Source organism: Oryza brachyantha, chromosome 3 (assembly GCF_000231095.2).
Source record: "Oryza brachyantha chromosome 3, ObraRS2, whole genome shotgun sequence".
Lineage (NCBI taxonomy): Eukaryota > Viridiplantae > Streptophyta > Magnoliopsida > Poales > Poaceae > Oryza > Oryza brachyantha.
Genome location: NC_023165.2, coordinates 25,078,282 through 25,139,229, shown reverse-complemented (window position 1 = coordinate 25,139,229; position 60,948 = coordinate 25,078,282). Strand labels below are relative to the sequence as shown.

At 41.3% G+C, this 60,948-nt stretch overlaps 6 protein-coding genes across 11 annotated transcripts; 2 read left to right on the top strand and 4 right to left on the bottom strand.

The window, feature by feature from the left end:
- Positions 1–293: 293 nt before the first annotated feature.
- On the top strand, positions 294–7,420 carry LOC102710863. The gene is made up of 10 exons (XM_006651743.3): positions 294–868; positions 1,769–2,033; positions 2,574–3,517; positions 3,592–4,015; positions 4,091–4,272; positions 4,703–4,859; positions 4,938–5,165; positions 5,261–5,611; positions 6,307–6,408; positions 6,482–7,420. Exons 1-10 carry the CDS (start codon positions 414–416, stop codon positions 6,710–6,712), a joined length of 3,339 nt encoding a protein of 1,112 aa, XP_006651806.3. The 5' UTR covers positions 294–413; the 3' UTR covers positions 6,713–7,420.
- Positions 7,421–17,269: 9,849 nt separating this feature from the next.
- LOC102713996 (ATP-sulfurylase 3, chloroplastic) lies at positions 17,270–20,561 on the top strand. Its single transcript, XM_006650507.3, has 5 exons — positions 17,270–18,009; positions 18,972–19,377; positions 19,521–19,781; positions 19,949–20,035; positions 20,130–20,561. The coding sequence occupies exons 1-5, from the start codon at positions 17,468–17,470 to the stop codon at positions 20,268–20,270; spliced, it is 1,437 nt and encodes a 478-aa protein (XP_006650570.1). The 5' UTR covers positions 17,270–17,467; the 3' UTR covers positions 20,271–20,561.
- Positions 20,562–20,863: 302 nt separating this feature from the next.
- LOC102710578 (DExH-box ATP-dependent RNA helicase DExH12-like) lies at positions 20,864–29,104 on the bottom strand. The gene is made up of 4 exons (XM_015835251.2): positions 28,424–29,104; positions 26,042–28,297; positions 24,559–24,948; positions 20,864–24,459 (listed from the first exon to the last, which is right to left on the bottom strand). Exons 1-4 carry the CDS (start codon positions 29,102–29,104, stop codon positions 21,283–21,285), a joined length of 6,504 nt encoding a protein of 2,167 aa, XP_015690737.2. The 3' UTR covers positions 20,864–21,282.
- Positions 29,105–31,267: 2,163 nt separating this feature from the next.
- Positions 31,268–33,471, bottom strand: LOC102713724 (calmodulin-like protein 4). Its single transcript, XM_006650506.1, has 4 exons — positions 33,282–33,471; positions 32,121–32,278; positions 31,924–32,004; positions 31,268–31,592 (listed from the first exon to the last, which is right to left on the bottom strand). The coding sequence occupies exons 1-4, from the start codon at positions 33,352–33,354 to the stop codon at positions 31,440–31,442; spliced, it is 465 nt and encodes a 154-aa protein (XP_006650569.1). The 5' UTR covers positions 33,355–33,471; the 3' UTR covers positions 31,268–31,439.
- A 1,372-nt stretch (positions 33,472–34,843) lies between these two features.
- LOC102713452 (probable histone H2A variant 3) lies at positions 34,844–37,541 on the bottom strand. The gene is made up of 3 exons (XM_006650505.2): positions 37,474–37,541; positions 37,159–37,323; positions 34,844–35,372 (listed from the first exon to the last, which is right to left on the bottom strand). The coding sequence occupies exons 2-3, from the start codon at positions 37,273–37,275 to the stop codon at positions 35,076–35,078; spliced, it is 414 nt and encodes a 137-aa protein (XP_006650568.1). The 5' UTR covers positions 37,276–37,323; positions 37,474–37,541; the 3' UTR covers positions 34,844–35,075.
- Positions 37,542–40,524: 2,983 nt separating this feature from the next.
- LOC102710291 (pentatricopeptide repeat-containing protein At3g04750, mitochondrial) lies at positions 40,525–44,857 on the bottom strand. Of its 6 annotated transcripts, none has more exons than XR_001549781.2 (4): positions 42,982–44,857; positions 42,624–42,664; positions 41,682–41,838; positions 40,525–41,070 (listed from the first exon to the last, which is right to left on the bottom strand). XR_001549781.2 is itself a non-coding variant. In XM_015834816.2 (2 exons), exon 1 carries the CDS (start codon positions 44,806–44,808, stop codon positions 43,003–43,005), a length of 1,806 nt encoding a protein of 601 aa, XP_015690302.1. In that variant the 5' UTR covers positions 44,809–44,857; the 3' UTR covers positions 42,665–42,714; positions 42,982–43,002. The 6 variants fall into 6 exon arrangements, 1 of the variants encoding a protein (XP_015690302.1); XR_001549783.2 differs by having other exon boundaries at positions 41,682–41,835; XR_001549784.2 differs by having other exon boundaries at positions 42,628–42,664.
- Between the last annotated feature and the right edge of the window lie 16,091 nt (positions 44,858–60,948).

Genomic DNA, 60,948 nt, shown 5'->3' with positions numbered 1-60,948 from the left:
TTCGTTTTTATTAATCTATAGTTAATACTTTAAATTAATGTCTAAATACTAAAATTTTAGCCCCATGTAAACAACCCATAGACCATGAGACAATTTAAGCGAGACCTAAAAGAGCAAGGACTAGATACTACTCTAGATGGGCCCAAACTTGGGCTACGGCCCACCAACCACGTCTTCTGTTGATCTGTCTGTCGGAGTCCGCGTCCCCACCCCCACCCGGCCACGCGCCGTTCTTCACTTCTTCCTTCCGTTTTCCTTCCACAAACGAAAAAAAATTGAAGTTTCAGCTAAAACTTTACTATTTCCCCCTCCCCCCCTCCAATCTCTCTCTCTCTCCGCCTTCCCGTGTACGAAACCCTAGGAGGCGACACGCCGCCCAAAACCCCGCCGCGTCCGCCCACGGCGGCGCCCGAATGGCCCCCGCCGCGGCGGACCCCGACGCCGAGGACCTCCCCGCGCGCAGATCCGACGCCACCGACGTCGCCGGCAACTCGTGGGACCTCGCGGCGCTCTCCGCGCCCGCCGCCGCCGCGGCGCGGGGCGGCGGCGAGGTCTACATCTACCGGAACACGTACAGCCTCGTGCCGCGCTCCATCGGCGGGTTCCGCGGGAGGCTCAGGTCGCTCAAGTTCTTCGGCAACGTCGTGGAGGTGCTCCCGCCGGAGGCCGGGGAGCTGGACCAGCTCGAGAGCCTGCAGGTGAAGGTCTCCGCGCCTAGGGTCTCCGGGGCGCCGCTCCGCCGGATGCAGGCTCTCAAGGAGCTCGAACTCTCTATGGTGCCGCCCAGGCCGTCGGCGTGCTCCATACTAGTCGAGGTCGCTGCTCTCAAGTGCCTCACCAAGTTAACAATCTGCCATTTCTCCATTAGGTATGTACAGAAAACTGGCTTGATTGCTTCTGTCTGCGCGGTGTGTCCGTTCAAGCAAAGTTTTTCATTTTGTTCGTAACAGTCTGTCCTTGCAATGAAACTTAGCAACTTCGCAACTGCTACTTAGTGTAAATGTGTTTCCTTTCCTCTATATTTAATAATAACATTTTGTTGTCGTCAGTAACGAACACACATTCATGAAATGTATAGGAATTGTAGTGATACAGTGGACTACCTTTTATTTTATTGAAAATTTTTCCATGCTCACTATCGTCTGCTGTTCATGATTGACTTTACCAAATCTAAATCGAAACAGAAGTACAGTTACCTCTAATAGTCTGTTACAACATTAATTGATTCCCCTGTTGGAAAATACACATTCTGGAATATATTCCCTGCATCTTTTGTTGCTTAACTTAGAGACAAAGAGTTCACCTAAAATGACCAGACAGTTCCGCGCTTCCACTAACTGAATGCTCCTTTGCTGGTCTAATGGTCGGCGTGGCTGCTCAATGCCTTATTACTTCATCCATTCACACTTGCACTAACTGAATGGCCAACGCATGAATGCATGTTCAGTACCATGTATATATGGAGTAGTGAAGGGCACGCCTAACCAAAAACCAAGAAGAGATTCTTCAGGTGTAGTGTGCACCCTTCAATTGTGGTCAAGCGCTGAAAAAAAAATAAAAGCACCCTTCATAGCTTGATGGAGGGAGTACTTGGTATCATGCTTGCTTTATAGCATCTGGTTGCCTAGAGTGCTAGTTAGACCAACCGTTGGAAATTGTACCTTGTTTCTGATAGTATTTCTATTTAGGCTATGCTGAGTTAATCATTTTCTCATACTCCAAATAGAAGAAATGATGATTTCACAAACCCTTCTTTTACAATCTATAGGTACCTCCCTCCTGAAATTGGCTCCCTAAGGAAACTGCAAGAACTTGATCTTTCATTCAACAAGCTGAAGAACTTGCCTAACTGTATAACTGAGTTGGGTGCCCTAAAGTTCCTCAAAGTGACTAATAATAAATTGGTGGATCTACCCTCAGCAATCTCTTCTTTGAGATGTCTTGAAAGCCTTGATTTATCAAACAACAGATTGACTTCCCTTGGATCTATTAAACTTGTTTCTATGCTTACGCTACAGTATTTAAATCTTCAGGTATATCTTATTAACAGAATTATTTTTACCTACCTAATTATATTGAATAAATGATATCTTCTACCAAACTGTTTTGATTCATGTTTTATTTTGAATTGATTAAACATGATACTGCCTCAATTTATTTGATACCATTCATAGTTTTTCCCATTTTTTTCTCCTGATTTTTCAGATCTCAATTGATATCTATTTTCTGATTCACTTTTATGGATCAAAACCTCAACACTTTAGCATCATTAACCATTGTATTTGAGGAGAGTTATTTGTCACTTATCCTTTTTTCCCAAGTTTTTTTTTGTTTCCATTGAAATTCAATGCAAGTGCAAGGATAAGAGTTCTTGTGTCTAGCCAAAAAATATTTTTCTGAAGCTAGTGGATTTTTATAATTAAGATAATTAGTGTGCCTTCTCTCTCTTTTTTTGTTACAAGTTTTTTGATCTTTTCTGTTTGTAGTATTCTGCTGTGGAACTTTTGCATTGTGTTCTGGCATTTAGATTTTCTATACCGGATGATGACATTTTTTTCCCTTTTTCTCTCAAGTTCAATAGGATCTCCAATTCATGTGTTATTCCAGCATGGGTATGTTGTGACATGCGGGGAAATGGTGAAAACAATGTGAAGCCTGCAAAACTAAAAGCTATAGCTGTTGCAAACAACACTTCAACAGAATCTAGAAGTACAAAGCACACTTGCAATGGTCCACGCTTGTGCTCACATCCAGAAGCTTCCTCAAATTTAAAAGTTCCTCCCACACAGAAAATAAAGAAGGGTTGGAAACGGCGGGATTGCCTGCAACAGCAAGCTCGCCAAGAGCGTTTGGAATCAAGCAGGAGCAAGCTCAATGAAGATTATGTCGATGAGATGGCTGTGAACATGACAGAAGATGAGAGCCCTTTACATGACATGGAAAACAAGTCAGAGATCAAAAGAATTGACCGAGAAGCTTTATTACAGGATTTGTCAAAACAAGCAAGTTCTATATCTGAAGACTTGTCTTGTGTAGTTGATGATGACTCCTATGGGCACATTAAAGATAGTGGCATGATGTTACAGGACCATAATGAAGAAGAAAAAACTGTATTAAGTAAAACAAATCATGGTAACTGTTCTTGTATCAGCACTAATACTGATAGTTTGATCAGGAGCAAAATTTGCAGTGTTGAAAATGAATTAGAGGATACTGCATCATCCATCCATGGTGTTGTGGAGGTTGTTGAAGAGAACCCTTCAGAAACATCTAAGCATACATGGAAATCTAAAAGGCACCCTGATATGGACTGCAATCCTAAACCTAGCAAATGCCCTAGACCATTCGATGAATGCGCAAAAGTATCCTATAAGTACAGTGTGGAATCATTTTGCAGCATTGATGACCATCTACCAGATGGCTTCTATGATGCAGGAAGAGATATGCCCTTCATGCCATTAGAGGAGTATGAACGGAGTATTGGACTATATGCACGCGAAGTTATTCTCTTGGACAGGTTAGTGCACATTCATACTTAGGTTCTCTATAGTTTGCATACTGTACATGGTCTAACTTCCTTTTTTTGTTTAGGGAACAAGATGAAGAGTTAGATGCAATTGCGTCGTCAGCACAGATGTTATTGTCTAATTTGAAAATGCCAAGCTGCTTCATTACTGATGAAGATGCAGGCCAGGACTTACTAAGGGCATCTGTGCTTGCTTTGTTTGTTTCTGACTGCTTTGGAGGTTGTGATAGAAGTGCTTCTCTCAGTAGAACACGGAGAGCTATTGTTAGCTTGAGAAAGGAGCAACCTTTTGTTTGCACTTGTTCTGCTGGAAGCATATGCGACAGCACTGAAGCATCTAAGCAGATCAATAGTCTTTATGGCCACTTTGATTTTACTGGCCTGTGTGATAAATCAATACATGTCATTAAAGAAAGGAGAAATTCAGGAATTGTACCAATAGGAGCTCTGCAATTCGGTGTTTGTAGGCACCGAGCTGTCCTAATGAAGGTAACTCCCTTGTTTCCTTGGCCTGAACTCATATTCTGTATTTGTTCTTTAACATTGTAATCATGTGCACTGCAGTACTTGTGCGATCGGGCAGACCCTCCAATTCCTTGTGAACTTGTGAGGGGGCATCTTGACTACACACCTCATGCTTGGAATGTTGTTCCTGTAAGAAAAGGGAATGCTTGGGTAAGGATGATCGTCGATGCATGCTACCCAACCAACATAAAGGAAGAGATAGACCCAGAATACTTTTGCAGGTAAATATGCTGTGATCATAAAATTTCTGTCTGTACTAAGTGTTTTTCCTTGTGTAATCTTATCTTCAGCTCTTTGCTAAATTTTTGCCTGTCCATGTGCCATGCTATTGTCCTTTTTTAGTTAGTTGCCAATTCCAGAAGCTATATTCAACTTTATCAAAGAGAACCTATTTGCCGGTCTTCCTTTTTTGGCTTGCTAGTATATATCCATTTGGTATACTGTTATTCTGTTCACCTGATGATAGGGAGCCTAATCTGCTGATCGAGTCACATGCATTTTACCCATGTTATTTTACATTGATATTCTTTCTGAATCCAAACATTCTGACTGACTTATAGTCTAGGTTTGTGAAATAGTAATAGAAAAGAATGTGATTCCAGACATTACTATTTGACTTGAACCTGTCATTTTTTTTGCATGTTGTTTCAGGTATGTTCCACTCAGTCGGTTTCAGATCGTAATTGATGATCAGGGTTACACTCCACGGTCTCCCTTCCCTTCTGTTTCACTGTGCAAAGAAATAGAAGCTACAGCTTCTAGTTCTGTCTACTACTGCAAAATTGGTTCTGTAGATGCAGCAGCAAAGGTTATTACTTGTTCTTCTTTCATTTCTGTCACCTTTGTGTCTTTGTTTGGAGTTGGTTCATGTTGCTATTAAATGCAGGTACGATATCTGGACACTCGTTGTGCTTCGAGTGATGAAGTTAAAAATTTCGAATATAAGCTTCTTGCAGAAGTAAGAATGCTGGGCGCCCTAAGGAAGCACCAATCCATTGTTGAAATATATGGTCATCAGCTTTCTTCTAAATGGGTTCAAGCCGATGATGATAAGGAATACAAGATATTGCAGTCCATAATCATGATGGAGTACGTGAAAGGAGGGTCTCTGAAGGTATACATATGATTCCTTATGTAATCTACACCTTCAGTGTTCAGATATTTTAGGGTTTAGGGTTAGTTAACTTAAATATTTTTTTCTCTTGTTAGGGTTATTTGGCAAAATTGCTGAAAGAGGGCAAGAAGCATGTACCTATTGACCTGGCATTTTACATTGCACGAGAAGTTGCTTCTGCATTATTGGAACTGCACAAAAAACTAGTTATTCACCGGGACATAAAAAGCGAAAATGTTTTGGTTGATCTGGATTCAGAGAGAAGTGATGACACACCTGTAGTCAAACTCTCTGATTTTGACAGGGCAATTCCTTTGCATTCTCTCTCCCATACATGCTGTATAGCTCACCTTGGGACATATCCTCCCAATGTTTGTGTTGGTACACCATGCTGGATGGCTCCAGAGGTTCTTCGCGCCATGAGAGACAAAAACCAGTATGGACTGGTATGCTTCTATTTCAAAGTTTGGCTTCCTTGTTGCTACCAATACTAGCTTAATTGTTCTGCATGCTGGCTGAGGAAATCATATGCTGCAGAATGAATCGGTCTTGTTATGTTCTGTAGCTAATCAATTGGTCATTTTGTGTCCTGACTTTTGAGCAAAACATTTTAATTAGCACATGTTAGCCAAATTTAAACCTGTTTGGTTATTTAAGAAAAATGGTATTAAATTCTTAAAGCATAGTCCGTCCATTTCAAAATATAGGGTGTATTTTATTTCGTTTGGATGAGAGTTGACAAAAAATGACTCTGTTAGGACATAATTTTTATGACACAAAATTGATATTATTAGATCTGTATTTGAAAGTACTTTCTTTTGATTATACTTCCTTGTCACATAAATGTTATATTAATATAGTAATCTTTGGTCAAATTCTTGTCCTAACGAAACAAAACACGTCCTATATTTTAAGATGGAGGGAGTGATTTTTTGGGTAGCAAACCTCTTTTTATACTAGGCCATTAGAGCTATCATTTGTGTAAACGTTCGTGTTGATTCCCAGTGTAAATCCACTTCTTTAAATTTTTATGTGAATATTAACAAATAGGCTCCTAGGCACATGTAGTCAAGCATCTACCTTACCCCCAATTAAAACTCCAACATAACTGCTTGATGTTATAAACATATATTTTATGCAGGAAGTTGATATCTGGTCATTTGGTTGTTTTATATTGGAGATGCTTACACTTCGGATACCCTACCAGGGTCTACCTGATTCAGAAATATATGATCTCATAATGGTAGGTTCATTGCATCAATAGGTTCTATGGATTACAATAAGGATTACCACTGATCTGAATTTTCTATCATCAGCGGAAGAAGCAAAGACCAAGACTAACTCAAGAACTAGAAGCGTTCATGACATTAGACAAGCCAATTACAAGGCTGGAGTTGGGTATCACATCTGATGCTCATGCAGAAAAACTAAGACTGCTGATAGATCTCTTCTACCGGTGCACTAAAGGAATTGCATCTGAGCGCCCGAAAGCTGAGGCGATTTGCAAATTGCTGTGCTCTCTACCAACATGCTATGACATAAGGTGAAAGCGTGCTTGAAATCAGGAACCTGTTGATGAGAGAGTCAGCCGGATCGGCCTGGGACAGGTCAAGTTATTATGCTGGGCGGTTTTAGCAGGTCAACAGATCTGGCCAACCTTTGCTTGGTATGAAGTTCTGACCAGCATGACACCTCTTCTTCTTCGAGCGCTGGCAACGCAGAACACAAGAAATCGAACCAAAGCCAGTGGCAGCATTGTTCTCTGGAGTTCATCCCGTGTCAATTTTGTAGCAGCCAACCCCGTTACCCGCCTCCTGTTACAGCAGTGTTAACCTGACCATGTGTTGATTGTTGTGTCATTTTATTTTTTATTTTCATTGTTGCCATTACTGCGTCATGGCGTTAAGTTATTAATTTAGGCCATCCAGAACCCCGTTGCGTCCTGATGCATATGCCCATTCTGTACTTGTATCTGTATCTGCATCTGTATGTACAAGTGTCGGCCCATCCCTAATCCATGTAACCCTGTAATGTTGAGTCATGTAACAAAACTGATAATCTGAGGTTATTTATCAGGAGGGGCTGTTTTTTTTTTGTTTCCATATCTACATGGCAATTTATCTTTTGTTCAACACTCGGCATGCACTGTGTATGAGTATCCCTCCCTGTATTATCAGTTTGTTCTATTTTCTCTACCTGTATCAATGGAATTCATTGTGTGAACTTTTGTGTAATATAGAGGTGTTCTTATATTTTTGCACGAGATTCATAATGCTGGTTTGTCCTGTAATCCTGTTGTACAGACAACTGATTGGCCTGCTGTCTGCGTGAGCACGTTGGAAATGTTCTATATTCGCCTAAAAATAAATATTTGTAGGTTGCTTAGCATAGACTAAAAAGATATTGAAAGATTCTTTTTTAGTTATTTTAATGATCAATTTTTAAATTCTAAATTAATTAAAACTTCTTTCTAAGCATCTGATTGGCTTTGAAATCATTGAAACGATTGAAATTATAAAAATTTGTACATAAGTGCTATTGTATGGTATAAAATTTAAATCGCACAAATACTTATATTTTAAAATTAAGTAAGTATCATCCGTCCCCGTCACAAGTCGACAGCTGTTTTCTTCCAGCACGTATATAATACTGTTCGTTGTATTCAACCTTGCCACAAACTCCCATTTTCAACACCGGTTTGTTGAAAGCCAAACATCAACAACGCAAACACCATAAAATTTTTACCTCCAGTTCTTTGACCAGCGTTCTGCACCACGACTAATCATCACACATAACTCCAGCACACGCTGTTGCTGCAACAAACAAATCAAATCAAAACAAATGCCTACCATTTGGCCACCTCCAGCAATAGAGATAATATAATATCTCTAAGCATTTTAAAAGACAACTTCAATGGTCTAGCTTTTAGCAAATAGCTCATGTATAAATACAAATGACGCTACAATTCATTCTCACTTGACATTAAAATATGTGCAAGAGAGTATCTCTTGATTAGAGCAAGTATAATAGTAGGCTACAAGCTAGCTAAATACTTATGTGAAGAGAGGGGAGGGGAGAGAGTAGTGAACTATAATCTTATAGCTAGCTTGGATACAAGAATCAAAAAATTATGTGAGAGAGACATGTGAGTCCTACAGTAATGATAAAGAGCTAACTACTATACAAGTAGGCTAAGAGAAGACTACAAAAAGTCTTATAGCCAGCTTGTTGGCTATATTATTAATCTTCTCTCTTATATAAAAAATTATATCGTATATGTTATAGATAGATAGGTTATAGATACGTTTTGGCTTCTCGAGACGGACAAGACGGGGGCAGTTAATCCCTGCCGGGAGGAAGCCCGAGACACACAGAGAGCGAGACCGACGACAGCCGCTGCACGTTCTCCTCCTCCACGACGCGCCACGATCTCTCTCTCGCGCGCGCAGCGCATGTGACCGTGCGAAGGCATCGCCGGTTTTGACTTGGCGCTGATTGGCCAAAGCCGGGTGGGCATCGCGTCTCGGATCCCTCAGCTTTCACGGCCTCACGGTCAGCGACAGGCCCGCGATAAACTACGGCGCCGATCCCCCCACCATGTGACCGATCACTCCTCGTCGCCATCGCCATCGTCGTCGTTGTCTCCGTCTCTCTTCTCGCCGATGCCCACTCCTGCACAGTATAAATGAGGGAGCTGAGAGCGTCGATCGAGAGCCAGCAGCTAGCCCAGCACTACCTTGAGCTCGTTACCGAGTCTGCAGTGCAGTGCCCAAGAGAAAGCATGAAGCTGCCAGCATGATCTAACTTGCAGAGAAGGGCCTTGGCCGTCCATGGCGCCGGCCATTGGTGATGAACTGATGATGCACAAGTGAGCAGCTGGATAGGCTGAGCTGATGGGCTTTCTTCTTCTGTCTTTGATGGTTAGATCATGCTGTGACAGTTTCACTCTTTCCCTGTTGGGCACACGATCGAGGACAGCACTGTACACTAGTCGCAGATCAAGCTAGAGGGTGATGAGATCACACAGAGGGAGGCGTTGACGGAACTATGTTGAATCGTTGATTGATTAGGTCGATCAGGTGCATACGTAGATATATATATACCCATTTCTCCGCTAGCTTGCTCGACGGAGCCATCGGTGGCTTGCTCCCGTCGTTGTGGGTGCATGCTATCTCTGCCTCCATGAGTGGCTTAATTTCAGATGCAAACGGTAACGAAAAGGAAAGGGCAAGGATGAGTGCGAGTGTGCGACGCCTTTCCATTGCGGTGCGCGCTGACATTGTTAGGTTTCGTGTACCATGCATCCCACGGATTGAGATCTTCTAACATGGACGTGGTCATTGACAATTGACAAGTGGATTTTATCGTCTATTAATACATATGTCAGTGACCATGTCAAATGCGTAGTTATGGAGATGATTTTGCTGATAGTTCTTTATAGGTCACGTGTAGCGGTAGTCGGTGCGGTGCTACTGTACTAATTCCAATTCTATGGTATATTAGTATCGCTGTGTATGGTGATTCGTTTTCCTTTTCTGATTATAGTCTTCTATGTATTTGCTTCTATTATATTCAGTGAATTGGCACGATCGTACGATTGTTTGTTGGAAAAAGAGAAAGATTTGTTGTTGGTGTAGACAAGCGAGTCATCGAGGGAGCAACGGTGGTAATTTGTTCTATACAAAAGACTTTGTATGAATAAATTATTTGCAGAGAGATTTTATACCTACAAATTTTGTACATACATTTGTTCTATAGAGTATATGTGGACCATAAACTACCTACGTATGGACATTTTATACGTGTAAACTTTATACGTATAAATTTTCAATTATGAAAAAAAAGATTTCAGGCCCATGTGGCTGGGCGCAGCCCGGCAGATCATCTGAACTACATTGGCCCAACATTTCGGCCCAGCAGCTTACTGTGCTGCCGGCCTGACGATCTCCGTGTGGATAAATGGGCCATGGTCCACAAGCTAGGTCCGATATGCCTCCCCCTACTGTTTCTCGACAGGGAGGATGGGTCGGCTCATCTCGGCGGCGCCGGCCCGAGCTCCGGCGAGCCTTCGGAGAGGACACCGCCGGTGACTTCCGTCCCCGAGCCGTTCCTCAAAGTTCCCCCCACCCCCCCCCCCCCCCCCGCGGGGGGGGGGGGGGTTCGGTTCTTGGTCATGAGGCATGCATGAGCATGGAGGCCTCGCCGGCGTCAGTGTTCCTCCTCGACGATGGCTTGGCGTCGCCGGCGTTTTCGCATCAGAGGTCGTCGTTGGTAGCTTTCGCCGTTCCGCAGGTCTCACACTCTCGCCCAACTCATGTGTGATCGATGGCCAGTGGGACACGGTTGATCGGATCCGCACATCCGGCCGGCACCCCATGCGCTTCCGGCGGTGGCCCGCGTGGGAGAGCAGCCATGGCGAGGTCGCCGTGGATGGCTCGAGGGCGATCCCCGCGAGGGATCGAGACGGGAGAGCGAGAGCCGAAAGAAAGGGCTAGAACCATTGTTCTAAACGCATGAAGCAAATGATCTCACAAAACAGTTAATAGCTTGTTAAATGAGACTATAATGGCTAAATTATATGCGAGAGCAAAAACTGCTTTCTCTGTTCTGTCCTAAAATACAAGTAATTCTAAATCATTTGGTATAAGAGATGTCAAAGATCTTATTTTAGTCACTTTAGTAATTAATATTTAAATTTTGAATTGATTGTATTATCCTTCTAAGAATCGAATTGATGACTATAGAACCATTGGAATGATTAAAATAATGTAAATTGATACATAAATGTCTATAATATGGTATAAAATTTAAATACTATAACTACTATATGTTAAAACAAAAGGAGTATATCCTCCTCAGAGAACTATAGACCGAGATAGACAGACAGTGGTAGCTATCAGATTTAAAACATTGACTAAAACGTAAGTATCAAAGAGAAGGACGATGTTCAAAAAGAGCAATTAGGAGAACCGGAGCACTCGACATTAATTGTTAACCATGAGTAAGACTGTAGCTCGATTATATATGAAGTGCTCAGGAACTGCTCTGAATGATGTAGATACCGAATACCCTCGTATAGAAGGCATAACCAACTATAAATAGGAATAGTTAATATCCACGATGTATGAGATATATTAGAAATCAGATAATATGTTGTATTCTACAACAGAAAATAGAGTCTCAATCAAACAATATCATGTACAGATAAATAAACCAAAGCCATATTTGTTTTCTATCTTGTAGCTCTGTCTCTCGGTATATAAGAGGAGACATGTAGCTCTTAGGGACACAAATTCGTAAGCTATATACTATTTGACACCAATAGACATAGGTATATACTTAACCAACAGAAATAGGGATTAGGGTATTGATTTGTATTCGACGGCCCGGACCTAGATAATATCCTTTCATTTAGGCACCTCATACTTTCCTAGTATTCAAACTTTAGTTTAATTTTGAACTAACGAACATCCTATATTTATACATGGAGATATTTGCACATGGAGGGATTACATATTTCATGTTTCAATACATGCGGTTGTAAGTTGTCTATAATGTTATTCTAAAAGTTAACCTAAATTTAACAATATAGATACAATTGTATTTTATATATAACTACATCGAGCAATCTACACCACCCACTTTAATCCAATGGTTGAAATATTTTTTAATTAATATGACAAATTTTAGCCCCTATAGTGAACATGGTGTTATCTTTTAAAGTTATATTTATAATACAATAGGTAGATTATAATCAGTCCGTACGGCTAGCTATAGCTATGATCTGAAATTAATTTTAAGGTTAATCTACTGCTCGCTCTCCCAAAACATAATTACCTTCTTAGTATTCAAAAGAAAATTCGTAAATAAAAATGCTTTATGAACAAAACTTTTACATGTGTTTTTAGTGATCTAAGAGCAAAATTTAAAACATAAACTACGATGAGAAAATCCTAACATTAATTTCAAAATTAAGTTTAAAATTTTAAATTTTGGCTTATAAGCATAAGCAAAAGTAAAAAGATGGGGTGTATATACTTCTCCATCCACATACTTATCTTAAAACAACCAGAACCATCTTTTATTTAATGCTTTACGTATTTTTCTCACTCCAAACAATCGTAATAAACGTCGCTTATTTACTTTTATCTCTCCTTATAATATCCATAAAACTCTAAAATGTAGGGTGGCAAACGACATATTTATAAAAAAAAATAATGTGTGAATAAAAATTTTATATACGTACTTTTAGCGATCTAAAAGCCAAAGATAAAAAATAAATTTCAGTGAAAAACCTATAAAATTAATTTTAAATTTAAGGTTGAAATTTAAATTTTGCCTATAAACATGAGTATAAGTGAAAAGATAAGGCTGTATATATTTTAGGACGGGAAGGACATGTCCGGGCATGAATTATTTTACTGGAATGATCGAAAGAGGTCATTCAAAGTGATTAAGATATGTTTAAAAAGTTACCAGAAAAGTTTTACATCGACAGCTGGTTGTCGAGAAAGAATGTGCACAGGAGCACACGCCCCGAACCATGTCTCAACACAGTAGAGGACTAGAGGTATATGCAGTTGGCAGCTGCTAAATCTCCATGTGACAAAACTGCGGCGTACATCTGAAAGCGAAAATAATGGTGCACGAATGAACAATTCCTGCGCATGCCCTGCGGTCGAGCCAACTTATTGACGACTGGCATCTAGCCAAGCGACACGTTTGTTAGTAGCTAAGACCAACATAAGTACAGTTGGTCCTTTTCAGCACTAAACAAAGTTAATTACAGCTAAAAAAGCTATATCTACTCAAATGAAAACGCCCATAGAGACTATGACGAGGAAAGGAGCAAAAGCAGAGACCTGTATATATTGGTCTCGCCACTCTAAAAGCCGCCAATAATTCAAAGAACTACGTGGGATTCTCTGTGGTCAACACTACATCTTACTAATGGGAATATTTGGGTGGCAGGGGATACTATTTGTAAATAAAAATAATTTATGAATAAAAAATTATATACGTATTTTTAGCGATCTACAAGCCAAGCGTCAAAATTAAACTCGGTGAAAAAAAACCCAAAATTAAGTCTAAATTTAAAGTTCAAAACTCAAATTTTAACTTGTCGACGATTTGGATCGGTAATAATATATGGGGTGGCTAACGAGACGCAGAGATCAATGGTTAGATGAATACATGGGGTTTCTAAGGCTCTCGGTATGCGAGATAATACATTACTTCTACTTGACGATTGTATTCGATTGTGTATAGATAAACTAGGTAATAGTCGATCTGAGTATGACGTGCCCCATGAAAGGTGTCTCTGTTCCCCTTATATATTGGAGGATAGTTGGTAGGGTTTAAAGATAAAGTCCTAATCTAATAAGACTAAAATCTACCATACATAGATACGGTAGGGAATGTTTTCGAACTCCTAACTGATTCAGTACAGATAATGTTGTCTACTATTCGGTACTACATAACCATATGTACATGTACAGATTACGAATACCCCTACTACAGGTATCCCACATAACTTATAAGCATAACCGTAAGCAAAAAGATGGAGCCATGGGGTGTAAATTTCATAGGGTACTCACTCTGTCTCTATAGTTATTTCTATGATTTAAATGTCCCAAAATACACCTACTTCTTCACCGTTCTCCTTATTTTAACCAACCAAAATGTTTTCTTATTTAATTTCTTAATATACTTTCTCGTCTCAACTTTAATTGCCATAGAAACAATATAATTAGTTATATTTTGAAACGAAGGAGAAGAGTACATGAACATTTGAGAGTTTTTTGTTGTCTTAAAGCTAGCTTCTAATGGGGCTCTGTTTGGCACCGCTATAAGTTATCTATATTCCCTCGTTTTCCACGCGCACGCTTCCCGAACTGCTAAAAGGTATAATTTTTTGAAAATTTTCTATAGAAAAGTTGCTTTAAAATATCATATTAATCTATTTTAATTTTTATATAATTAATAATTAAATAATCATATACTAATATATTACTATATTTTCTACGCCAGATAACTTACCCCAACCTCCAACGCCACAGAATGCGGCCTGGGAGGTTGAGTTATCCTGGACCAGTTGAGCTACATAATTGCAAGATGAAATCAAAATTAGGTGCCTTTGATGAATACCGTGGCCGTTTGATGGTCATTAATAATGAATAGTCCCCAGAGGTTGATGCCAATAAGACATCAATATCATATTATCACCGTGTTCCACGCTCTCATATAAAAATGGACATGTGTCCTTTTTTATTACTAAATTAAATGAATAGCATAAATTTTGTCTCAATACAATAACAACACATCACACTCACACACACTAAGTAAAGTTGTTGATACTAGGAGAAATGTATGATTGTGCATGCCTATGGGCATGCAGGGACCAACAAGGATGGTTACTGACCGGAAGATTGAATTAGTGAGCAAAATTCACAATTTTATATATCCAAAACTCTAATGTGGATATTTTTTTTCTCATCTGGTAACCAGTTAGTTATAGGACAAAAAATAATCATTATCTGAATTTTCGCTTAGTGAAACTGTGAATAAACCCTATAACCAATTACTACCATTTCAGGATTTCACCAGAGACATTAACTTTGAAGATAACTGCATCAGCAATAAGCTAAACTTGCGACTATGCTAATCTATGGGCCTTGATCACGGAGGCAGGGACCAACAAGATTGGTTAATATAATCTCATAGGATTTCACTAAAGGCCTAACATTATTGTTACTGTCTCATTGCCATCACAAACAACATCACACTCATCCGCTGACCGCTGCTGTGAAGCTCTGTTGGTTAGAAGAAATTTGTGCTATGCATATCTATGGAAGGTAACCAGCCAACCAGGCAAGGACAAACCTGGGCAAAATTCAAAATTAATAGGATTTCACTAAAGGCCTGGCATTATTGCGACTGGTCACATGGACACCTGAACACTATGGATTCATATGCAAAATTCAAAATGTATACTGAAACTCAAATATGGGAAATTTTCCATCCGATAACCAGCAGGTAACCAGTAAAAATATCATTCTAAGTGGTTAAACCCGATAAATAATTACTATCATTTAAAACGATTCGGCTTGAGTGCATAATTTTTGAAAATAGCAGAATTATTACATGATGCTATGAAGGTGTTCAACTCAGAATAAAACTTCACCACTTATTTTTTTTATTTACTTAAGCATCCTTGCTCCGCCTTCCACTCGCACGACACACGAGACAAACACCACCGTCCTCTAAGGTCATGACACATTCCTATTTATCCTCTACCTTCAAGGCTTTGATTACTATAGTATGTTGAGCAATGTTAGGTGGTGAGGTGGTCTCCTCTTGCTCTATTGGCACGTGACATTATTGTTTGCCAAACTCTATTATTTGCCCGCATTATGTTGAGTTTGTCATCGTAGCCTCAAATCCATCGGATCCAAACACACTGAACCCATGGGAGCTAAATGTATAAAAAAATGATTATGAGGGGGGAAACTAGAGTAAGGGATTGTCTAGGTGAAGCACGGCGAAGGTCGCGATCTTGGGCAAAAACCAACCCTCTTTTGAATAAGTGGTGTGTGCGAATGGGCAACGGTAGAAAAAGAGGAAGAAGCTGAATCTAGAAAAGATATTGTTTTCTTGATGTTGTAGATAGTTTTCCTTGGGTGTTGCAACACATTGCTGAATGTTGCGAGAAACATATTTGTCAGGGAAATTGGTCAATATCCGAGACATAAATTTAACGTGAAAAACCCTTGCGGGAAAAACCACGGACACCAACCGGCAACCACTATGAGGTGATGATTACAATATAGGGGAATACACTGGGTCGTCACACCCTTCCTGTACATCTTACAAGATATATATATATATATATATATATATATATATATATATATATATATATATATATATGGGGGAAAAATCTAAGAGTCCTAATAAGAAACGACAAAGAATCCTATTAGAAAACTAATTCTACTGCTAATAGGAAACGGCTAGGAGAAATCTACTAGGAAACAGTAATATAATCTAAATACATTATAGATAATAATTCGGATCATATCTCTAACAATATTTTTGGTATAGGACCCCATTTTCCTATTCGCCCAGCCTCGAGAGCATGTTGGGACATTTTGCCTCAGCAATATGTTGAGACATTTGGCCTCGACAACGTGTTGAAACAATGTGCCATAGGGCCAGGGGTTTTAGTTGTGTGTGCGCGCCTCACAAATGTCTTTAGGCCAAGGCAGTGAGATCCCTTAAGGGAAGGTTTGAACAAGATTGAAGGAATCTTGTTGAGCAAGACATGAAGAAACTTGTCGACGATGATTTATGGGCATATTCTTACTAATGCCTGGGGACCAGCACTCAAGTGTTTAGGATAGTTGACAAAGTGGTTCAAGAGAGCTGAAGACATTACACTTATATCCTTAGGCTCTATGAGTAATCACCTATGGGTATTTCGGTAATTGAACAAGTGTAGTCCATGAGTATAAAAACCCGTACCCCTATCCTATAAAATTCAAGATTAATGAAATGAGCAATGCTAGAATATTTAAGTATCTTCCACACTACTTAGTTCTTTCCATATGTGCGACTAGTATTTGACTTTGTCACATATACCCTTGTGTTCATAAGGTAAAATCACAACACATATTTTATCAAGTGATGAAATATCTTTAAAACACTTTTTTAGAATATTCTTTTATCCATGAATAAACATCTGAAACATTTATTGACATGAGTTAGAACAACATCCGGCATTTTGCATCCCCAGCATTTATTTAAAATCATGGGAAGCTTCAACCTAAGACAGACTGAAAGAATTAAAAAAAAAGATGGAGAAGGAGAGTCCAGCTCCAGCTGACCAAACAATCCAAAACAGGCCAAGTTCAGAGCACAGAAGATCCAACCTTAAAAAATGACACCCAAGTTCATACGTCTGAATGGCGGTAGACCAGTCCAAATCCAATCCCCTCTTCCAAATTAACAAACCCCCTAAAACCAAAATAATCCCAAATGACACCAAAGCGTTTGATCCATCCTCATCAACCCCCATTAGCCCTAACCCCACCTCCAGTCCAGCCCCCCTTGTCTACGTTCACCCCGCCCATGGCCTCCTCCCCGCGATCCCATCCAGGTTCATCCTCCCCCTCCGTTTCTACCAGTGCTATTATATATTCATCCGCAACCACTGCGAAGGCCGCGCGAGAAGAAGAGGAGGAGAAAGGGGGGCGCATTATAAGTAGGTGGAGGCGGAGGAGGAGAGCAAATCGGGGAGGGGAGCCATGGCGACGCAGGGCGCCTTCGCGGTGAGGTTGCCGCGGGTGTCGAGGCGGGGGAGCGATTCGACGGTGGCGGTGCCGGCGGCGCCGGCGAGGGTGGGCGTGGCGGTGGGGAGGGGGAGTGGGAGGGGGAGGAAGGGCGTGGCGGTGAGCCGGGGGGTGAGGTGCAGGGCGAGCTTGATCGAGCCTGACGGGGGCAGGCTGGTGGAGCTGGTGGCGGCCGAGGAGGGCGGGAGGAGGGAGGCGCTGCGGCGGGAGGCGGCGGCGATGCGGCAGCGGGTGAGGCTGGGGCGGGTGGAGACGGAGTGGCTGCACGTGCTCAGCGAAGGGTGGGCGAGCCCGCTGCGAGGGTTCATGCGCGAGAGCGAGTTCCTCCAAGCACTTCATTTCAACGCCATCCGCGGCGACGACGGGGGCATGGTCAACATGTCCGTCCCCATCGTGCTCGCCGTCGATGACGCGCAGCGCCGTGCCATCGAGGCCTCCGGCGCACGCCGCGTCGCGCTCGTCGACGCGGCCGACCGGCCCCTCGCCGTCCTCAGCGAGTGAGACACTCCCACCACTCGTTTCCTCTTTTTCTTTTTACTTCTCTTTGACGATATATACTGTAAACACGCATTCGCACACTTAACTGCAAAATTGCTTGATCACTACAAGAGTAAAATTACTAATTACAAGAGTGGAATGATGCATTTGGACCTCCAAAACCGGAATTTTTGTGCTTGAGTTGCAAATTGGAATTGTGGAGTTGTAAACATGTATTGTTCAGATAGGTCCATGGATGGTTTCCTTCAACTTGAAACATGCAAGCTTAAGAGTGTTTGTGCGGTTCCTGCATTCTGTGAGCTAGTCGCGCGTGCTACTGGTTCTATTTTAAACTTACATGCTACTAGTAACCATTTGTTTCACCAACAACCTAGTCAATGTTGGTACTTCAATTGTTTTATCTTCGAGTTGAAACAATTAAAGTAATTTTAAGGTTATGCCATATCCTCTTCTGTTGATTAGACAATGATAGTGTCATACAGATAAAAATATTCGTCATGCTATATCAGGACATCTTATACATCGGTCGTTTTCAAAAGATATTCTTTTTTCATATGGTATATAATACAATGTTAGATATACCTTTGATTGCATTAAACTAAATTTGGTTACTCAGAATTACCTGGTTCGTAGTTTTTTTGTCGTGTTCTATGGATATTTTAGTTTTATCTGTAAGCACCTGACACATGATATAGTTTACATCAGAAAGTTTTCTTTATCCACCATTTGTTTATGAGGTTTCGTACACATCTAGTTATGTTCTTATAGAGGTAAATTTACCAAATGCATAGGGCCAGGTAGCAATATCAACTGTTTACGTCTTGACATCTACGTAATCAAGTGATGCATGAAATGATTGGGCGTTGAAAACAATCCGACTTGGTTTGTCATGGGTTTAGTTCTTTTTAGTTATTTATTGCATCATGGCATTCCCTGACATTTTTTTCTTCTTCGTTGTCAGCATTGAGATCTACAAGCATAACAAAGAAGAAAGAATTGCACGGACATGGGGAACAACTGCACCTGGGTTGCCTTATGTTGATGAGGCGATTACAAATGCTGGTGATTGGTTGATTGGTGGTGACTTGGAGGTTATAGAACCAATCAAGTACAACGATGGCCTCGATCAGTATCGCTTGTCTCCAGCCCAGCTGCGTGAGGAGTTTGCCAGGCGCAATGCTGATGCAGTATTTGCGTTTCAGCTTCGCAACCCTGTGCATAATGGGCATGCTTTGCTCATGACTGATACGCGCAAACGGCTTCTCGAGATGGGTTACAAAAACCCTGTTCTTCTCCTCCATCCATTGGGAGGATTCACAAAAGCAGATGATGTGCCTCTTAGTTGGAGAATGAAGCAGCATGAAAAGGTATCGCTTTAAGACTAGCGATCATACATCAGTTTTCTTAACAAACGCCTGTGGGTGCCTTGTTGATGAAACCATTTGATTTAGTTTCACTACTGTAAGGCCCGATTTGTGCACTATTTGACGTTTGTGTTTTATTTCGGTAGGTCCTTGAGGAAGGTGTCCTCAACCCAGAATCAACTGTTGTTGCAATCTTCCCCTCGCCAATGCATTATGCTGGGCCAACTGAAGTGCAATGGCATGCTAAGGCTCGTATAAATGCTGGTGCAAACTTCTACATAGTTGGAAGAGATCCTGCTGGAATGGGCCACCCAACTGAAAAAAGGGACCTGTATGATGCTGATCATGGGAAGAAGGTGCTGAGTATGGCTCCTGGTCTTGAGAGGCTCAATATCCTTCCTTTCAAGGTATGTCATCCTTCCAAACAAGATATCTCATTTGTTGGATGCACTAGATTCTGTACTTCATTAGGTCATCTTGCACGTTTGAATTTGGATGTCAAGCAACATATTTAGTTTTCAGATAAACCTTGCTGCATTGTTTTCTTGACATGACTCTTTATTTGCTTTATCAGGTGGCTGCATATGACACAAAGCAAAAGAAAATGGACTTTTTCGATCCATCAAGGAAAGATGATTTCCTGTTCATCTCTGGCACAAAGGTAATTCATTTCAGTGCTGCTGGTTACACTGGTAATTCATTTCAGTGCTGCTGGTTACACCAATGTTCCTAAACAACATTGCCTGTGTATACAGATGCGTACACTTGCCAAGAATCGCCAGAGCCCCCCTGATGGATTCATGTGCCCGGGTGGCTGGAAGGTCCTTGTTGAATACTACGACAGCCTGACGCCTTCTATGGGCAGCAGCAAACTTCGCGAGCCGGTTGCTGCCTAGGAGCTGAAAACTACCTCAAATAAGCAATAACATTGTACTACTATCTTGCAACTGTAAAACGGTTCTTTGAGACAGAACCAATGGTATATGATTGTATACTGGTCGCAAGGCCTAACATTTGGGCTTGATTCGGACATCCCGGTGTGGTTTGTATTTGCCATATCATCTGGTAGTGCTGCACTGGGAGCCCATCATGTGCTTGGCGTTAATAAGGATGGGCTTTTTATGCTCTGCCAGATCTGTACATACACAATGTGGTGGTATTTATATAGTGCTTGGTGTGTTTACTAAGATCTCTTATCGTAGGGGAGCAGGTTTCATCTTCTATTGTCAGGTGAATTCAAAAAAAGAAAAAAAAATCTTCTATGGTCAGGAGGGGTAGTGACATGGGAAACTCATCAAGGTTTCTGTATGGTATGGTCAATTGCTGCATGGTGAACTTCATCATATTCTGGGGCCACGATATTGCTGATGGCGGCTGCCGGCTGCTGCGGAGGTACTACTAGATGAGGAAGAGAATCTGAACTCTCTTGCCTTTGTATAATATGATCAGCAAACTCTAAATAAATCTAGTAATTACGTCTTCCTCAAGGCCCTTGAGTTCGGATACATGCGAACGTCAGCCTCTATGATTTGCTTTGGTGTTGAAAAATCTCTGTTGAGACAAGCTAGTCATCATGCCGGTGAACCTAAAGATTTTGTGTGATCGCATCATCACAACGCTACACATATTCAAACGAACTCGTTGTTTATCTCCGCCGTTTTATGCCAACTTAAACAAGATTAGCATTAAGCGGTCAGGCAAAGAGCAACTTGTTTGGAATATTTCGCTTGAATTGTTCATTTACACTGAAAAAAAGAAGCTAAAGATTGACGAGAATATACTATATACACAAGGAAAACGGAAAGCCAATGGAGATATTTAGGTCGCGCTATGTAACCAAGAATCCAGTTTCCACAAAAAGAGGCAAGTGCCGTGGAAAACCTGGGCAAGCTATCTCCGCGTTGGTGATCAATTCCCTCCAGCATCCTTGACATCGATGTTGAGCTCGTACTCCTGATCGCAGCCCAGATAGGAATCAGACATCAAGTAGACCCTGTAATCCTTTCTCCCTGCTTCGGCAGGGGCAGTGAACTGGAGCTTCACCCGAGCCCTCTTCTTCTGGAGCGCAACCCTCTTGATGGCCAGCAACTGGTCGGTGGAGCTGTCACCGATCACCAGCCACCATCCTTCTGCCTTGGGCTTTGGGAACCGGGGGGCATGGACTGGACCAACGCCAGCCCCAGGTTGCAGGTTTGTCCTCTCACGCTCTAGCGTCACCTGCACGGTCACATTGTCACCGGCCCTTATGTCATCAGCCTCATGCACTTCGAAAGCCATGTCGATGTTGGGGAAATTCTTGACGAATTCGATGATGTCCTGCAGCTGGGAGTTTGGTAGCTGCAGCAGATCCTGCATCTCAGGCATGCTCATCTCAGCGAGATCGAAGATGCTCTCGATGGCCTTGCCTTCGTTCTCCTGGCATCTCCGGACCAACTCCTTGGTGAAGTGTGGAAGCTGAAGCAGCACGGAGTCACGGTCCCACATGCCCTGTATCACCATTTGGCTCAGCTCCATTGCATCAAGAGCGGTGGTAAGCCATCCGTTGCTGGAGACGACATCAACCATTGCCCGGAGCAGTCTAGGAGCGGTGAGGAGAATCTCCCGCTGGTCAGCTGCAAGGCCACCTTCCACTGTCCGCCTTGAAAAATGGCATTCCAGCAGCTTGTTGGCCCTGACATGTGGATCGTCATACTGTGCCTTCTCGATCGAAAATCTCTGGTGACTAACAAGCCACTCAATGGATTCTTTCTCACCATAGCAGCTGGGAAACCCTGCATATTCCGAGGCAGAAGCTAGAATCTCCAGGAGGCCTTTCATCTTTGTCTTCTGGGTAAGCATAGAACTGAATCGCTCAATAGTCGTGTAACTGACGTAGTAATACGAGGCAATGAGACCAAGGTTGAGGGTCTTCAGGTACATATTATCCTCTATAGCCAAACAATTGGTTGATTCCAGATCATTCAGCATCGTCTCGGCCAGCTCGGAGAGATTTTCCGATATGTGCCTCTGGCTCACGCCCTGCAGATTGTAGTAGTTGGGGTTCTTTGTAAGCCGTCGGTACATGAAAGTCCAGGTAAGATAATCCACAGCATCTTGCTTGTTTTCTATAAGACCAGCAACCACCTCAGCATTCATATGATCATGCAAGAAATGGTGAAGATTGCTCTCAACAGGGAAGGCCTCAAAAAGGAACTTCCTGTAGTATTCCTTGCGAGGTGCATAACACAATATAACACATATCCCATAGTTATCTTCAAGAGGCCTGTTGGCATAGCCCATCATTTGCAACAGATCAGTGATTGGATAATCAGTGTTACCCTTCCCCCTGCCATCATAATACTGGGTTCCCATCACAACAACCAAATGAGAGGGTAGCGATCTTCCCCAGCACATTGTGCTGCTCGTGACACACACTTGGATTCTCCCACCAAGAAAGAGCTGAGTTACAAGTTCTTGATCAAGATCGCTCAGACCCTCATGCAAGTAGCCTACACCACATTTCAGTGTGCATTTAAGTGTTTCGTCATTGACGCTACTAGTGAAAGTATCCATCTCTTCTTCTGACCCAAGAAGAAAAGGGGTTCCACATCTCTCAGCACTTGAGTATGCACACAAATCCAATGCGGTCAACCTTGCATGCTTATGTGTCGGTACAAACACCAAGGCAGGCTTACCATGCTTTGCGTGTTGAGTAATAGTAGTGTATGTTGGCTTTGACATTGCCTGCATCCTTGCCTCAAAATTTGCTACATCACAACCCTGAATGTGAATTTCTAATGGCACTGGTCGGACTGCTGGAGAGAAGTTGAAAAGACTATGAGAGGTAGTGCCAATCCATTCTCCAAGATCTTTAGCATTTGCAAGGGATGCTGAAAGAGCTACAACCCGAATGTTACTGCCAATATGATTTGCAATACGCCTCATCCTAGAGATGATGATTTCCAGAATGTGTCCATTTTTAGATCCAATCAGATGAACCTCATCAACGATAAATAAACTGACCTGTTGCACTTGCTTTCGCTGTTTCCATCGGCGTGAGAGTGCATCCCACTTCTCAGTAGTGCTGATTATGATCTCCCCTTTATCAAGAAGCTTCAAATCAGCTTCTGTTTCGCCTGTTAGCTCAACTACCCGGGCCAATTCTCCAAATTTGCTCTCCCAATCCTTGTATCTTTGTTTTGCAATAGCTTCAATAGGAGCTACATACACAACACGCATATTGCTCTCACCAGATGCCTCCTGATGGTTCCTGAGTATAGCAAACTCCGCACATATGGTCTTTCCACTGCCTGATGGCGCAGCAACCAACACACTGTCATCACCGTTGTACAAGGCAGTGAACACTTGAGTCTGGATGGGGTTGAAATGCTTAAAAGTACTGTAAAGGCTTTCATATCGTGCATTTCTCAGCGCAGTAACAGGTAGTGGCTGCAGATCAAGCAATTCAGTTGGTGGAGCATATTTTTCTGGAAGAGTTAAGTGTTTAAAACTGACAGGAAGAATTGTCTCAGAACCAAGCCACTTATCAGATACAACACGTATAAAGTACTGAGGGGGCAGTGGCACACATATTGGTACTGTGAAATTAAGTGTATGATCTTCATCCACATACTGTTTCTTAAGCATGAAGTACTCATGGTGAAGAATGTTTTCACCACCGTTGTCCTCAACAATAAGCCAGAAGGGCTCCACATATCCATGCACTTTATCGTCCCATTGGAAATCAGCTATTATAGTCAGTTCAAAACACAAAACCGTATGAGTAATAGGTTGAACATGAGCTGAAAGGGTCAACTTCGGTAACTGGTGGATGCAATTGTGTAGCTGCCTCCCCAACTTCGGGTAGCGAATTAGTTCACCAATTTCCTGTGATGATAGGTCATAGTACCTCTCCCAAGACAACGCTTTTTTCTCCAGATTCATTAGGATTTCCTTCGGAATACCTGGAAACTGGTGAAGCGGAATTTGGATGTTCCACATCTGTTTGTCAATCATCTTACAAAGATTCAAAGCCTTCTCTGCTGGTTGGGCCCATCCTCTCTTCAAAACTATCTCAAACAGTGCTCGTGCGAGGCGACCGGCATTCTGCATCATAAAGCAGAAAGTACTATAAGATTAACAGACCAAGTAATCAAGCAATTGAAAATTCAGGAAGTGCATTCAGAAGAGAGAACGCGCTTTTACCTGTCTGATGTAGACCATATCTGAACTAAGGGAGAGACCCTCAAGTTTCAGCCTAGAAATATATACTTGCAGTAGAACATTGATCTTTGCACTGGGCTCCTCAAGGTTGTCTTTCACAGGAATGGGCACACAATTAATAAGCTTTGCCAGCTCTATTTTCTCATCTTGTCTGACACTGACATACTTAAATTCTTCACTCAGGGAAAGAAGTTGACACAGCTCAATATGGCCTATTGTGGGCTTCAGGCACTCATTATACGTTGAAATAGTCCTGTGAGTAACATAGTAATAACTAGCAATCCTTCCCAGGTCAGTTACCTGAAAATATCTTGTTTTCCTGTCGTACTTTATTAAATCGTTCCTATCCAGTAGATTTGCAGCAGAGTGTACCTGCAGTAGCACATATAGGAATCAAAGCAGGGAAGAGAAGGAATCAAATAATGAAACAAACTAGAATGAATCATGAGAGCAATTAGAGAACCACAGAGTATTAACAATACAAGCATGAACCAATTGCCAGCTAGAATGCTATGATAGTACTGAAAAATGAAAATCAAAGCAGCATCCATATAAACACTTATATAAGTATTAACAATACAGTCACAGAGGATGATACTTCTTCAAAATGTGATGGTAGCATCAAGACAAACAATGATGCAAGAGAATGGTACTCATTGGACAAATAGCACGGATTTTTTTTCTTAGAAAAATAATTGGTTATCTGATAGGAATAATAGGATAACACCACTTCCTCATTTTCGGTTAACCGTATAATGCCAATCCAAAAAAAACATCCACTTGTCCATACAGAAATTTTTTAGACGAAATCTGAATTGCGGGAAAATAATATGGTCTGAAATTGTGTACATTAATACCATAATTTTTAATATTTCTAAGAAGTGGTTTACCATATTATACATGTGCTGCATTTAAGTATGATGCTATATATTGATAGTCAAAGATATGAACAGGAACGGTTTGTGTCCTGTTACTATTATTCTAAGCAAACATACAGCTACTACTATATATCTGGAAATGAAATAAATATATGCAACAAATAAGCAGGAGAATAAATAACTACAGGATCATCATCCATTATTGATTATAGACACAGTACATGCAAGTATAATGCAAGTGGATGATTGATTGAGTGAATAAACCCTACCCCAGTGTGAAGGAACTGGAATCAAGTATGTGTTTCTTCACTGTCTCATAAACATCGAAGGATTTCTCTAGTGCAGTTTGACATGTCATTGGTCGCCTAGTATTATACTATTACTGACAATGAATAATGAGCAACCCAGTAAATGCTCAGAAAAATATACTAGAAACTATGTTCTTGCCACTTCTGAACACTTATTCAGAGAGCTTAAGAAAACTTGATTGTTAGTTAAAATACTACAAATAAATGGACCTAAAAGAACATAGTGGAAAAACAAACATAATGCCTGAACCAGTAGTGCAATGCATGTCCTTTACTTACCAAGTCAACTCTCCTTTCATATAGAGCTTTGTCTGTCTCCATAACATCTGCTGGTAAACCATACAATGTTGGATTCCGGAGCATACGGATGTAGAGGTAGGTGTAGCCAAGCCATGAGCATGCCTCCTGAACATTCTGAATAGTCCCCAGAACGATCTCCGCATTTAATTGATCGGCCAATCTGGATATGAACTGGCTCTCAATAGGCAATTGTTGATTCATTAGAGACAGGTAGTACTTCAATTCACTGTGGCCGGTTAGGATTATTCCTTGTCCATGTGTATCATACTGAGGCCTGCCTGCCCGACCAAGCATTTGCATGACATCCAGAGGACTCAATTCTGTCCAAGCACCTTTTTCCGGATTGTAGATCTGGGTACCTTTTATAATTACAGTGTGTGCAGGCAGATTGACACCCCATGCAAGGGTGGCTGTCGAAACAAGGACCTGTAAATGCTTATTAGCAAAGAGCCCCTCAATGAGCTCTCGGTCTGCCCTTGCCAACCCAGCATGATGAATACCAAACCCATATGGCAAAAGATCTTTAAGATCACTGCTTTTTACAAGATCTGCCTGAACACCAAGAATATCTTGGCTTGCACTCTCATCCTTCAGAAAGCGGGTCAATGTTCCATTAGCAAATGCGGTATCTCTGATGGCACGAGCAGTTTTTGCTGTCTCCTTCCTCGAGTGCACAAATATAATCACTTGATGCTTTCCAGCCGCAGCCATAACCTTCTCATAGCAAATCCGATTCATCAACTGAAACCTCTGAAGTGGCTTCCTCACAGTGATCCCAATGTATTGCTGAGCAAGAGGGCAAGGTCGATAGCTGTTATCAAAATGGAAGAGGCCACCAGAGCGAACATGCAAGAAAACCGCAACATCTTCATAGTTCGGAAGAGTTGCTGAAAGGCCAACTAGACGGACATGTTCCTTGGTCGTCTCAATTTGCCTCATGGTTCGAGAAACAATGCTCTCCAGAACGGGCCCTCTGTTGTCATGAAGTAGATGGATCTCGTCAATAATTAGAAGCTTTACCGTTTGAGTATAGATTCTTTCACCTGATTTTCTTGTTACAATATCCCATTTCTCAGGTGTGGTGACAATAATCTGTGTTTCATCAATCTGTTGTTTGGTTAAGTTCCGGTCTCCACTGAGCTCCCTTACAGTGACATTGTACTCCTTCAGCCGTGTTGACAAATTTCCAACAACTTCAGCAACCAAAGCTTTCATTGGGGCTACATAAACAATTTTGTACTTGGTATTGTCAAACTCTCCATCCTTCATGTGCAAGCCAATCTGCTGAAGGATCGTAAGCACAGCCACATTGGTTTTCCCAGAACCTGTTGGAGCACAGAGAAGAATATTATTCGGTTTGAAAAGGGCAGTATCATAAACCTTGCTCTGAACCCTATTCAGCTGTGTCATCCCAGCAAAAGCTGGTTGAGCCCACTCTGGCATATCAGATATCTTGACAATCTTCTCTCCAGCTTTGTATGGCTTAGCTTTCGGCGCTGGCACATGGACTTCCTCATACCCCTCATGAGGGGTTCTAAATGATCCAGGTGGAAGTTCACATTTTTCGTTAGCCATCAAGAGACCACCTTGGTGGAACGATAGGCTCTCAAGATCAAGCAGCTGTCTCTGGCCTTTCAACCATTCACTTTCCATATCCCACTCAACAGCCTGGTGATCTTTCGGACCGTCAATGCTACTAGCATTTCCGTTTCCTGTCAGCCTCTGGGCCTCATCCCTGAAACTTCTCTCCATGTTCTTCAGCCTATCTTTTGCAGACACCCTCGTTGCATGTAACTGCTCCAATATTGGAGTTAATGTTGGGTTACTCAGCATATCTTCTTCTATCTTCTCCCGCTGTTCCTGATCTTCAGCTCTTGCCAAACGGGTACACCAGACTATCTTGAGTCGGTTGAGTAGCAGCAATTTAATGAAATCAAACTTTTCACAGTCCAACAGCATGAGCAGCCGACTCTCAACATCTTGATCATCACCCTCAGAAATTATACTCAATATCTGCTCAGCAAGCTCCCGGCTACGCTGTGAATCAATATATGTGTATGTCTGCGATACCTTCCTCTGAAGCCAGTAGGCGTCAATGTCGTGTACGTCTATGGTCAGCCCCTCATTGGAGTTCTGCTTATCATCATCATCATCTAGCTCACCATCCATTTGCATAGCACTGGCACTATACAATTTAGACATGTCATCATAGTCATCTTCATCAAAATCTTGTACCTGGACACAAAACGTTGAAGGGCATTACACATAAGGATAAGATGTACCATAGTTCAGTATGCAGAGAGAGAAAAGAAGGGGATCGGGAGATTGTAGTAAGCACAAGCATCATTTGAATGTATATACCTGATCATAATCGCTTTCCTCGTCGTCTTCATTATCTTCAAAATCAACAGAGACGCCGATATCTTCATCCAGTGGATGAGCTGAATCACCAGCAGCAGCGGTATCATGAAAATCTGTGATGAGTTTCCCGATGGAAATGAGCTGATGAAACATCTGGTTGGAGATAGGATCGAGGAGCTTATCGATCTCCTCCTTCTTGTCACGGCTCTTGATCTTGTCGTTACTGAGGACCGCAAGCACCTCGTCCGCAGCGCTGGCGAGCACGTCAAGCGGTTGCCCGCCGAGCCGCTGCTGGATGACGCTGAGGAGGGCCTCGTAGGCGGCTCGCGTCTCCTTGGTCCGGGGCTTGTAGACGACGTCGCCGGTGAGCGAGAGCACGCTGGCCTCGCGCTGCGCGGCGCGGCGCCTGCGCTTGGCGTCGGCGGGGCGGACGTCGTCGATGTCCGCGGAGTCGCGCGGCTTCCTCCTGCGCGAGTTGCCGCCGGGGGGCTTGGCCTGGACGGCCCGGTCGCCGAAGCTCCCGGGGTCGATCCTGCCCCGGAGCGTCTCGAGCTCGCCGGTGGGCTCGCCCTCGCCGCCGCGGGGGCGCGAGCCGAGGCCGAGCACGAGGTCGGAGTTGTCGCCGTAGTCGTACTTCCTCCACCGCGCGTGCGCCTCGGCGCCTCCGCTAGGTCCGGCCATGGCTGCGGATCAAAGTCAAGTCAAAACCAAACCAAACCAACCCGAATGGAACCACCACGAACGCGGGCGGGCGAGCGAGACGGTGTGGAGGTCGGCGGCTAGGTTTTCGACGAATCTACGAGCGATGGATCGGCTGGTTACCCCTCGCGGTCTCGCCGAGGCGCCCGCCGCGTCGGGTCGCGGCGCTCCTCCTCCTCCTCTCGCCGTACGTCGCGCCGGGGAAGCGAGGGGAGGGGAGTTTGGTTTGGAGGGAAGGTCTTTTTTTTGTTGTTGTTAATTTATTTTTTAGGGTATTTATTTATTATTTTGAAGAAAGATAGGTCGGTTCGATTATACTACACCGTGGAAACTGGGAACGGAGGAACCGACTTTAAAAAATGTGTACTACTGGAAAGGAGGCCCGGATAGCGTTTACCTTAGGCCCACGAGGTCCAATAAATGCAGGTCAGTAGCAGATAAAAATTCCACCAAAGAAAATACTTTTTTTCCATACATTGATTAATAATATATTCTCTTTGTATTTTTATTGACATGGTTAACTTAACTTTTAGATGACCTTCCATCTTATTAAAAACTTTATACAAATAACAAAATAATTTATATTTTTTTAATAAGACAAATAGTTAAACATATATTCAAAAGTTAAATGCGTCAATTAAAAAATAGGGAGTTTATAGGAGGAGTTTGTATCTATGTTTAGATAGTATCATATAAATCTAAATAGATTTAGAAAGTTTTATATTATAAAACAAAGAGTATTAGGGCATGTACAAAGGTGTCTATTAGCTTGCTCTCTTAATCGTCACGTAAGCAAATTTGGTGATGTGGAGGAAAGAGATGGAAGGAGAGAGAAAAGCTGTTGTCATGCATGGCAACGGTTTAGAGTCGACTCTTAGCATTTATTAAAGGAAACTTTCTTGCATGGGAAGGTATAAAAAGAAAACTAGCTTAATAAAAAATATTTTATTGCATTAATGAAAAGACTACACCTAACTCCACCTCTATACGTATTATTTTAAAATAAACTCTTATTGCTGACGTGGCTTGAGATAGAGCTCACGATGAACTCTACTGTTGAACATGCTAGACTTAAAAGTTTGCTCGTACAGTTTGCACTGTAGCCCAAGATCAAACAGTAGAACTTGATTTCAGAGGGTTCATTTAGCTTTGCCTTTTTTTTCAAAACACAATATAAACGAAATCGTTCATATACAAGCAAACACGTGAGCCCTGCCCTAAGCTTCTCCGAAGACTAAAGAATAATTAGTCGTGAATGCAAACAACTGCATAAATTGGAAAAGTTCCAGTGTTCCACTACACGGAACCTAACTAGTTGAGCTACACTCATTTTTTAACCCCTACAAATATATGTATATATTTTAGCTTTATGCTTTATTTATTTTTCTATAAAAAATTTGAAATAAAACACAACCTTAGAATGGTTTGCAAAGAGTAAAATCATCACAAGCTGCAACTGTATCATGAGTAGGTTTTATGCTTATACAGGAAACATTGCATTCAATCTAGGATCCAGTAGTTTTGTCATTGTTTTGCTCAAATTAAGTATAAGCGAACCAGCTTATCAACGATTAAAAAATAACTCTTACGTACAAATTTTATAGACATGTTCTTAGCAATCTAAAAACAAAAAAGTTAAAAAATAAACTATGATGAAAAAATCCAAATTTATCTCCAAATTTAAATTAAAAAATTTAAAATTTGGCTTATAACTATAGGTATAAGAAAAAGATCGGGCCAGTCACTAGCATCTTTACATCCAAATATTTTATGTTCGACATAACATTTTTCATCAGGAATACAAACAGTTTAGGAATGATCGTCTGCTCAGCATCCATTTATCGTCTTCTCCCCAAGATTGATCATCAACAGTATCCTTGCCAGCAGTGGTGTAAAATAGTTTGATCTACTGTATATTCTGGCAAAAACTATATTTTTTTCATAGAAAAAAGTGTTCTGACTTCTGAATTACATGCTATGTTTCACCTAAGTAAGGGAAATGAAATATTCAAGGTTCATAAGAAATGAATTTTCAGGACATGATTAGAAGACGGCATAAAAGATTGTTAGGCTAAAGAACATGGATGGATGCCCTTCTGAGTGTGTGTCAATCTCTAATACATAGTGCGCATACACGAAACAGCATTTGAAACAAAACCACACAACCTTAATATAGTTTTCAATCACAATCTTACAAGCTGAAATTACCAGATTTTGTGGTTCAGATACAGTACTTGAGGGAATGGTATTTACAGTGGAAACGATGCTCCCTAATTTGGGAATCAGTGTTTCACTTCCATGAAACAGCAGCATCTTTTCACCCAGATATCTTCCGTTCAGCGTTCTTCATCATGATCACGAATTCATCGTAGTTCACCTGCCCGTCGCCATCAGTATCCGCCTCCCTTATCATCTGCGCAACCTCCTCGTCTGTCATCTTCTCCCCAAGATTGGTCATGACTGTCCTCAGCTGCACACATGATGATTCATGAACAATAAGATTGTCAGCAATGATAGAGAAACAGCTTGGAAGTGGTTCAGAGCATCTCCAAGAGATGTCTAAAGTTGATCACTAAAACCAAATTATTCATTTTTAGATTTCTGTTGGAGGGAGGAAGTGGTTTGAGTCAAAAATATGAGTTCCTAATACAATTTATTCATTTTTAGATTTCTGTTGGAGCAGTGTGTAATTTTTATGCCCAATATTTTTTTTAGATGAACCCAATACAAGTTTTTGGATAGCAAAATATTAGCATTCTCTTTGGAGATACTCTAAATTAACTGTTGGGGCACTAAACCACCTCATTTGGCGAGATGAAACCGTTTTGATCCTTATCCAGGACCTCGAAAGCTTCCTTGAGCTCTTCGTCGCCATCTCCATCCTGCAATACACATGGAATGCAGTTACACAGATGGATGGGTGCTGGAAATTCAGTTTGCAGGCTAGCAGATAAATGTGGATCATCAATTAAGAATCCAGCAAACCGCAAGGCTTCACCTTCATCTTCCTGGCAATGAGGCTCAGGAATTCCTCAAAATCTATGATCCCATTGCCATCCGTATCAACTTCTCTCATCATGTCGTTGAGCTCCTGATCGGTTGGCTCGAGGCCAAGAGAACGAGTCACTGCAGCCAGCTCCTCCAAGGTGATGCATCCTGCATATATATTACAGGTTCCAAGTTCATCTTTTTTTTTTCAGTTAGGTCAGCAACATGAAGGCTGTAAAAGAAGTGGTTTTTATTGTTGAGTGCTATTGCTATTTGCCAGCACATTGGTTTTTTGGGCATATCCGAAAGGGACCAAGACGACACCATGTGCAAAACACGGTCAGAATCATTGACGAAGATAGAGACGTCAAGACCTAATTCTGATTTAATTACTACCCTAATAATAACTATGTGTAGATCATAGAGTTAATGGCAAGCAGTATCAGCACAGGCATCAGAAAAGCAGTTCTGGAGGACATATTATGTATTACTTAAGGAACTTGACCACTAGATAAGCATGTTTCAACGACTTTTTCCTAAACAAATTAGGTAGGTTACACATTGCAAAGATTAAAGGGCCCTCAAGAGTCAAGAAAACGAGTGAGCCAATAACAAGCACCTTTTTTTATGTCACAAACTGATCGATTCTTTGACCAAACAAAGCTCTCAAACTAGTCGCACAGAAAGCAAATCCCTGTCATTGGGCAGCGTAGAAACTTCAGAGAAACGTTTCCTAAGAACACAGAAATCTCAATCCCATGTACCACTCCAGTAATTAAAACAAGAACCAATACATTAAATAGAACCTGAGCCATCTGATGATTCAGATCATTATCGAAAAAAAATCTATCGATTCGGATAAGGTCAGACGGCTTTATACAGAGGAGTTTTCGAGGAAAAAAATGTCTCAGCAAGTAGGATCTGATAGAAAGTTCTAAGCAACAACTTGTACTGTTCAGACAAGAATCCTTTACTTTTCTCCCTTCATGCTATATCCTCCCGACCCTATCATCAACAGTTGACAGAAGCAATAAAACAAGATTCCATAGACCCATTTACTCTAAAAATCTAACATTGCTTCCAAAATTATATGGTATAACCAAGAAATGCAAGCAAACAACAATCTCAGCAAACACAAACACCAAAAGGAAGGCAAGAGGAGAGTGGAAACCATCGCCGTTCTTGTCGAAGAGCAAGAAGGCCTCCTGGAACGCCACCATCTGCTCGCTCGTCAGCCCTTCCATGCAGGCTCCGGCTCCGCCACCTTCACACTCACAGGCTTCAGAGAGAGGTGGTGGCAAGCAGAGAGGTGTGGTGGTGTTAGGTGAAGAAGAAGCAAGCAAGGTCACAGCACCAAGACCTTTATATAAGGGTGAGAGGAGAGGAAGGAAGCTTGGTGGAAGCATCCAACCATGGGGAAAAAGAAGGCCGAGATAAAAAAAAAAGAAATACCAGTCCCATTTTTCGTTTCTGTATATGCTTATAAACCAATATTTAAATTTTTGACTTTAAATTTAAGAATATATTATCGTAATTTTTCGGTCTTGGCTTTTAAATCACTGCGAACACGTACATAAAAGTTTTATTCATAAATTATTTTTTATTCATAAATACGTTATTTAGTTTTTTTTTGAAAAAGCTAAATAATCACCCCCCCTAACTCGTTCTGAAAAAGCTAAATAATCACCCCCCTACCCCTAACTCGTTCTGCAAGGGAGAAAGAGACACACTGGACGGTGCGCTTTCTGGAAGAAAATGGTAATCAGGAGCTCGCGTGGTTTTCGTAAACATTTCCACTACTTTTCATGCCTTTTTGCTCGTCACAGCGACCACAATTCAGCATGAAACTTACTAACTCACAGCTTTTCTTTTCTCAATAACAAGAGCATAAAACTTGAGCATAAAGAGCAAGTTTAATAATAATTGAATTAGACAAAAAGCATATGCATGTATATGACATATGCCTAGGGGTGGTAATGGACCAAACTCTTCATGCCACAAAATTTAAGGAACGGTTAAAAAAGTAGACTGAAAAAATTTTAGATTTTTAAAACTGAGTTGTGTTGTGAAACTACCCATGGGTCTGGATCAATTACCACCCACGCTGTGCCACGCAATGCCTTGTGGGTCTGACGGTGGCGAAAACGACGTGAAAACACAACAGGAGAAAAATGAGATGAGATCATTCATACCGGTGCGGGTGAAGATCCTCCAGGATTGTTCCAGCGATGTACCTGAATAAACAGTCAAGGGTGCAAGTGAAGAGTAAGTTTCTTGGGACAAACAAACAAACTGGGGGGGACAACTTGTATTGGTTATTGATGCAAGAATTGACTTGGAACAGAATGGTAACCTTTCATTAGGGCAAATCTCGGGACTTTTTTCAGGAGTAGACCACCCCTGCAGTAATCAAACGAATCAGAATAAACTGACTTCCACTTGCCGCATATCTAAGCTGGATCCAGTCAGCTCGGAGTGTAAATAATGATAAGAAAACAAAGTTGTTGACCACTGAGAGAGTCACCAGAAAAAAAATGCTCAAGCACAGTCAGATGCAGCATAGCTTCTACGAGTCATTCATGATTACTGCATAATCAGCCGTACACAAGGGAACAGCCGTAGAATTGCAACAGCATCAACAGCAATCACGGCACAGAACGCATTACCTACCGACAGAAGTACAAGTTTAACTGCAGAGACCGGGCCATGTACTACTATGACATGATTACGACATTAAAACCAAGGGAACAAGTTTGCATTAAGGTCTAGTGTCCGATCAAAGTTTAACAAGCAAACCACAAATACAATCTCCGAATGACTGAAGCAGCACGATGAAAGCATTACACGGATGGATGATTATGAAATGCTTAACTAAAACCTACACGGTGAACTAGGGCTCATCGCACACGGATGTGGAGAAAGTCCAGTTTTAAACTAAAAGATGTTCCTGTCCTGTCCTAAATCTTCACTCTTTGGAGGACTTGTTGATCAGGGACTTGTGGATGTGAGGAATGACACCTCCACCAGCAATGGTGCCCTTGATGAGAGTGTCGAGCTCCTCGTCTCCACGGATGGCCAGCTGCAGGTGGCGAGGAGTGATACGCTTGACCTTCAGATCCTTGCTAGCGTTGCCAGCGAGTTCCAGAACCTCAGCCGTCAAGTACTCCAGAATAGCAGCAGAGTAGACCGCTGCGGTAGCACCAACACGTCCATTTGCTTGTGTCCTTTGCTTCAACTGGCGATGGATACGGCCAACAGGGAACTGAAAATATGGATAGGAAAATTATTAGAGTGCAAATTTCGCTTGTCCAATATAGAATTTACCAACACTAACTTGTATGTGAACCACTAATTAAACCAACTCAACAACCCAAGTTAAGTTTTCTTTATACCACACGAACAGAAAATATAAATTTGACTCGCCAACAAATAAGTCAGTCCACAGACATATCATGGACGTGTTGGTGCTACCAGTAGCACATAAAGTTGATTTCACAATCAGAAGAATGCTAATATATCATGGACCAATTGACTCGCCAACATGCTTGAGGTGGACTGAAGGATGTGACACCAGAAGGAATGCACAAATAAGTCAGTCCACAGACATAAGTAACACATGATGATAAACAAGTTCAGCATGTTTACACAGAACGTGACCATGATGATGTAACAGAGTAACAGAACATTCTAGATGCTGGAAATAGGTTGCAGAAAAAATATGTGCATAAATCAGATGCATGTGCCCACCTCTCCACCCCCACCCAAAAAAAGAACAACAAAGGCATACATAGGATATAACCAGCAGTGGCAGACACAAGGAAATGAACTGAACATTGAAACCGAAACCAGTGTCCTCTACCAGTAGTGTAGCCTGACATAGATTTGCCCATACCATCATGATTGGCTCCCATGTTAGCTAAAAGCATCACCAACCTTGGTGCTACTAGCATACTACCAACTCTCCATATACATTATTCAGAATTTACAGATCTACCATGTAAATTGTGATTTTTTTATTATTTAAACCTTTTAAAAAATAATTTATTATTAAACCTCCTAGCTAAATATTTTCACTTGAACCTTGTTTGCCACGTCACCCCTCCTAGCATGACAAAAAGAACTGTCACACCAAGCTAACTGGCGTGGCAGGGCTGTCACACTACAACCACTAGCGTGGGCTTGCCACGCCTAGCAGAGTGACGTGGCCAAAAAGTTCAGATGGTGAAAATATTTACCAAGGAGATTTAGTAATATTATTTATTAAAAATGTTTAAAAAAAACATAAATTGCACTAATCATGTTTCTTGCCACGGCAACCACCTCAAATTGTCCAAAACTATTGCCACATCACCCCTAGTTTTGAAACATCCACCATCATCATAACTAGTAACACCACCATGGCCTTACTGCCTCAGCAAAGACCATCACCAGAATAGCACATGATGAAATGTATTGTCACGGAAACTAAAATATATATCATCCTCTCCTCTTTTTTGGAAGAAAACAGAGGGCAAGACCCAACCATCAATTCTTATTCATGAAAAGAAAACGGAACATGAGCCTACTGTAGCTCGCTTAGACAACACAAGCAAACATAGCCCTGCGACCATCCTCCTCTTCGGTAATGTTAGCATGATAGCATTGACTTTTAAAACATAGTAAGTCAAATAGTAAGTCAACAACAAAATCAACAATTCCTCAATGTGGTAATGCTGCCTGACTGAACAAACAAATCATGTAAACCAATCATCATAACACAATAGCATCCGACCCAAATGCTTCCCTAGATCTACCGCAACCTCCTCCGAACACAGCGAGTTCCCAAACTTCAAAAGAAAAACCCACCTAACTACGGTGCAAAACCTGCTAGTACAAAATACTAACAACACGCAATCCGTAGACGAATCTAATACATGTCAAAGCTAATAACTAAATACATAGGTCAGAAGCAAACATCTCCCTAAACCTTCGAGCCTAGACCTGACCTAACCCGCGGCTCACGAAGCAGACAAGCTGCGCCCAGAAGCAGAGCAAGCGAGGGAGCTCACCTGGAGACCGGCGCGGGACGAGCGGGAGACGGGGGCCTTCTTCCCCTTGTCCTTCTCCGCCGACTTGGCGGCCGTCGTCTTCGCGGCGAGCAAACCCTTCCCTCCCTTCCCCGCCATCTCTCTCCCCACACCTTCCGCTCCGCTCGACCAGAGAAAAAAAAATTCCTGCACACGGGGCCGAATCCGGCGAGGCGGGCACCGGGTGAGAGCAGATCGGGGCGCGAATCGGGCGGATCTCGCGGCCGGGGGCCGAAATCCGCGCGGGAACCGGAGGAATTGGGGGATTCGGGGTTCGGATAAGGCGGAAACCCTTACCTTTCGCGAGCCTCGGCTTCGTCCCCCGACGACGCTACGCGGAAGAAAGGCGAGATTTTTATTTCCCCCTCGCCTTTCCTTACTCCCACGGAAGGGATGATATAGCAAAATGTGCAGTTTTTCGGTTCTACCCTCACCTAATTCGTTATTATCACAGTTCTGTAGCTGGTGTAAAGACATATGTGTATGGTCGCGTTTTTCTGCGAGCACTTTTCTAAATTGTTAAATTATGTTTTTATGAAAATATTATATAGAAAAGTTGATTTTAAAAATTATATCAAACTATTTTTAAGATTTTTATAGCTAATAATTAATTAATCATATATTGACTTGTTGCTATGTTTGTAGCACCTATTACTTGTCCAACCAAACAACACAGCCGTAGTCATCCATTCCATGTAAAGCTAAAATATAATCATGTTTATTGTTCAAATTCCTATTATAATATAGCTATTTTTGTATTTATTTATTTTAATAATTATAGAGCCGATCACATCGTTGAGGAAAGAATTTGATCAACTTAAAATTTTAAAAATGATTACTGGAGTGATTGGAAGAGAATCTTTTAACTTCACCTTATTTTTGCTAAATAATCTAAAATTACTTATATATTTGAAGTGGATGTGGTAAAATCATTTTTTGTTTGACAGTACCATATGATCAGGATTTTATTGAAAGGATTGGGGTCCTATCAGATTTTAGAGAAAAAAAAAACTACAATGGCATGTGGATTGAAGTATGTAATAAAGATTTTGAAAAGTTTAATTAACTTCGTTTAAACCTGGGTTGAGTTATTCACATTATTTTCTATCCATATTGTTGTAATAATACTCCCTCTAGTCAAATAATTTTTCATTCACGACAAATTTTGGTTAAACTTTTAAAATCCTAATAATTAATTTGTGTTATAATAAATTAATAAAATCTAATAAGTTATAGTACTTTTAAAGCAAAATCTACATGTATCATTTATATCAAATTTAAACTAAAATTTGAGAAATTATCAATAATCGAAATCTTACAAGTTTAATTAAATATTGTAGAATTTGAAGATTAATAAAGATCTAAGTAGAATCGTATGGGAAAAATTGTAAAATCGTATATTATGATAATTACTATGCCCATATGGGATTAATATCGTCCTGGTTTTGTAGGTACGGGTCCGGAATAACGACAATTATCAAGACTGATATACACAGGAGGGTGTGCTTGTGAAGTTTATAAATAGGGAAGGGTGGTACAAGGAAAATGCCAGCCGGGCTCTGCGTCCTCGCGGCTAGGGCGGTTACTGCGGCGGCGAAATTTCGAAATGGGCAAATGGCGTAACATTTTGGCACATTTGCCCTTGACAAGTTGGATAATTACGGGGTAATCAGCAGCTTGAGGCGGGAGGCTTCGGGGATTTGGAGGTGGTGGCGGGACGCTGGGATGCCGTGCGTTTTGGTGGTTCAATTACCGAACTGCCCTTTGCCGGGGCCGTTGACCGGTAACTTGTGAGCAACAGCCAAGAAAATCCAGTCGAGTGTGTCCAATCGGATGGCAGGACGCCACGTTTTTTTCTCTTTCTGTATATATACATATATTTATTGGACAAATTCGTGCAGAATTATTTGGCACAGTTGGTGTAAAGTTGTTATGTCAAAGAAAATCGTGTAAAGTTATTCTCTCAAAATAAAATCGCGTAAACTTATGGGTTTTTAGGAAATTACTCGGTAGTTCATCTAAAAACAAAGAGTAAGATTTATCATTTACGACATATGCACGGTGAATTTTACGTATACTGCTTGTTCCAAAAATTAACGATACCTAGAATTTTCTTGTGGAGATTTGGTGGGATGATATTAAACAGGAGATAGCTGTGAGCGGATAAAATAAATATAATGCAGAGTAAAATACATTGTCGTTCCTTAGACTTATGAGCGATCCGTAAATTTAAAGCATCTATGTTCTTCAATTTGGGAGCGGATATCATTTATATCCATAAACTTTTAAATTATATATATATATATATTATTAAACTCAAGAGCGAATTTCATTTACTTTCACAAACTGCAAAATTACACATCTAGTAACATAACCTTAGTTTAATTAAACATAACCGGTCAAATTTTCATTTGGCTCAAGCTAACTGTGGTTGTTTGAAAATCTAGTACATATGTGTAATGCTACGTCAGCGGTCAACTTAAGTCAAATGAGTTTTGAACCAAATATGATTCATTAAACCTAAACATGTAATTAAAAGTTTATAGACCTAAATAACATACGCTCCTAAGTTTAAGAACCGGTCACGTATTTTACTCAATAACGTATATTATCTCTATTCCATTGGTATAACTGAATGTTTTTTAGTCCAGATTAGCAACAAGAACACATCCTATAAGAGCATGGATAGAGTCTGAGTATGGTCTATTAATCAATAAAAAATATTACCATCATTTTCTTTTTATCCATCCTATGCAATATTTTTTCAATAAAGATTAAATAATCGACTTTGAGCCGTTGTTCCTTATGTACAAAGACATATCTTAGTTGACTATATTCATCGCCACAAGCAAATATAATAGCATGGAAGAAAGATAAAAAATTATTTTTATGCATGACAAGGATATTTTATTGTATGGGATGGCTAAAATGGAAAGAAGGGCAATAGAAAATATTTTGCTGATTAATGCATGACTTAGTCTTATATGATGGATTTTGTTGCTCATGTGAATTAGAAAAACTCGGTCCTATGCTATACCTTTGAAAATATTCTTATAAGATAGGTTATTGTTACTAATTTGGATTAGACACCTCTATGATATTTGGTCGTGTGACAATGAAAAAAATCAGCTAACAGACGTACTTGTATGTATCTATGAGATATTTTTGTTATATAATTACATAGCCAAATTCTCTTATATTTTGGGACAAAGATAGTAGCATGATTACTTGATATAAGAAAGTTGGTAAAGAAGTTATTATACTCTAAGATAAATTTAAATGCTCAAAAATATTATGTTTTAAGACGAACACAGACGGAGGAAGTAAATTGTAGAGCTATTTGAAATAATTTGTGCCAAACTTATAAGTTTCTCGCCAAAATCTTTGACCCATGCATTTGCAATATCCATGTAGCAATCTAATGGCATGTCCTTTGAATAGTCACAATAACATACTATGTGCATGCATTATGTATTTATGTATACAACTATAAATCGGGTCATCGTATTCGTACCAAGCTCATCATCGAATACGATTATATGGATAGTAGTTGATCACAACCCTGTCCTCATCAATACAGGTGAACTCGTATCGTTTTGCTTTGTGGTAGTACAACACTCACCACTCAGGCACTATCTTTCAGGCTTTCAGCAGTAAAACAATTGCTGGTAACCTTTGAAGTTGGCGGCACCTTTGAAGCAATGTCAGGTTTCTAGAACAGCATCTGTATGACTCTTGCTACTACATGTCCAGTGGCAGTGTCCCATTATATGGTGTACTGGACATCCGTTTTTCCAGCTGCAAGGATCCACCGAGAGTCAATGCCATATACTCCAACCGACTGGACCGCCCGTTGCAGGCCTCCAAATGCCAACCTCTGAGACAGCATGACACCTGCAGCCGACAGAGGAACACGTTGGAACGTACTCCTAAATCAGGCACTGAAGCGACAGCATAGTGTGAATTAATTTCGCCCTCCAAACGCAGCTTACATGCACTGCTGCTGATATGGATGTTTGTGGTGCCTACATCTGAATGTGTACGCTCAGCAAAGCTGGATATGTGTGTGCAGCGGTTGTCATGGCGCACAGTTGGTGCTGTGGAGTGTGGTTAAAAATGGATAATCCAAAACAAAGATAGTGTAAGCTTGAATGGGGTGCAGGTGACGGGATGGCTCAAGGAAGAAATGCAGTAACTACTAACGACTGTTTCTTTAGAGAACTAACGACTGTCGTCCATAATATATTAATATTGACGAATGCTGAAACTATACTTGAAGATGGTGAGAACAGAAATGCATTGATATGCTGAGGTGGTGATGAAAAATAGAGGTAAATGGTAATAATTAACAATTCTATTTAAATATAACAAAATGGTAGCAGGAAAAAAAATCATCTATGAGAGAGTTGATTCAGCTGATCAGCTCTTAGTATATTGTGGGAATAAACTTATTTATTTGGAATTCTACTCCTGAAAAAGAAAATACTGGAACAAGTGATCATTACCTGAAATCTGATGATGAAAATCACTTGCACAATTACCACATTATTCCATTGCTGCAGTGGGACTAGTAATCTTGCTGATTGTAGCTTGATAAGAATGTGGTATTGTCAGCGGTCATTGTCACCCCCAATCTTGTCCAGGTTCATGAAACTGTACCTGCTAAAAGACACATTTACACACCACATAAGTTGTGACGTTTGTTTGTAGTAAAAACATCAGTAGTAGTTTGTTTGGTTATGCAAGCAGAGGGAAATTCCTGATTATTCTAATTCAGTAGGCTCAACTTTGCACTGCTCAGTAGGATTCCCACTTTAAAGACAAACCCTAAGGCATGTACAAGATTTTGTTTCCACTTCTGAACCTTCAGGTATTTACAACATTCAGTTTTCAGTTTCTCATATCAGCTTGTAAGCATACTTTCTACATGGCCATACTTGATCAGCATCTAACAAAGATATGGGATTTACAACATTTCAGTTTCTCGTATCAGCTTGTAAGTATACTTTCTACACAGTCATACTTGATCAGCATCTAACAAAGATATGGGGCTTCCTATTGAATTTATTCTGGGCCAACTGGCAAGCTACAGTTCAAAGACCTAATGAATTTTATCAGAGGACTTGGATATTATATTTTGGCTATAAATATATTCTTGTTAAATATTGTCTGGAATAGCTAGCAGTCTCAGTAACCTTATCTTGATTCATATTTTTTTAATAACATTTGAAAACAAAATAACAATGGGATTATTTTACAGATCTGGTAGATCTTTATATCAAGTTTTTCTATAACCAGTAAATAGTTAAATGTTAGTGCAAACATTGCAGGCTTCAGTCAAATTAAAGCATAGAATGAATTAACTCAAGAAAAAGAATTAATAATGACTAAAACAGAAGGGGTCTCTGGCATATACAGAATTTATGACTAGTGGTATACTATCTTACATACAAGTGCAGGTTTCTTCTTAATGAGTCTGGAGCATTCCCTGCAATTTGATCTTTTATCAATCAAAGAAAAATATTTTCTGCTTCAATTCTTGCATACCGGTTACCAGAAGAAGAAAAGAATCAGCATGTATTCAGAATATGCTGTGTGCATATAAATTAGAAGAAATCAATTAAAGGGAGTGGATAAGCACAGATGCTGTTTTAGCATCAATTTTTTCTCCAATAACATATAGCTAGCTGTTTATGAAAAACAATGATGTTGCCCAGATTGAAAACTACACTCATGTGTTTATTGGGAGAAGGAAGTCTGCATTGCAAAAACAGTACTCCTACTACCCACACAATTGAGACATACCTAGCATATGAAGCACTGGCATCAACAGCCAAACGTACTAGCACCTGCTGATTTTCTCACTCCTTTCCTTACCATACTCTCCCTTACTTCATTGCTGCAGTTCCAGTTACCTTCAGCAGCATACAGGTTGGAAAGCAAAACATATGCACCTTCCTCTGCAGGTTCAAGACAGAGTAGTTCCTTCGATGCAATTTCTGCAACTTCAGTATTTTGACAAGCTGAACTCGCACTCAAAATGGAACCCCATATGGACCGACTTGGCTTCATTGGCATCCTCCTAGCTAAATCTACTGCATCAAATAGCCTACCTGATCGTGCAAGGAGATCAACCATACAGCCAAAGTGTTCTATTCCAGGTTCAATGTTGAACCTTTGCTTCAAGGAATCAAAAATCTTTAACCCTTCATCTAAAAGGCCAGCATGACTACAAGCACTGAGAACAGAAACCAATGTTACGCCATTAGGCTCTATACCCTCTGCTTGCATCTTCCAAAATAGATCCAATGCAATGCCTCCATGGCCATGGAATGCAAGGCCAGATATCATAGCCGTCCACAAGGTAACATCTTTGTCCATGGCCTTCTCAAATACAGCATGGGCTAGCTTGACATTTCCACATTTGCAGTACATATCAACAAGAGCAGATGCCAAGAAAGCATCCTGAGTTCCATGCTCTTTAACCACCCAACCATGGATACTCTTTCCCAAATTTGGTGTTCCCTTGCCTGCAACTGCAGAAATCAAAGTAACAGCAGTCACCTTATCAGGTCTTACACAACTAACCAGCATATCATCAAATAACTTCATCGTTGCAGTGAATTCTTTGTATCGGGCATATCCAGCCAGAAGAGCATTCCAGGATATTATATCCCTGGCAGGCGACTCGGCGAAATATTCGCTAGCAAGGTCCAACATGCCAGCATTAGCAAATCCTGCAACCATGGTGTTCCACGAGATGCCATCTTTTTCACCAGCCTCACCGAACACTCTCATGGCCTTGTTCATTTCTCCGCATTTTGCATACATATCCAGGAGAGCATTACTCAAAATCAATCCCCTATCGGCAACATCAATCCTGCGCACGACGACGCCATGGACAGACCTACCAAGAAGCGCCTTCTTCAGGCGTCCGCAGCAAGCGAGGAGAGCAACAGCCGTGTACTGATCAACACCAACCCCCTTCGACGCCATGCCATGGAAAAACCGCAGCGCCTTCCCGCTGCATCCTCCCTTGACGTACCCGGACAGCATGATGTTGCAGCACACCGTGTCCGCCGTCGGCGCACACCGGAACATCGCCTCCGCCGCCTCCACATTGCCGGCGTCAAGGTACATCTTGATCAGCGAGTTGCGCAGGTAAACACGCGAATGCAAGCCATTCACCACGACGTGGGCGTGCACCTGCTTCCCGACGGAGCGGCTCTCCCCGTCCACCGACTTGAGCAGCGACAGGAAGGTTTGCTCATCGGGCGAAATGGATGACGCCAGCATCGACCTGTACAGAGCAGCCGGTCGGCCCGGCGAGGAGGAGGACGCCGCCGCCGCCGCAGAGAGCATCAGGTTGTAGATGTAGAGGTTGGGGCGAGGCGTGAAGTGCTCGAAGAGGAGATCGGCCACGCGCGCGTACTGCGGGAAGGAGACGGTGGCGAAGTGGAGGAGCCTGCTCATGGGGAACGTCTCGAAGGCGAGGCGGAGGCGGAGCATGTGGGCGAGGATGGCCCTGAACGGCCTTGCGCCGCCGCCGCACCGCTCGAGGATGACGAGCGCCGGGTGGCCGAGCCGGAGGGAGACGGTCGGGTCCCACGGCCTCCCGCTGGTGGAAGCCATCCCGCCGCCGGCGAGACGGAAGCGCGCCCGCCGCCTCCCCGGCGGTAGCACTAGCTTCCCGGTTCTGGATCGTCGAAGGCCTTCCGCACGGGGGCCGCTGGCACGTAGAAACCGCCTCGCCGCCGCCGACGACACCGCCGCCCGCGCCGACTCCGAGCAAGAGGCTTCGCGGCGGCGGACGGCGAGGAGGCGCCCAGGCTCCAGGCCCAGCAGCTAAAGTAAACGTGCACCCAATTATGGGCCGCGAAATTACTTAATGGGCCCAATATAAGGCCCACCTCTATCTACCCAATCATGTGCATGCAACTAATATAGTAATATCTTAAGTATAATCACGGGTTAGTAAAGTTCGTGCTAGAGTTTATCAATAGGGGTATAGTGATATCCATTTATCCTCTTAAGTAAAAAAAGTTACACAGATCAGATGGTGCCAGCTCAATTTGTTCAAAGGGACACACACCATGGTGACAATTCACATCACATGAAAGGGAGGAGTGCCTTTCTAATCCATCCAGTAAAGCTCGTCCAGTTCTAATCACTTTTCCAGTCAGTGTGCTCTGATAAAAGTTAAGGGGAAAAAAAAGGCAAGATAAAAAAAATCTTGTGCCTTGGGCTCCCATCGTTTCGCTTTTTGGAGAAATAAGCAAAAACGCGTTTTACAAATGAAAAATAATTTGCAGGTAAAACTTTTATATGCGTGTTCATAGCGACTCAAAAGCGAAATGTGTAAAACAAAACACGAGGAAAAAACCACAAAATCAAGTTTAAAATTAAGTTCTAAAATTTAAATTTTGGCTTATAAGCAGTTGCAACTGCGAAACGATGGAGCCCTTAATCTGGTCATGTTTGCATATGATGTACACCTTCACCTCCGTCACTCATCTCATCAAAATCAAACAAGTACATGGGAATCAAATTAAACTGATCACCTGTTCACTTCTCCTGGTTAAGTATGACATTGGCATTTGACAAACCATTTATCGCTCACAAGTCACAGCCAACATGATCTTTACCAGATGAGAATGCAATTGCTTGCGAGGAATATACAAGCAGTGTAGCAGAGATATACATAGTGTGTGTGTCATCTGCTTTTCGCTATGAGCCGTTTAGTCACGTCTATGTCTGCCATCAGTTTGCTTTCGCAGATGAGGACCTTTCCATTTTCGCTTCTACTTATACTCTCGTAAGTTAAAATCTAAAATTTTAAATATTAAATTTAAAGTTATATTTAAGATATTTATTGTTATTTTTAGCTTTTGTTTTTACGTCACGAAGAGCATGTATATAATTTTTTTATTTATAATTTATCTTTTATTTATAAATATGTTGTTTTCTTTTTATTCAAACAACCAAAAGATAACCACGCAGAATTTCATACTCGGACCGACCATCACCCTTGTCCTTGTGCCGTGAGATTTCTCGTCTGTACCGAACCGAACACTTGCATCGAGTAGACGAATTAAGATGATCAGATCGACAAAAGCGTAGTAATCCGGATGTTTGATCTGTCAGGAAGCTTATGGCGACGAGAGCTAGCTCAAACGGGCGAAGAAGAGATCGATCCCTCCTCTCATGTCGGTTAGGCGACGTACAAGACTCAAACGGGTGATATGATTCGAGAGTGGCAATTTGTGCGATAGGGATTTCATTTTCATTTCCCAGGAACAGAACAGAAAAAAAGGAGAGAAGTAGATGCTTCGCCTGGTGAATGTATCAAACACAGAACCGATGGATTGTATGATCATGATCGATCCATATATCCACCGGCCACATGGACTCGTTGTTGCCACCGTACCAGACTTGATTATCAACAAGTCAACAACAACAACAAGTGGCTAAATTAGCCATAGCCAGTATGCACTTAATTCTACCTACTGATTCCATATCAAATTATCTGTATCTGTAGATTTCCGTGTATAACGTTTGATCATTTGTTTTAATTAAAAAAATTATAAAAATAGTTATACATAAAGAATTATTAATGTTTCATCATCTAATAACAAAAAATACTAATTATAAAACATTTTTTAAATAAGAAGAACTCAAAACGCCGAATATAAACCGTTTAAAAATGTACACTTGTATGAGCTGGGGCACTAGTTTGCATTAATTCATGCTTTGCACCTGTGTGAGGTCTGATCTGAAGAGAGCTAGGTAGGGAGGGGACATGAGAGACTGTTCATGTCTTGGGATTGTCTGCTAGGGCACGAGAGTTTCCACTGTTGTTCGGTTGAGACCCAACATGGGCACACACGGCCGGCCCCCGGCACACTGTTGTCCGTCCACGCCCACGCCCACGCCCACGCCCACGCGCGTGTGCGGCAACCGTCTGCCCGGTTTCGGTCCGGGTCGATCGCTGAACGAACTCTAGCCAGTAACCAATCGATGTCATGTTATCATCGGTCGCAATCCTGGGTCATGGCTGTGACCTGTGAGAGAGCGTCGGCGCTAAGAATATCTTTAACCGTGAGCTAAAAACTAACCTCCAATTATTCTAAATTGGTAACATCCTAAAAAATATTAGAGCTAAGAATCGCTCTCATCTCCAACAGTTGGGAACCTCAGGAGAAACCAAAATTTTTAGTGAAAAAATACTTATGCTTAGGGGTGCTAAAAGTTTGGGAGTAGTTTTGGACAGCTGTTGGAGTGTGTTTACCTTTTAATGCCAAAATTTAATTTTTAGGAATCATATTAGCCTCTTGTTGGAGATGCTCTTAAGGCATTTATTTACGCTCTCCAAACCTCATGGTTTCGCTGAAATTAAGTATAAGTGAAATGATTTATTAACGATAAAAAAATAATTTAATTAAAATTCTAATATATACATATTCTTAGCAATCTAAAAGTAAAGTTTGAAAATAAGCTATAATGAAAAGACATCGAAATTAACTTTAATTTTTTATTAGCGTAAATGAAAAGATACGGTGAAATAGGCACTACTAAAAAACTGATTTTTCTGTAGGAAGCCCTTTAATTTTTGCAAACGGACCATAACTAGCGGCGTTTTTGTATGCGGCCCTTAAGTGACCCGTATGAAAAAATCGATTTTCTCATACGAGCCTCTTAAGAGAGCCGCATGCAAAAATGAGTTATTTTGCATGCGGCTCACTTAAGCGCCCCCATGGAAAAATTGATTTTTTCCATACGGGTCACTTAAGGGGCCGCATGCAAAAATAAAATTGAAAAATTTCAAACAAGTATATCTCACTCATATGAACTCTAAATTAGATGATTATTTTTTCTAAATGTTTATAAAATCATTCTCTATCATGTTATTCTATTCTTACAGCTATTATTTGGCCATTTTTTCTTGTGACTTTGTTTTATCAATTAAAATTTTGAATTTCAAAACTTCAAATAATATTTTGAAGCAGACATTGATTTCAGCTGAAAAAGTCATCAATAATAAAGTTGTATAGCTCATCAAGATATATAACTTATATTTTAGTCATTTGTTCATCCGATAAAGTTATTTATAAGATTGTTCACAAAATATACATCTCTCTCTTATAGTTTTCTAAACTATATAAGAGATAAATACATTTTATGAACAATCATACAAATCACTTTATCGGATGAAGAAATGACCAAAATAAAAATTATAGATCTTGATGATTTATACAAGTTTGTTATTGATGACTTTTTCAGTTAAAATCATTTAGTATTTAAAAATGTTGTTTGAAATTGTCATAGTTTGAAATTCAAACTATTCAAACAAAGAAATATAAAAATGACAAAAACAAGAGTTATAGATCTTGATGAGTTATACAACTTTATTATCGATGACTTTACCATTTGAAATCATTTACTAACTGAAAAAATATTTGAATTTATTATATTTTAAAATTCAAATTTTGTATAGTTCAATCAAACTCGGATGGAGAAATGACCAAAATAAAATTAGTTGATCTCAATGAGTTCTACAACTTTGTTTTTGACAATTTTTTGACATGAGTTGATTTAATGTCATAAAAATCATTTGAATTTTAAAACACACGATTTTTGCATGCGGGCACTTAAGTGGTCCGCATGTAAAAATAAGTGCTTTATTTTTACATGTAGGCGTCCTATTTCCCTCTCACCCATCCAAAAAAGTTTCAACTCACACCAGCCGGTGACCTTATCTACTTCTTCTCTCTCAGTCATCTCCTCACCTCCTCTCTCTCACACAAATCCTCTCCTTTCTCTCATCCTCCCTATCAACTCTCCGCAGGAGGCCAGCGGTGAGAAGCTCGAGAGGCGGCAGCGGTGTGGGGCTCGAGAGGCGGCAGCGGCGATCTCAAGAGGCGGCACGAGAGGGACGGCGGCACCCTTCCCCGCAGCGACGACGACGAGCTGCCCTCGGCGACGACGAGCTTGGGGGCGGCGGATCCAGGGTCGGTCACCCTCCTCCCACGTAGATCTGGCGTCGGCGCCCTCCCCCGCGCCGACGACGAGCTCGGGGGTGGCGGATCCGGGGTCGGTCGCCCTCCTCCCACGTGGACCCAGGGCCGGCGCCCTCCCCCGCGGTGATGACAAGCTCGGGGACGGCGGATCCGGGGTCGATCGCCCTCGTCCCACGTGGATCCGGCGCTGACGCCCTCCCCCGCGGCGACGATGAGCTCGGGGGCGGCGGATCTAGGGTCGGCCGCCCTCCTCCCACGCGGATCCAGCGTCGGGGCCCTTCCCTATGGCGACGACGAGCTCGGGGGCGGCGGATCCGAGGTCGGCCGCCCTCCTCCCATGTGGATCCGGCGTCGGGGCCCTTCCCTACGGCGACGAGCTCGGGGGCGGTGGATCCGGGGTCGGCCGCCCTCCTCCCACATGGATCCGGCGTCGGCACCCTTCCCCACACGGCGACGACGAGCTCGGGGGCGGCGGATCCAGCTCCAGTGCGACGACGACGATGTCCCCACAGCGACGACGATGACGGGGGGTGGCGGCAGCGAGCTCAGGCACGACAGATTTGGCTTGGGTGCGGTGATGATGACCTCGGTGGCGACGACGACGGCGGCGGGTGGTGGTGAGCTCGGGCACGGCGGATTTGGCTCAGGTGCGGCGACGACGACGGCGGCGGGTGGCGGCGAGCTCAGGCGCGGCGGATCCGGCGTGGTGGCGAGCGGCGGCGGCGGCGAGCTTGAGTGCCTGGGGCTAGGGTTTTTTTGGGTTTTTTATTTTTTTCAAGATTTTTCACTTCGGCTTAAGCGGCCGCATGCGAAGATCGTGATCTTTGCAGACCTTCTCTCGCATGCAGTCCGACCAACCGCATGCGAAAATGCAATCCGCCCGTTTGCAAAAATGGTTTTTGTAGTAGTGAGGAATAGTCTCACATATGTATTTTTAATTGCAGTCCGTGTGTAGATTTTAGTTAAGTTTTGCCTAGATTTTACTAATCGGATCCTAGATGTAAAGTGCCACCACATATTAATCCCTGCTCTTGTCTTCCTCTTTCCCTCTTGCTACTAATTTCGGTAATTCGGTTGAATGCCAACCACGATAGCTAATGCAGCTCATCCCTACAGTACTCACCCGGCCCATCCCCACTGCACACAATACTCCTCCCTGCTCCAGGCACACCGTCCTACCAGCTTCGTTATATCCAATGATAAAATCAACGTTGAGTAGATCAATAAGACGAGTAGTGGGATAATGATCGATTACGAGTAGGTAAGTGAGATCTTTGTGGCATAGATCAAGGCGGCCGGGTGAGGTCGAGGTCATTGCCATCGTTTTATCCGGTTTAATTTCTTGGTACAACTCTACATTGGTCATCCACCGTTAATTTTCCTTTAGATATGATGGCCGAGCTCAGGCAACCACTACCATGCTTACTGAATTTCACCACCGTCACCCACACTCCTATCCCGCTCGAGGGAGGGAGAGACCAGATCGATGTGGAGGATGGCATCGCGCCCAACGCGCTTTTCAAACCCTGCCTCCGTCTGTGAGTGGTGTCATATCGACGACGCGCGTGTGCCATCTACAAGATGATATTGACATAGAGGGCTGGAGCCACGCTTAGTACTACCATCCTCTTAGGCCGCGTTTCGTTGGAAGGACGGTAAGTTAACTTATCTCTGCACGAAAAACATAGAAGTAGATTAGTATATGATTAATTAATTATTAATTATTAAAAAATATAAAATAGATTAATATGATTTTTTAAAACAACTTCGTATATAAATTTTTTTAAAAAATACACTGTTTAGCAGTTTGGAAAACGTACGGGTGAAAATGATGGGGATAAGTTAACTAGAGGGGTGGCCAAACGTGGCCTTACTCTGTATGGTCTTAGCTGCTGCGTTTGAGCGGGTTCCAGTGGCCGATCGAACCACGCATCGAACCGTACGTACGTCCACGGCAGGAACACCCGTGCCGGTTCGGTAGCTCGGCTTCTGCGAGATTAGAGAGGGGATCGAGCAGCTTCCATTCTCCCCTGCGACCCCGGCCGGTTAAAAGTTGTCGCAGTAGCGCGCATGCAGCTAGCGATCGATCGAACGGGAGTCCACCGCACAAAACCCCATATGCATCTCGGCGAGGCCAGTGAGCCACAGCTCGGTCGTTACCGTACGTGTCATACGGGTGGCTACTGCTGCCCAGTGTCTCACACATGCATGCATGAGTGAGGAGCTAGTCAATATGTGGGCCGTTGCTGTAGTTGAGACGATGCACCAAGAAACTTGATTAAATTTTACGGTTTATGCAAACTGGAAATATAATTAAGCAAGTTTTATTAGATTGAGCCACAGCTAAGTCAGCTCCCAAAACATGGCTGCCATGTAAGTGAGAGGTGTGTGTGTCGGCAACAACTTTACCAAATAACTCATGTAGCAACTTATTAACCTTTTTTCCAGTGCTGTCTCCATCACCAGGAACATGAAAATCCAGGTTGACGGCACTAGAGCTCTCTGTCGGCCAGAAGATTCGCCTAAAAATATGTCGTTAATACGTAGCCTCTCGTAAGCATATCTCCATAAGACATAAACAAAACACAAGGATACGTTTACACCACACCATCATATATCCATGGCGGCCATGTATATATAGACGAATATCTCGCTTTATATCTCTTCTCCTCTTAAAATTGACCACATCGTAGCTGCATAAAAAAACGGTATACCATATACGTACGTATGAGATTTATATCCTATACTATTTATAATAGTATCATTATATAAACTAATGTACGGTTCACTTTATATAACTTATATAGTGAGTTGGTCATAGACAGTGGCGAAGCTGCGTGAAGAAAGGTCGTTAAAATTTTTTAAGGTTTATGAATTTTCACCATATATTCATTCATTCGATCCAAATTCAGATACCCATAATACCCCTCTATTTCGCTCAGCTTCGTCCCGGTCATAGAGTATACACACGGCCGATCGATCGGACGGGGCGTTGGAGTGGAGGAGGCAAAGCGGAGTACTAGGCGACGCAAATATATGATCAATCGATGGAGCGTGGGCGCCGACGGCGACAGGAGACAGCACGGGCTCCGGGTTGAACTGAAGCGGCCGGCCGGCCGCATGGCCTGCCCCCCTACAGCCATATCGCGCGCGCGTGCGCTCCATGCGTTTCCGCTCGCCGTGTCTACGCACATGTCGTACGTTTGCAGTACGTTTGTCAGCTACGACCACCGCTCGTCGTCCTGGCATCCATCAGACGACGGATCGATCGACCCAAGTATATATTCAGGTCGTCTTTTCGTTTCTTCAGTTAAAATTTATATTTTTAGCCTTAAATTTAGAGTCAATTATGTTATTTCTTCGTTGTATTCTATTTTTTAATCTTAACTTTTTAAATATGTATATATATATATTATTTATAAATTATTTTTATATATGCCGTATATACGAAAAGGCAAAACAAACACTCCATCGTATACAGGAAATAATTCTGTGTACGCGTGCGTGTGTGTAAGCACGTACGTTCCACGCGCACCGGTACGTGATCCATCGATCGACGACACGCCGGCCGGCATGTGCATATATCGCCGGGGCATGCTAGTGCGTGCATGCGTCGACTGCCGGGTCGCTGCATGCCGTTGAGTCGTATTGGCGGGCAGGCAGGTCGGCCATGCTATCTTGCTTGTTTAATTTCCTCCACTCCGCTAGGGCTACCTTCACTTTTGCTCTACTTTTTGCGGTGCTAGCTACCCCCTCCTCTTTTCGTTTACTCAAGTATATGGTGACATAGACTATTAATGATTTTTAAAATACTTAACTTAAAGATAATAGGATAACATGTAGAGATAAGTTTTAAAATACTTCAATTGAACTAAACATTTATTTAATTTTTGATATATGAAAAATTATAGACAAAAAAATTTTAAAGACCGTGTCATTGTCCAAGACGATCAGAATTATCGAATTACGTGAAGTCGTTGTATTAGTATAGTACCATACTAAACTTGGATCTACTAGTGCTGAAGGGGAGAAAGATTATTAGGGAAGTGATTATCGTAAGCAGGCACTTTATGAGTGCCACATACAAAGAGTGAATATTACAGTCGGTCCGTGTAAACAACCGTTCACGGTAATTTAGTTTTACCCACCTATGGTTAAACATATTACCACAAACGAAAAGAGCTAGGCAGGCCAACCAACCACGTCCATAGGCCCATTTTGGCTGTTGGTATTAGACTAGTGTGTTCTCGTGTCTACTAATCGTAGCAAAATTTAATGTTAGCAAATATACCGTAGATAAAACTTGAAGAGTTTGATGCGTTCTCTGGGATAAAAGAACTGGATATATCTCTTTGTTGGCTTAGGAATCACAGTTTAAGGTCTTTCATGTTCCAATAAAAGTCGTGACCATATTCGTTTGAGAACCATTTTCGCCCTCAGCTAAACCGGGTTGTTTTTTTTTGAAAATATGGTCATATTTCGATATATTTTAATCTAAAATAATCAGACAATTGGCATGACAAACATAGGGAATAATCTAACGATTATGAACAGAACATTTGACAGCATGCTTAATATATGATAAGCACAAGTATCCATATGATCATGATATAGCAATGAAACCATCGCTATCTGGCATTCGAAAACATTAAACAGAATAGAAGAGAGTGCGATATACCCTGAAAATGGCCCTCCGCTGGTGTTTGAGGCAGTACTGCCTCCGTTGGTTCCCGTCACCGTGTGCGCCGCCGCCCCCGCTTCCATTCGCGCAGTGAGCAGTTCCATTCCCGTCAGTTGACATGGCGCAGTGAGCAGGAGTGCATAAACTTAGCACCTGCGGGTTCGGGTTCCGGACCCGCCTACTCGAGCAGATACTCTGGCGAGAGGGGTTCCGGAGGCAGCGGCCGGACGAGCCGACGCCCACGCCATGTCCCGGACCGGCCGGCACGCGCGCGTGTGGCGGTCTTGCTACCGTCTCAACCAGTCAACAGAAAGTCTCGCTAACCTCTCTATTTAAGTTGAGCTTCTCCACTTTAAATCTTTAAGGTGGTATTATTGTCTCTATCATTTATTGTAGGCTAGTGAAATTTTAATCAACTTTAATTGGCCTAGCCTCCTTTTGATTAACATTTTTCACGTAGGCGGATAGATCTCTAGTTCTCCGCCTTTCCATCCATTAATCTGAACATTCTGACATCTATATGCACAGCAATATATATATAAATGCATGCCATATCGTGTGCATATACAGATCTCAAGTCGCTCCGTACCTGTAATGCAGCTAATGCTAGATAGAGATCCGAACAAAATCTTGTTTCCACCGTACCGTACTCCACCTGCAGTTTCCAAAAGGTCAATTGGTACAGTAATAATTAAAAAGAAAATGGGGGGAGAGTATTCATGCAGTGAACGGAAACCCCCAGACGTACACAGCAGCAGCACCAGTACGTATGCATGGTACTCCTCCTGTGCGTACTCGGGGGCGGCATGGGGCTCGTTTCCATGCCTGCGACGACACCGCGACGTGCCTCTGACGTCGCTGCACCGTGCTACTCGGACATCACATCTGCAGTGCATCCATCCATCCCTCCATCCACCAGGCTAGCTGGGTTCACGGCGGCTGCGCGCGGGGGCAGCAGTGAGATTGCAGCAGATTTTCGGTGGATCTGCTTGCATTAGAGAAATTTAACTTTTTGACACTATTACAAGTGTTCAGCACATATGTATCACTCGTTATCTATAACACGTGGGTCCTTCTGAGTCCATGACATGTGAGTCCAGTAACAAATCTATTATAAACTTTTGTAAGAGTGACAAAATGTTAAATGTCCCCTTGCATAATGATTCATAAAAAATTAATATTGTGTGTGTAAAGTAATAATTGTTCATCAATTATCTCATATTTAAATCTCTGTACATTTTGTCCCTACTTATCATTTAGCCCGAATAATCTTCTTATTCAATGAAAGACGTTTAAATCATTTTATATAAGTAATTTACTAGAAATATATTTATATTTGTACATAGCGAGTAGCGTAAAGGTTGGTGTAATGCCTCTTTGCCATGCCAGTGTGCAGATCTGTTGGCTGGCTTGTCTGGGTGAGCTCCAGCTGCATGCAGGCTCTCTCTCGCTGTGCTGCACATATCCCTCCTCTATCTTGCCGTTTCTTGGATCGTGCTACACATGCATGCCATGGCCAGTGAGACGTACTGCTGATCGATCGGTGTGTAGGCCGGGGAGGGAGGAATCGGGCACATGCAAACGGGAGCGTGTTTCTAGACAGGTGATACAAATAATTAGGGCTAGCTAACTCGGGGAGTCATACTCTGCCATGGATTTGTATATAATTAATGTTTGGACGATGCTATTATTTGTATAAGCTGGTAATGCGTGCGATGTATTATGCTCTCGCCATTCCCTATCGTTTCCACATCATCTCTCGTTGCCTGTCGCGCTGAAGAGGGTGCCAATCACGTTGATCAGCTGGCGCTTGATTATACCTTTTACTCGATTCGTTCGAAATATAAATATCTTTGCACTAGATCTTATGATTTCAATCATTATAAAGCTAATAAAATGCTTAGAAAGTAAATCTAACTAACTCAAAATTTAAAAACTAACTAATAGTAAATCTTTTAGCACCTCCATAATCTATGCTATATAACTTTGTTTATATTTTAGACCGACATATTACTTTGGGTTGTAAAGTTGCGTTTTATGCAAACTCATCACAAAATGAAAAGAATTTACAGCTAAAAAATAAACACTCTAGTACGAATTATACAATCAACTGCGATCGTCTCATCGGTCAGCGTCCATCACCGGCAAAAAGCTGACATCTTGTCAAGGTCAGAGCCAACTCCATGCGCCACTGAAATTTCATATCCTCTGATGGTCCTTGATGTGTTAGTCGGGTTTACTAGTTATTGTGCCAAACTTTTCATGAATCCTTGATCATAATCCTAGTTAGTGGCTGTTTGGATTCGGAGATTTTTTCCCTTGTCATATCAGATGTTTGAACGTTAATTAGGAGTATTAAATATAAACTGATAATAAATTAATTGCATAAATAAAGGCTAGTTTATTAGATAATTTTTAAAGCCTAACTAATCCACGATTAGCAAATGTTTATCGTAGCATCACATTCGCCAATCATGGACTAATTAGTCTCAATAGATTCGTCTCGTAAAATAGTCCAGAATATGTGTGGGTTTTATTAATAGTTATATATTTAATACTTTTAATTAGTGTCCAAACATTCGATATGACAGAGACTAAAAAAAGTCCCTGGGATCCAAACACCCCCTTAATCGTTCCCTAATAATAATTAATCTTGAAGATGGGACAAGATTAGCTCCCTAAAGACAGGCAGAGAGAAAACCAATGCATTGGGATCGATTTGATTAATTAATTAGAATCCTATACTAGACCAGCGCTAAACATTCATATATTGGGAAACAGACTTAGCTATAGCTAATATTTACCACAAACTCCATTTTAAAATATGAAAAGGCTATGTTATATCTTAATAAACGTGAAGAGATATGGTGTGGGATAGGTAGGGATATAAATAATTGATAGGATAAATAGTATTAGAAACGGTACCAGAAATATTTATACTTAAAAAGGACTACTACAAAATCCAGTTTTTAAAAAATTTTAATAGACCATTTATCGACAAGCCATATCGAGCAGCCGTTTGAGGTGGTCGACCTAGGCTTGTTAATGGGTTGGATGGAAATGAATTAAATAGGTTGTTTTTTTTTAATTTGAATTGTTTTTGGTTGGGTACAAATGAATTGGATTGGGTTGGGTTATATAGACAGATGGATTGGTATGGACTGGTTTTGGTTAGGTGATTTTAGGTTTTAAATGGATTAACCCATGGAGGGCAAATGGATCCTTTAATTGGGTAGCTAATGGATAAGAGAATAGACATACGTGGGACCCACATGTAGAAATTGATCAAAATTTACACAAAGTTTATTTTACACATAATAAATCATCCCACCAAATTTTAGTCAAATTTAATAAATTTTTATAGTGTGAACGTGAGTTTTAAAATTTTAGGTCCGAGTTTATACATACCAAATGGGCGTATCCATTCTACTAGAGTGGGCTGGATCCATTTTAACTAAATGGTTTGGTGCGGGTTGGACTAAAATTGAAGTTGGATTGGTTTGGATTGGATTCTAATAAAAAATAATTAAGGTGGATTGATTTGGTAGATAACTAGTAAAGAGATGGATTAGAGTAGTTTTGGTTTGGATCCAAATCATTGGCAGGGCTAGGTCGACCGAGCCATGGATCCGCCAGCTAGCTTTATTGCATTGAGCTCGGACAGCTGCATCCCAGGGTCGCCTGAAGCCTGGAGATCCCGCCGATGATCGATGTGGACCTACTCCTTACTACTGATCGATGCATCATTTCTTCTCGTCACTTTGATCCACTGAACTGACGAACTGAAAATCTGAAATGATGCAGCTGGCCGGCCGGAGTAGCTAGACGGTGCTGTATTGCTTTTCGGGGGACACGGGCATTTCGATCATGGCTTTTCTCGTACTTGCAAGCTAGGCTTCACTGTTACTCCTTTGATCGCCCATCTCAATTAGCTTATCCCGGGGACCGTGACACATGTCTATGCTATTGCTTCTATGAAACTGTTCACTGATACGTGAGTCTAACGTGCTATTCGGTTCATATATTAGTGAGCAACTATCCCGTAGAGCATCCAAATCCCTTCAACGCAACTAGTCCCACACGAGTTTTTGCACAGATTCGTATTGATTTGCATGGTTAAAACCGGCCGGATTTGCATGGGTGGATTCACACGCACATCCGAAGACCGAACTGCACCGTCAAATTCTGCTTAGATTCTGACCAGATTTTCCTAAACACGCTGCCGCTAGTGCTGGTTATAAATTAGCTGCGTTAATTTGCTTCTTTGAGTAACTGGCAGAAGGGCTTTAATTAAATAAACTGGATCACATCAATGGCTGGCTGGAGAATGATTGGAAGCCAAGAAATGCAGCTATACTGCTACTACTAATAATAATTAAACCAAGCAGCTAGCACTAATCCTATGGCATTATGTTAAAGCTAACCTAGTGCTCTCTCTGGGTTTAGTTTAATTGGGTTTTAGTTAGTTTAATTTGGGGCGGGAATATATAAGGTGGTCGCGTGGAGCTGAGAATCCGTTTTTTCACACCCACATCCACATGCACGCAGGAGTGGTGGGGCCGACACCTGAGTTGACCTGTCCCCACCCCTCCCGGCATGTGGGGCCCACCACCCTGGAGGCCTGGGGAATCCAGCAACTCCTCCTCTTGTTGCTGCTGCAGTGCTGCCCATCAAAGTCATGTGTTTTTTTTTTTACATTTCGGTTAGATTTTTCTTTCCCCTGGAGCGCTGCTCGTTGATGCGTTATTCCTCGCACGCTTGTAAAAGAAAAATAATTTATAAAACAATTTTTATATATACGTCTTAGCGACCTAAAAAATAAGGCTATAAAATAAAATATAATAAAAAAACTTTAAAATCAACTCTTAATTTAAGTTAAAAATTTAAAATTTAGCTTACCAGCATAAGCAGAAGTGAAAAAATATAGAGGTCAATTTTTTACCGTGTTTTTTAGGCAAGTTTTCTAAACCGTAAAGTAATATGTTTTTATAAAAACTTCTATATATAAATTATTTTCAGCATTATAGCAATTAATTTTTTATTTATAACATTAAATAGTTATTAAAAAAATTAAAAATATTTGTATTCTCAAAAGAAAGCAACCTTCCTCCGTCTCAACTTGTACCAAGTTTTGAAGAAATCAAGCATAAGTTAAGAAATAACGGTAATTGACTGAAATAAGAAAACATGTGAAAAAACCAAGGGCCCATTTGATTTAGAAAAAAACATAAGAATTTTTTAGGATTTAGATCCTTTAGAAAAAAATTCTATTGTATATTTTTGTCGTTTGAAATAGAGGATTGGGATGTAAGGTATCCTATGAAATTTCTATAGAATGGCTAATGAGGAATCTTGAAGGAAAGTTAGCGTGAGTTCTATAACCTCTTGAAAATATTCTTTTTGAGTCATTATTTCTCTCGTAATTCAAGTGTTTTTTCAACGATCAAATCGAACGCCCATTCAGGTATTTTCTTGTGTTTTGCAATTCACATGTCTATATTTGCATTTCTATCAAAATTCCATGTTTTTATCCCAAAGTTTAGGCAAAAATGCATTTTAAAGGGAGCATACATAAAAGAAAGTTATGATTGGTTGACATGTAAAGATAGGTGGATCAGTAGTATTAAGAAAGTGGTAGTATTTTGGGACTGTAGTAGTAGATCAGGGTTATTAGAAGGATAGCGCCAAGCTCATAATCTTAACCGAAACGACGAGGAAACCAAACTTTTTGGGCCAACTCGAAAACATAAACTGCTCGGTTCATCGATCAAGCTTTTAAAAAATCAAACTGAATTTGAATTTGATTTTTTAAAAGTATCTAAACGTTGTTAGTTTAGCAACTATCCTCATGAGCGGTTTTTATACGATATCGTAATTATGAACTCTCGATAGACCTACACCATATGAAAGCCAGGACAAAAATGAGCACGACAAGCCCCATTTCCTCATTATTATAGTTTGATAGTTCATGGGTTTAGAGAGAATATTATATTTTAAAGGGCAACTCTCCGATGCATTTTACTTGTAGTATTGTATTATCAGTAAAAAATGTATTTTTATATTTTGTTAATTACTTGATTAGTATTATTTTGTAATTTTATTTTTTTGCAATTAAGATCAATAAAAAGAACGATATTGTCCTTAAAATTTCTAGTACACCTAATATTATTGGTACTATAATTTAATCACAGCCGTCCGATAAAAATATTATCAACGGTATATATTAAATTCTATATAAGTAAAATGGAGCGGAGTCCGCATCTATTTTAAAACGGAGTAGTACGTTTGACTAGAATGCTGAATTTCGATATGATATTGAGGTGTAAAGTCATGAATTGTGATTTCTGACCACATGGAAGGTAAAACTATTGAGATAAAGATCTCCAATGAGCATGGGCGCATGACAAGATATACCTAGTTTTGTGACTTTTGTCTGGTAACCTTGCTGAAATCCATTTCAATTACTATCTGATGGCAAAGTACTGTTTTGGAACATAGCACCTTCATCTTTTCGCTTTCGATTATGCTTATAAGTTAAATTTTAAATTTTTAATATTAAATTAAAAAATTATTTTTGAAATTTTTTCATTATAGTTTATTACTCAGCCTTGTCTTTAAAATTGCCATAAACACATATATAAAAGCTCTATTCATAACTTATTTTTTATTTACAAATATATCAATTGCCATTTTTCCTAACAAAGCCCAAACAATCACCCATAGAGATAAACTAAATGTTCCTATGTTTACTATTCATTTGTTTCTCGAGATTTTCAGCCTTATCTTTTTACTTTTATTTATACTTATAAGCCAAAATTTAAAATTTTAACCTTAAGTTTGAAGTTGATTTTTGAATGTTTTCCTCATAGTTTATTTTGAAGCCTTAGCTTTTAGATTATAAAAGTTTTATTTATAAATTATTTTTTTTACAAAAATATCATCCATTACCACATTTACCGTTGTCAAATCTCAAAACTAAACTCTCATTTTTTACAGCTATTTCTGGAGATGTCTGTTAAAGTATTTGCACATTACCATGACCACATTCGTATCTGGACCACATTATTTAGAAGA

Excerpts from the sequence above, each read along its gene's own strand:
- LOC102710863 (XM_006651743.3), top strand. The coding sequence starts at position 414 with ATGGCCCCCGCCGCGGCGGACCCCGACGCCGAGGACCTCCCCGCGCGC. Across the intron at positions 3,518-3,591 it reads GAAGTTATTCTCTTGGACAG|GGAACAAGATGAAGAGTTAG; the intron begins GTTAGTGCACAT and ends TTTTTTGTTTAG. Across the intron at positions 4,016-4,090 it reads ACCGAGCTGTCCTAATGAAG|TACTTGTGCGATCGGGCAGA; the intron begins GTAACTCCCTTG and ends TGTGCACTGCAG.
- LOC102713996 (XM_006650507.3), top strand. The coding sequence starts at position 17,468 with ATGGCGACGCAGGGCGCCTTCGCGGTGAGGTTGCCGCGGGTGTCGAGG. Across the intron at positions 19,782-19,948 it reads TCAATATCCTTCCTTTCAAG|GTGGCTGCATATGACACAAA; the intron begins GTATGTCATCCT and ends TTGCTTTATCAG. Across the intron at positions 20,036-20,129 it reads TGTTCATCTCTGGCACAAAG|ATGCGTACACTTGCCAAGAA; the intron begins GTAATTCATTTC and ends CTGTGTATACAG.
- LOC102710578 (XM_015835251.2), bottom strand. The coding sequence starts at position 29,104 with ATGGCCGGACCTAGCGGAGGCGCCGAGGCGCACGCGCGGTGGAGGAAG. Across the intron at positions 24,949-26,041 it reads ATGAAAGGAGAGTTGACTTG|GTACACTCTGCTGCAAATCT; the intron begins GTAAGTAAAGGA and ends GTGCTACTGCAG. Across the intron at positions 24,460-24,558 it reads ATATGGTCTACATCAGACAG|AATGCCGGTCGCCTCGCACG; the intron begins GTAAAAGCGCGT and ends TTTATGATGCAG.
- LOC102713724 (XM_006650506.1), bottom strand. The coding sequence starts at position 33,354 with ATGGAAGGGCTGACGAGCGAGCAGATGGTGGCGTTCCAGGAGGCCTTC. Across the intron at positions 32,279-33,281 it reads CTTCGACAAGAACGGCGATG|GATGCATCACCTTGGAGGAG; the intron begins GTTTCCACTCTC and ends ATATATATGCAG. Across the intron at positions 31,593-31,923 it reads GTTTCATCTCGCCAAATGAG|CTGAGGACAGTCATGACCAA; the intron begins GTGGTTTAGTGC and ends TCATGTGTGCAG.
- LOC102713452 (XM_006650505.2), bottom strand. The coding sequence starts at position 37,275 with ATGGCGGGGAAGGGAGGGAAGGGTTTGCTCGCCGCGAAGACGACGGCC. Across the intron at positions 35,373-37,158 it reads CGTCCCGCGCCGGTCTCCAG|TTCCCTGTTGGCCGTATCCA; the intron begins GTGAGCTCCCTC and ends CCATATTTTCAG.
- LOC102710291 (XM_015834816.2), bottom strand. The coding sequence starts at position 44,808 with ATGGCTTCCACCAGCGGGAGGCCGTGGGACCCGACCGTCTCCCTCCGG.